At 43.7% G+C, this 72,089-nt stretch overlaps 1 protein-coding gene across 1 annotated transcript; it reads right to left on the minus strand.

Annotated features, from left to right (window-relative positions):
• Positions 1-28,010: 28,010 nt before the first annotated feature.
• On the minus strand, positions 28,011-59,232 carry LOC123396264 (pectin acetylesterase 10-like). The gene is made up of 4 exons (XM_045091256.1): positions 59,215-59,232; positions 28,725-29,117; positions 28,511-28,637; positions 28,011-28,072 (listed from the first exon to the last, which is right to left on the minus strand). Exons 1-4 carry the CDS (start codon positions 59,230-59,232, stop codon positions 28,011-28,013), a joined length of 600 nt encoding a protein of 199 aa, XP_044947191.1.
• Positions 59,233-72,089: the final 12,857 nt, after the last annotated feature.

Genomic DNA, 72,089 nt, shown 5'->3' on the forward strand with positions numbered 1-72,089 from the left:
TGCTAGCAGCATGCTTCTGGTGCCGTTGTAGGAGAAGGTTTGTTGTCATAAGCATTCGTCTAGCTAACGCCAAAGATTGCAGATCAGCATTTTTCTGGCGCCGTTGCCGGGGAGGTATTGCTATATTCTCTGAGTTACTTGGGATTTATATCTGCTGATCACTATGAAGAATCTGAAGGATCCGAAGACCAAAGTCTTGCCCTCAACTACGAGGGGAGGTAAGTAATTGCCATCTAGCTCTGCACTTGATTCACCTTCGGTTATGAGTAAGTTTGCGACATTACCTCCTGCTAGAAATCTTGATATGTCGCCTGTGCTTGATGATGCTTGTGATACTACTGCTAGAGATGCTATGCCTGATACTATGCCTAATACTGCTTTGCGTGATACTGCTAGAGATGCTATGTTTGATACTATGCCTGATGATACTATGCTTGATACTATGCCTGATACTGCTTTGCCTGATACTGCTAGAGATGCTATGCTTGATACTACTATGCCTGATACTGCTAGAGATGCTATTTTGCCAGATGATGCTATGCTTGATACTGCTAGAGATGCTACTTTGCCTGATGTTCCACTAGGAGTGTTCCTTGATGCTCATATTGCTAGAGTTACTGCCAATGCTCGTGATGCTTCTGATACTGCCGATACTATTGAGATAGAACATGCTTTTGCTCCATCTAGATCTAGCTCTCCTATATATGAATTGCTTGATATACTTGAGGGTTACGTTATGGAGGGAGAGATAGCTGAGGATTTTCTTGCGTGTAAGGATGCCTATGAGGCTGAGAAATTACTTCTCAAGTGGAAGGAAAAATCTCGGGAAGCTAGGATGAAAAATGACCCGAAGTTTGCCACTTCGCCTATCTTTGTCACCGATAAGGATTATGAATTCTCTGTCGACCCTGAGATAATCTCTCTAGTCGAATCTGATCCTTTTCACGGTTATGATCTGAGACGGTCATAGCCCATCTTGCCAAACTATCCGAAATAGCCAACCTCTTCACTAATGAGGAGAAGATCCGCCACTACTATAACCTTAAGACGTTTCCTTTCTCTCTAAAGGATGAGGCTAAAGTCTCGTTCACCTCTCTTGCTCCTGGATGTGTGCGTAGTCCCCAGGAGATGGTCTATTAATTCTGTGAGAAATATTTCCCTGCCCATAAGAAGCAAGCTGCCTTGCAGGAAATATACAACTTTGCTCAACTCCAAGAAGAGAATCTTCCACAAGCTTGGGGGAGGCTCGGCAAAGGCAAAAGAAAACGACAAAGGAGAAAGGCAAATGAAAACGGCAAATGTGAAGTGGGGGAGAGGAAAATGAGAGGCAACTGGCAAAAAAGTAAATGTAAGAGATGAGTTTATGAGACCTACTTGGATAGATCTCTCCTTCCCCGGCAACAGCGCCAGAAATAGGCGTGTTGACGGGAGATTATTCTTGTCTTGATACTCCTCGGCAAGCGATCCTCCCTGGCAACGGCGCCAGAAATTCTTCTTGCTACTGGGACAACAAACCTTCCCTGGTACGGCGCCAGGAATCCTGCTGCAGCGGCTACGCCTTAGGGACTTCCTAGGCAAATATGCAAAGGATTCCCACATGGCCTTGGAGCCTTGCGTTGGTGTTCCCTCGAAGCGTAAAGGGTGATGTAGCACAGCGGCGGTAAGTATTTCCCTCAGTTTTTGAGAACCAAGGTATCGATCCAGTGAAGTAGTATCACAAGTGCCTGCACAAACACAAAGAGCTTGCTCCCAACGCAATGAAGGGGTTGTCAATCCCTTATAGATTGTTTGCCAAGTGAGAACTGAAAGCAACAAAGTAACAAAGCAAAGTAAAATCGGAGGTGTAAACGATGGGTGTGAATAGACCCGGGGGCCGTAGTGTTTACTAGTGGCTTCTCTCATGAAAGCAAGTAGACGGTGGGTGAACGAATTACTGTCGAGCAATTGATAGAACCGCGCAAAGTCGTGACGATATCTATGGCAATGATTATATCTATAGGCATCACGTCGAAAACAAGTAGACCGATACTTTCTGCATCTACTACTATTACTCCACACGTCGACCTCTATCTAGCATGCATCTAGTGTATTAAGTCCAAAAGAATAGAGTAACGCCTTAAGCAAGATGACATGATGTAGATGGACAATCTCATATCTACGACAAAGCCCACCTTGTTACGCTTGATGGAAACTACACGATGTGTGCCTTGCTGCCCCTACTGTCACTGGGAAAGGTCACCACACGGTAAGAACCCAAAACCAAGCACTTATCCCATTGCAAGAATCATAGATCTAGTTGGCCAAACAAAACCGAAGACTCGGAGAGACTTATAAGGATATCAAATCATGCAAATTAGAAATAAGCAAAGACTCAAATATATATCATAGATAATCTGATAACAAATCCACAATTCATTTGATCTCGACAAACACACCACCAAAGAGGATTACATCGGATAGATCTCCATGAAGATCATGGAGAACTTTGTATTGAAGATCCAAGAGAGAGAAGAAACCATCTAGCTACTAGCTACGGACCCGTAGGTCTGAAGTGAACTACTCACGAGTCATTGGAGGGGCGATGATGTTGATGAGTAGGCCCTCCAACTCAAAAGTCCCCTTGGCAGGGCACCCGGAAGGGTCTCCAGATGAGATCTCGCGGAAACAGGAACTTGAGGCGGCGGAACTCCTGATCTAGGTTTCTTTCTGGAGGTTTCTGAATTTATAGGACCATATGGCGGTGGAGTTGCATCAAGTGGGCCCCCGAGGGGCCCACAAGCTTGGTTGGCGCGAACTAGGGGGGGCCACGACGACAGGGCTTGTGGCGCCCTCATGACCCCCCTCCGGTATTTTTTTCTTCCGGTATTTTTGATATTTTCCATAAAAAATTATCGTGAAAGAATTATTCCATTTGGACTCCGTTCCAAAATCAGATCTGAAAAGAGTCAAAAACATAGAAAAAACAGGAACTGGCGCTTGGCACTGAGTTAATAAGTTAGTCCCAAAAAAGATATAAAAGGTAAACAAAACATCCAAAGTTGACAAGATAACAGCGTGAAACAATCAAAACTTATAGATACGTTTGTGACGTATCAAGCTACATGGCACTCCGGCAGGGCTTCACTAAGCACTACGGAGGACGAGGAGGAGGAGGAGTATGGCTGCGCCGTGGAGAGATGAATTGTGTGTCTCCAAAAGGCCAAAACCCTCCACTATATATAGGAGGAGAGGGAGGAGGTGCCCACCCTTAGGGTTTCCCACCCTAAGGGGTGCGGCAGCCCCATCTAGGGCAAAGGGGCGGCGGCCAGGGTTGGAGGCGCCCTAGGGTGGGCCTTTGGGCCCAAGGGTGCACTCCCACGCCTAGGGTTTGCCCCTCCCCACCCTTGTGCGCCTTGGGCTGAGAGAGGGAGGTGCACCAGCCCACTTTGGGCTGGTTCCCTTCCACCTTTTGGCCCATGTGCCCTTTTGGGGCTGGTGGCCCTTGCCGGTGGACCCCCGGAACCCTTCGCGTGGTCCCGGTACATTACCGGTGTCGCCCGAAACAATTTTGGTGACCAAATCCTCACTTCCTATATATCAATCTTTACCTCCGGACCATTCCGGAACTCCTCGGGATGTCCGGGATCTCATCCGGGACTCCGAACAACCTTCGGAAACCACATACACTATTTCCCTATAACCCTAGCATCATCGAACCTTAAGTGTGTAGACCCTACGGGTTCGGGAGACATGCAGACATGACCGAGACACCTCTCTGGTCAATAACCAAAAGCGGGGTCTGGATATCCATGTTGGTTCCCGCATGTTCCTCGACGATCTCATCGGATGAACCACGATGTCCGGGATTCAATCAATCCCGTATGCAATTCCCTTTGTGTACCGGTATGATACTTGCCCGAGATTCGATCGTCGGTATCCCTATACCTTGTTCAACCACGTTACCGGCAAGTCTCTTTACTCGTTCCATAACACATCATTTCATGGCTAACTCCTTAGTCACACTGAGCTCAATATGATGATGAATTGCCGAGTGGGCCCAGAGATACCTCTCCATCACACGGAGTGACAAATCCGAGTCTTGATTCGTATAACCCAACAGACACTTTTGTAGATATGTGTAGTGCACCTTTATAATCACCCAGTTACGTTGGGATGTTTGATACACCCAAAGCAGTCCTACGGTATCCGGGAGTTGCACAATCTCATGTTCTAAGGAAATGATACTTGACATTAGAAAAGCTTTAGCACACAAACAAAACGATCTAGTGCTATGCTTAGGATTGGGTCTTGTCCATCGCATCATTCCCCAATGATGTGATCCCGTTATCAATGACATCCAATGTCCATGATCAAGAAACCATGATCATCTATTGATCAACAAGCTAGCGAACTAGAGGCTCACTAGGGACACATTGTGATCTATATATTCACACATGTATTACAGTTTCTGGTTAATACAATTATAGCATGAATAATAGACAAATATCATGAACTCGAAATATAATAATAACAACTTTATTATTGCCTCTAGGGCATATTTCCGAGAGTCTCCCACTTGCACTAGAGTCAATAATCTAGTTACATTGTGATGAATCGAAGACCCATAGAGTTCTAGTGTTGATCATGCTTTGCCCATGGAAGAGGTTTAGTCAATAGGTCTGCGACATTCAGATCCGTATGTACTTTACAAATATCTATATCTCCATCGTGGAAGTATCCACGAATGGAGTTGAAGAGGTGCTTGATGTGCTTGGTCTCTGCTACTAAAACAAAAGACCTTCCAACGGCGCCAGAAATAGGCACGTCGATGGGAGAATACTTGGTTTGATCTTTCTGCTGCGGCTACGCTTTAAGCGACTTCCTAGGCAAGTATGCAAAGGATTTCCCCCGTGGCCTTGGAGCCTTGCGTTGGTGTTCCCTCGAAGCGGCAAGGGTGATGTAGCGTAGCGGTGGTAAGTATTTCCCTCAGTTTGAGAACCAAGGTATCAATCCAGTGGAGGAGTATCTCAAGATCCAGCACAAACACAAAAACTTGCTCCCAACGCTATGAAGGGGTTGTCAATCCCTTATAGATTGTTTGCCAAGTGAGAACTGAAAGCAACAAAGTAACAAAGCAAAGTAAAAGCAGAGATGTAAACGATGGATGTGAATAGACCCGGGGTCGTAGTGTTTACTAGTGGCTTCTCTCATGAAAGAAAGTAGAAGGTGGGTGAACAAATTACTATCGAGAAATTGATAGAACCATGCAAAGTCGTGACGATATCTGTGCAATGATTACTTCTATAGGAATCACGTCCAAAACAAGTAGACCGATACTGTCTGCATCTACTACTATTACTCCACACGTCGACCGCTATCCAGCATGCATCTAGTGTATTAAGTCCATAAGAACAGAGTAACGCCTTAAGCAAGATGACATGATGTAGAGGGATAATCTCAAACCAATGATAAAAACCCCATCTTTTAACCCTTGATGGAAACTACTTGATGTGTGCCTTGCTGCCCCTACTGTCACTGGGAAAGGTCACCACATGGCAGAACCCAAAACCAAGCACTTCTCCCATTACAAGAATCATAGATCTAGTTGGCCAAACAAAACCCAAGACTCGGAGAGACTTACAAGGATATAAAATCATGCATATAAGAAATCATCAAAGACACAAATATATATCATAGATAATCTGATCACAAATCCACAATTCATCGGATCTCGACAAACACACCGCCAAAGAAGATTACATCGGATAAATCTCCATGAAGATCATGGAGAACTTTGTATTGAAGATTTAAGAAAGAGAAGAAGCCATCTAGCTACTAACTACGGACCCGTAGGTCTGAAGTGAACTACTCACGAGTCATTGGAGGGCGATGATGATGATGAAGAAGCCCTCCAACTCCAAAGTCCCCTCTGGCAGGGCGCCGGGAAGGGTCTCCAGATGAGATCTCGCGGAAACGGAAGCTTGCGGCGGCGGAAAAGTATTTTCGAGGCTCCCCTGATTTTTTGCGGAATATTTGGGAATTTATAGGCCAAAGATCTAGGTCAGGGGGCGGCCAGGGAGGCCACAAGCCTGCCCACCGCCGCCTCCCCTGGTGGCGGAATGGGGGCTTGTGGGCTCCCTGGAGCCCACCTGGCTTGGCCCAAAGGCCCCCTGATCTTCTTCCGTTCGGGAAAAAATCATTTCGGGATTTTTCTTACGTTTGGACTCCGTTCCAAAATCAGATCTGAAAAGAGTCAAAAACACGGAAAAACAAGAACTGGCACTTGGCACTGAATTAATAAGTTAGTCCCAAAAAAGATATAAAAGGCACATAAAACAACCAAAGAAGACAAGATAACAACGTGAAACTATCAAAAATTATAGATACGTTTGAGACGTATCAAGCATCCCCAAGCTTAACTCTTGCTCGTCCTCGAGTAGGGAAGTGATAAGAATGAATTTTTGATGCTTTCATGCTACCTAGCATAGGTGTCCTTTGTAATTCCTCTTATGTGACGTGAATGTTCAGATCCATTAGATTCAAAACAATAGTTTTCTATTGATGTGGAAACAATAATAATTCAAGCAAACTAGCAAAGTAATCATGAACTTTCAAAATAACAAGGCCAAAATAAAGTTATCCCTACAAAAGCATATAGTCTGGCTATGCTCTATCATCATTGCACAACGAAGTTAAATCATGCACAACCCCGGTATTGTCCAAGTAATTGTTTCACACCTTTACTTTCTCAAACCTTTTCAACTGTCACGCAATACATGAGTGTGAGCCATGGTTATAGCACTATAGATGGTGTGGAGTGTGGTGAATGTTGCAAGACAAAAAGGAGAAGATAGTCACATTAACTAGGCATATCAATGACGTGTGGAGATGCTCATCAATAGATATCAATGTGAATGAGTAGGGATTGCCATACAAGCCAAGTTATATAATGAAAATTTCCCACTAGCTATATGGTAGAGACAAAACGAGAGACTCTCAATCATGAAGATCATGGTGCTTAATATGCACAAGTGTGGAAAAAGTGGTAGCATTGTCCCGTCTCTCTTTTTCTCTCATTTTATTATTATTATTTTGGTGGGCTCTTTGGCCTCTTTTTTTTTGGTGGGCTTCTTTGGCCTCTTTTATTTCCTCACATGGGACAATGCTCCATTAATGATGATCATCACACTTTCAACTCAAAACTTAGAGTAACGGTGACTCTATCTGGAATGCCTTCGGTAGTGTACCGTGGCAATGATCTAGCATGGGATAGACATCAATGGAAACATCATGCTAGCTATCTTACGATCATGCAATGGCAATGTAGACATGGTGGCACATGTCATGGTGGTAGTTGCATGGCAATATATCTTGAGATGACTTTGAAAAAGCCATAGTAGGTAGGTACGGTGGCTGTTTTGAGGGAGGCTAATGGTGGGTTTTGTGCACCGGCAAAAGTTGCACGACACTAAGAAGATAGTGATGGTGGAAGGTGAAAGTGCATCTAAACCATGGACTCAACATTAGTCATGAAGAACTCATATACTTTTTGCAAAAGTTTTATTAGTAATCGAAACAAAGCATTCAACGCATACTCCTAGGGGAAGGGTTGGTAGGTATAAACCATCGCGCGATCCCGACCGCCACGCAAAGGATGACAATCAATAGACTAATCATGCTCAGATTTCATCACATAGCGGTTCACCATACGTGCATGCTACGGGAATCACTAACTTCAACACAAGTATTTCTAGATCCACAACACCTTACTAGCATGACTTTAATATTACCATAACCACAACTCAAAACTAATTGAGATGAATCAAACTTCTCTAACTATTCAATGCACATGAAGGTGGAAGTTTTCGTATCCCTTTGGATAACTACCCCTTTTGAGACTACTTTCAAATCATAGATCAACTACCAAGCCACGCACCGCTGTGCTCTAAAAGATATAAGTGAAGCACATAGAGCAAAAGTATCTAGCTGAAAAGATATAAGTGAAGCACATGTGAGCTGAATTGTCTACCAAAAGATATAAGTGAAGCTCGACAAAATCACGGTGTGTGCATGTCTCTCTCTCTAGGTGTGCAGCAAGTATGATTGTGACACAACAAAAATAAAAGACTCCTGCGATAAAGACGCTCCAAGCAAAAACACATAACATGTGGTGAATAAAAAGATAGCCCCAAGTAACGTTACCGATGGATTGAAGACGAGAGAGGGGATGCCTTTGTCACATCCCTAGAACCCTAACCAAGGTTTAGCATTGTGCTCATATCTTCATTGCATTGCATCCAAGAAATTGCAACAAGATCAAAGTAAGTGGTGAAGTAAAACTCAAAAACCCTAGCCACTTTTCAAATTCAAAGAAATTCCAAACTTGTTAAAATCAATGAACCCAAAATGGCCTCAAGAAAAGTTCAACTTTTCTGATAATTCTTGAAAGCAAATCATCAGGGAAGAAAACTATTTTTAAAACAGATTTGGCATTTTATTTAAATTCAAAAGGCCACTAAGCTCAAGTTTAAATTTGAGTTCAAAAACTTTTAAGTTTTCAAAAATGTTGAAAACCTCAGGAATGGTTGGAAATATTCCAACTAATATTTCAGTGTGTTCAAAATGATTTTTGAAACAATATTTGAGCCAAAACAAATAGGAATTCAAATCAGTGGATAAAACAGAAATCAAAACAAGAAAAAAATAGCAAAACACTTACCTGTCGCTCACCTGGCCCAGGCCCAGCTCCCCCGTGTCGTCTTCCTCCTCGCCAGTGGGCAGCAGGAGGTGGCCGCCGCGACGCCCGGTGCCTCCACGTAGTTCCCTGCTTGCATGGACGTCTCGGTGCGCTGGCAAGGCGAGGATAACCTCCCCGAGCACAACCCTATCCATCCCCGCTACCCATTCCTCCCTTCTCCTCTCGGTTCCTTCCCCTCCTCCTGCCGCCATTGACACGAGCTCAAGCTCGAGCTGCCCGAGCCCTCTAGCCACCGGTTCTTCCCTCCGAGTGCTCCATTCTCTCTGCCTTGACAAGGTGGTCGTCCCTGCCCAAGAAGAAGGTCCCCCGAGCCCTGCAATGTGTTGGAATTATGCCCTAGAGGCAATAATAAATGTATAGTTATTATTATAATTCCTGTATCAAGATAATAGTTTATTATCCATGCTATAATTGTATTGAATGAAGACTCATTTACATGTGTGGATACATAGACAAAACACCGTCCCTAGCATGCCTCTAGTTGGCTAGCCAGGTGGTCAATGGTAGTCAGTGTCTTCTGATTATGAACAAGGTGTTGTTGCTTGATAACTGGATCACGTCATTGGGAGAATCACGTGATGGACTAGACCCAAACTAATAGACGTAGCATGTTGATCGTGTCATTTTGTTGCTACTGTTTTCTGCGTGTCAAGTATTTATTCCTATGACCATGAGATCATATAACTCACTGACACCGGAGGAATGATTTGTGTGTATCAAACGTCGCAACGTAACTGGGTGACTATAAAGATGCTCTACAGGTATCTCCGAAGGTGTTAGTTGAGTTAGTATGGATCAAGACTGGGATTTGTCTCTCCGTGTGACGGAGAGGTATCTCGGGGCCCACTCGGTAATACAACATCAGACACAAGCCTTGCAAGCAATGTAACTTAGTGTAAGTTGCGGGATCTTGTATTACGGAATGAGTAAAGAGACTTGCCGGTAAAACGAGATTGAAATAGGTATGCGGATACTGACGATCGAATCTCGGGCAAGTAACATACCGAAGGACAAAGGGAATGACATACGGGATTATACGAATCCTTGGCACTGAGGTTCAAACGATAAGATCTTCGTAGAATATGTAGGATACAATATGGGCATCCAGGTCCCGCTATTGGATATTGACCGAGGAGTCTCTCGGGTCATGTCTACATAGTTCTCGAACCCGCAGGGTCTGCACACTTAAGGTTCGACGTTGTTTTATGCGTATTTGAGTTATATGGTTGGTTATCGAATGTTGTTCGGAGTCCCGGATGAGATCAGGGACGTCACGAGGGTTTCCGGAATGGTCCGGAAACGAAGATTGATATATAGGATGACCTCATTTGATTACCGGAAGGTTTTCGGAGTTACCGGGAATGTACCGGGAATGACGAATGGGTTCCGGGAGTTCACCGGGGGGGGGGGGGCAACCCACCCCGGGGAAGCCCATAGGCATTGTGGGAGCCACACCAGCCCTTAGTGGGCTGGTGGGACAGCCCACAAGTGCCCAATGCGCCAAGAGAAGAAAAATCAAGAGGAAAAAAAAGGGAGGAGGTGGGAAGGGAGGGGGACTCCTCCCACCAAACCAAGTCCAACTCGGTTTGGTGGGGGGAGTCCTCCCCCCCTTGGCTCGGCCGACTCCTTGGGGGTCCTTGGACCCCAAGGCAAGGCCCCCCTCCCTCCTCCTATATATATATGGAGCAATTAGGGCTGATTTGAGACGACTTTCTCACGGCTGCCCGACCACATACCTCCATGGTTTTTCCTCTAGATCACGTTTCTGCGGAGCTCGGGCGGAGCCCTGCTGAGACAAGGTCATCACCAACCTCCGGAGCACCATCATGCTGCCGGAGAACTCTTCTACCTCTCCGTCTCTCTTGCTGGATCAAGAAGGCCGAGATCATCGTCGAGTTGTACGTGTGCTGAACGCGGAGGTGCCGTCCGTTCGGTACTAGATCGTGGGACTGATCGCGGGATTGTTCGCGGGGCGGATCGAGGGACGTGAGGACGTTCCACTACATCAACCGCGTTCTCTAACGCTTCTGCTGTACGATCTACAATGGTACGTAGATCACCCATCCCCTCTTGTAGATGGACATCACCATGATAGGTCTTCGTGCGCGTAGGAAATTTTTTGTTTCCCATGCGACGTTCCCCAGCAGTGGCATCATGAGCTAGGTTCATGCGTAGTTGTCTTCTCGAGTAGAACACAAAAGTTTTTGTGGGCCGTGATGTGTGTTTTGCTGCCCTCCTTAGTCTTTTCTTGATTCCGCGGTATTGTTGGATTGAAGCGGCTTGGACCGACATTACTCGTACGCTTACGAGAGACAGGTTTCATCGTTACGAGTAACCCCCTTTGCTCAAAGATGACTGGCAAGTGACGGTTTCTCCAACTTTAGTTGAATCGGATTTGACCGAGGAGGTCCATGGATGAGGTTAAATAGCAACTCATATATCTCCGTTGTGGTGTTTGCGTAAGTAAGATGCGATCCTACTAGATACCCTTGGTCACCACGTAAAACTTGCAACAACAAAATTAGAGGACGTCTAACTTGTTTTTGCAGGGTATGATTGTGATGTGATATGGCCAATGATGTGATGTGATATATTTGATGTATGAGATGATCATGTTGTAATAGAAATATCGACTTGCACGTTGATGGTAAGGCAACCGGCAGGAGCCATAGGGTTGTCTTTATACTAACGTTTGTGCTTGCAGATGCGTTTACTATTTTGCTAGGATGTAGCTTTAGTAGTAATAGCATAAGTAGCACGACAACCCCGATGGCAACACGTTGATGGATGATCATGGTGTGGCGCCGGTGACAAGAAGATCGTGCCGGTGCTTTGGTGATGGAGATCAAGAAGCACGTGATGATGGCCATATCATGTCACTTATGAATTGCATGTGATGTTAATCCTTTTCTGCACCTTATTTTGCTTAGAACGACGGTAGCATTATGAGGTGATCTCTCACTAAAATTTCAAGACGAAATTGTGTTCTCCCCGACTATGCACCGTTGCTACAGTTCGTCGTTTCGAGACACCACGCGATGATCGGGTGTGATAGACTCAACGTTCACATACAACGGGTGCAAAACAGTTGCGCACGCGGAACACTCGGGTTAAAGCTTGACGAGCCTAGCATGTGCAGACATGGCCTCGGAACACATGAGACCGAAAGGTCGATCATGAATCATATAGTTGATATGATTAGCATAGGGATGCTTACCACTGAAACTATACTCAACTCACGTGATGATCGGACTTGGGATAGTGTAAGTGGATCATGAACCACTCAAATGACCAGAGAGATGTATTTTTTGAGTGGGAGTTTAGCATATAATTTGATTAAGTTGAACTCTAATTATCTTGAACATAGTCTAAGTCCACTTTGAATATATTTGTGTTGTAGATCATGGCTCACGCGAGTGTCATCCTGAATTTTAATACGTTCCTAGAGAAAGCTAAGTTGAAAGATGATGGAAGAAACTTTGTAGACTGGGCTCGTAATCTTAAGCTGATCTTACAAGCTGGGAAGAAGGATTATGTCCTTAATGCTGCGCTAGGAGATGAACCACCCGCTACGGCTGATCAGGATGTTAAGAACGCTTGGTTAGCGCGTAAGGAGGACTACTCAATAGTTCAATGTGCAGTTTTGTATGGCTTAGAACCGGGACTTCAACGTCGCTTCGAGCGTCATGGAGCATTTGAGATGTTCCAGGAGTTGAAGTTTATCTTTCAGAAGAACGCCCGGATCGAGAGGTATGAGACCTCCGATAAATTCTATGCTTGCAAGATGGAGGAAAACTCGCCTGTCAGTGAACATGTGCTCAAAATGTCTGGGTACTCAAACCGTCTAGCTGAGCTGGGGATTGAACTCCCGCAAGAGGCTATCACTGACAGAATCCTTCAATCACTGCCGCCAAGCTATAAAGGCTTTGTGTTGAACTACAACATGCAAGGGATGAACAAGTCTCCCGGCGAGTTGTTTGCGATGCTGAAAGTCGCAGAGTCTGAACTCCGTAAAGAGCATCAAGTGTTGATGGTGAGCAAGACCACTAGTTTCAAGAGAAACGGCAAAGGCAAGAAGGGAAATTCGAAGAAGAGCGGCAAGCCTGTTGCCAATCCGCCGAAGAAACCCAAGGATGTACCTAAGCCTGAAACAGAGTGCTTCTATTGCAAGGGTATGGGACACTGGAAGCGCAATTGCCCCAAGTATCTGGCAGATAAGAAGGCGGGCAAAGAAAAATCAGGTATATTTGATATACATGTTATTGATGTGTACTTAACCGGCTCTCGTATTAGTGCCTGGGTATTCGATACCGGTTCTGTTACTCACATTTGCAACTCGAAACAGGAACTGCGGAATAGACGGAGGCTGGCGAAAGACGAAGTGACGATGCGCGTAGGAAATGGTTCCAAGGTTGATGCAATCGCCGTCGGCACAGTGTCACTTCAGCTACCATCGGGATTAGTGATGAACTTAATCATTGTTATTTAGTGCCTGCGTTGAGCATGAACATTATATCTGGATCTTGTTTATTGCGAGACGGTTACTCTTTTAAGTCTGAGAATAATGGTTGTTCTATTTCTATGAGTAACATCTTTTATGGTCATGCACCGAATGTGAGAGGATTGTTCATATTGAATCTTGATAGCGATACGCATATACATAACATTGAGACCAAAAGAGTTAGAGTAAACAATGATAGCGCCATATTTTTGTGGCACTGCCGCTTGGGTCATATTGGTATAAAGCGCATGAAGAAACTCCATGCTGATGGACTTTTGGAGTCACTTGACTTTGATTCACTTGACACGTGCGAACCATGCCTCATGGGCAAGATGACTAAGACTCCGTTCTCCGGAACAATGGAGCGTGCAAGTGACTTGTTGGAAATCATACATACCGATGTGTGTGGTCCAATGAGCGTAGAGGCACGCGGCGGATATCGTTATTTTCTCACCTTCACTGACGATTTAAGTAGATATGGTTATGTCTACTTGATGAAGCACAAGTCTGAAACATTTGAAAAGTTCAAGCAATTTCAGAGTGAAGTGGAAAATCATCGTAACAAGAAGATCAAGTTCCTACGATCTGATCGTGGGGGTGAATATCTGAGTTTCGAGTTTGGTGCTCACTTAAGACAATGTGGAATTGTTTCGCAGTTAACACCGCCTGGAACACCACAGCGTAATGGTGTGTCCGAACGTCGTAATCGTACTTTGTTAGAGATGGTGCGATCTATGATGTCTCTTACTGATTTGCCGTTATCATTTTGGGGTTATGCATTAGAAACAGCTGCATTCACTTTAAATAGGGCACCATCAAAATCCGTTGAGACGACACCATACGAACTGTGGTATGGCAAGAGGCCAAAGTTGTCGTTTCTTAAAGTTTGGGGATGTGATGCTTATGTTAAAAAGCTTCAGCCTGAAAAGCTGGAACCCAAAGCGGAAAAGTGCGTCTTCATAGGTTACCCAAAAGAGACAGTTGGGTACACCTTCTATCTCAAATCCGAGGGCAAAGTGTTTGTTGCTAAAAACGGAGCTTTTCTCGAGAAGGAGTTTCTCTCGAGAGAATTGAGTGGGAGGAAGATAGAACTTGACGAGGTTGTCGAACCTCTCATCCCTCTGGATGGTGGCGCAGGGCAAGGGGAAACCTCTGTCGTTGCGACGCCGGTTGAGGAGGAAGTTAATGATGATGATCATGAAACTGCAGTTCAAGTTTCTGTTGAACCACGCAGGTCGACGAGATCACGCGCTGCTCCAGAGTGGTACGGTAATCCCGTCTTATCAATCATGTTGTTAGACAACAATGAACCTGCAAATTATGAAGAAGCAATGGTGGGCCCAGATTCCAACAAATGGCTAGAAGCCATGAAATCCAAGATAGGATCCATGTATGAGAACAAAGTATGGACTTTGGAGATACTACCTGAGGGCCGCAATGCTATTCAGAACAAATGGATCTTTAAGAAGAAGACGGACGCTGACGGTAATGTGACCGTTTATAAGGCTCGACTTGTGGCAAAGGGTTTTTCACAAGTTCCAGGTATTGACTACGATGAGACTTTCTCTCCCGTGGCGATGCTTAAGTCCGTCAGAATCATGTTAGCAATAGCTGCATTTTTCGATTATGAAATCTGGCAGATGGATGTCAAAACGGCGTTCCTTAATGGTTTCCTTAAGGAAGAGTTGTATATGATGCAACCCGAAGGTTTTGTCGATCCTAAAAATGCTGACAAGGTGTGCAAGCTCCAGCGATCCATTTATGGACTGGTGCAAGCATCTCGGAGTTGGAACAAACGCTTTGATGAGGTGATCAAAGCATTTGGGTTTATACAAGTGGTTGGAGAATCTTGTATTTACAAGAAAGTGAGTGGGAGCTCTGTGGCGTTTCTAATATTATATGTGGATGACATATTGCTGATTGGAAACAACCTAGAGATTTTGGAGAGCATGAAAGGTTACTTGAATAAAAGTTTCTCTATGAAGGACCTAGGAGAAGCTGCTTACATTCTAGGCATTAAGATCTATAGGGATAGATCAAAACGGCTGATAGGACTTTCACAAAGCACATACCTTGATAAAGTTTTGAAGAGGTTCAAAATGGAACAGTCCAAGAAAGGGTTCTTGCCAGTTTTACAAGGTACGAGATTGAGTAAGACTCAGTGCCCATCAACTGATGAAGATAGAGAGCATATGCGCTCCGTCCCCTATGCTTCAGCCATAGGTTCTATCATGTATGCGATGCTGTGCACTAGACCAGATGTTAGCCTGGCCATAAGTATGGCAGGTAGGTTCTAGAGCAATCCAGGAGTGGATCACTGGACAGCGGTCAAGAATATCCTGAAGTACCTGAAAAGGACTAAGGAGATGTTTCTCGTGTATGGAGGTGACGAAGAGCTCGCCGTAAAAGGTTACGTCGATGCAAGCTTTGACACAGATCCGGACGACTCTAAGTCGCAAACCGGATACGTATTTATTCTTAATGGGGGTGCAGTAAGCTGGTGCAGTTCCAAGCAAAGCGTCGTAGCAGATTCTACATGTGAAGCGGAGTACATGGCTGCCTCGGAGGCGGCTAAGGAGGGTGTCTGGATGAAGCAGTTCATGACGGATCTTGGAGTGGTGCCAAGTGCACTGGATCCAATAACCTTGTTCTGTGACAACACTGGTGCCATTGCCTTAGCAAAGGAACCAAGGTTTCACAAGAAGACCAGACACATCAAACGACGCTTCAACCTCATCCGCGACTACGTCGAGGAGGAGGACGTAAATATATGCAAAGTGCACACGGATCTGAATGTAGCAGACCCGCTGACTAAACCTCTTCCACGGCCAAAACATGATCGACACCAGAACTGTATGGGTGTTAGATTTATTACAATGTAATTCACATGGTGATGTGAGGGCTAGATTATTGACTCTAGTGCAAGTGGGAGACTGTTGGAATTATGCCCTAGAGGCAATAATAAATGTATAGTTATTATTATAATTCCTGTATCAAGATAATAGTTTATTATCCATTCTATAATTGTATTGAATGAAGACTCATTTACATGTGTGGATACATAGACAAAACACCGTCCCTAGCATGCCTCTAGTTGGCTAGCCAGTTGGTCAATGATAGTCAGTGTCTTCTGATTATGAACAAGGTGTTGTTGCTTGATAACTGGATCACGTCATTGGGAGAATCACGTGATGGACTAGACCCAAACTAATAGACGTAGCATGTTGATCGTGTCATTTTGTTGCTACTGTTTTCTGCGTGTCAAGTATTTATTCCGATGACCATGAGATCATATAACTCACTGACACCGGAGGAATGCTTTGTGTGTATCAAACGTCGCAACGTAACTGGGTGACTATAAAGATGCTCTACAGGTATCTCCGAAGGTGTTAGTTGAGTTAGTATGGATCAAGACTGGGATTTGTCACTCCGTGTGACGGAGAGGTATCTCGGGGCCCACTCGGTAATACAACATCACACACAAGACTTGCAAGCAATGTAACTTAGTGTAAGTTGCGGGATCTTGTATTACGGAACGAGTAAAGAGACTTGTCGGTAAAACGAGATTGAAATAGGTATGCGGATACTGACGATCGAATCTCGGGCAAGTAACATACCGAAGGACAAAGGGAATGACATACGGGATTATACGAATCCTTGGCACTGAGATTCAAACGATAAGATCTTCGTAGAATATGTAGGATACAATATGGGCATCCAGGTCCCGCTATTGGATATTGACCGAGGAGTCTCTCGGGTCATGTCTACATAGTTCTCGAACCCGCAGGGTCTGCACACTTAAGGTTCGACGTTGTTTTATGCGTATTTGAGTTATATGGTTGGTTATCGAATGTTGTTCGGAGTCCCGGATGAGAATACGGACGTCACGAGGGTTTCCGGAATGGTCCGGAAACGAAGATTGATATATAGGATGACCTCATTTGATTACCGGAAGGTTTTCGGAGTTACCGGGAATGTACCGGGAATGACGAATGGGTTCCGGGAGTTCACCGGGGGGGGGGGGGAACCCACCCCGGGGAAGCCCATTGGCATTGTGGGAGCCACACCAGACCTTAGTGGGCTGGTGGGACAGCCCACAAGTGCCCAATGCGCCAAGAGAAGAAAAATCAAGAGGAAAGAAAAAAAAGGGAGGAGGTGGGAAGGGAGGGGGACTCCTCCCACCAAACCAAGTCCAACTCGGTTTGGGGGGGGAGTCCTCCCCCCCTTGGCTCGGCCGACTCCTTGGGGGTCCTTGGACCCCAAGGCAAGGCCCCCCTCCCTCCTCCTATATATATGGAGCAATTAGGGCTGATTTGAGACGACTTTCTGACGGCTGCCCGACCACATACCTCCACGATTTTTCCTCTAGATCGCGTTTCTGCGGAGCTCGGGCGGAGCCCTGCTGAGACAAGGTCATCACCAACCTCCGGAGCGCCGTCACGCTGCCGGAGAACTCTTCTACCTCTCCGTCTCTCTTGCTGGATCAAGAAGGTCGAGATCATCGTCTAGTTGTACGTGTGCTGAACGCGGAGGTGCCGTCCGTTCGGTACTAGATCGTGGGACTGATCTCGGGATTGTTCGCGGGGCGGATCGAGGGACGTGAGGACGTTCCACTACATCAACCGCGTTCTCTAACGCTTCTGCTGTACGATCTACAAGGGTACGTAGATCACCCATCCCCTCTTGTAGATGGACATCACCATGATAGGTCTTCGTGCGCGTAGGAAATTTTTTGTTTCCCATGCGACGTTCCCCAGCACAATGTCCTCGGCACCGTCGTCTTCAAGCTTCGGCCGCCGGCGAGCTCCGTTGGATTCGTCGCCCACAGCGCCTCCCCGAGCCGTCCGAGCTTTCCCCTGCACTCCCCGTGAGCTTGCGCTCGTTTCCACTCTTCTTCCGCTCAGTTTCGTGCACCCTAGCCACTAGACCGACGAGCCCGAGCTCCGGCCGTCGCCTCAGCTCATCGCCGGTGATCTCCGACTCTCCCCAGTCCTGCCTGAGGCCAGCACTGGATGAGGCCGAGCCTGGGGATCCTCCCAGTGCTCTCGGCCCTCGTTCCCGAGCACCACAGACAACTCCGGCGACTCTCCGGCAAAGATCCGTCGTGGATCTGGTCGCCGCCTGTCAGTTCCGGCAGGATCTGACCTGGCCTCGCTAATATGCCGGTTTAAGCTCTAAGCAGTCGCTGACAGTGGGCCCCAGTCGCAAGTCAAACGCAATCAGGGGCTGGTTAGCGCGGGGTTAACCCTGTGAGGCTGACCAGTGGGTCCCCCCTGTCGGGTTTGACCTTACGAGGTCGGCCGACGGCTCACGCTATGCTGACGTGGGCCTGACGCAATAATTAGCTTTTCTGATTTAAAAGAATTCCAGAAAATTCCCAAAACTTCTAAAAATCATAGAAATTAATCTGTAACTCCAATGGAAATAATTTATATATGAAAAAGTATAAGAAAAATCCAAGGAATCTGAATATGTCATTTTCAAACACGTTTGAAAATGTTACTGGACCAAACATGTAAAATGATGAATAGGTTAAATTTAATAAATGCTTTGGAGTTGGAGTTTGAAAATCATTTGAATTCCACTTCAAATGCTATGATCAAACATTGTTCAATCACAACCATTAACATAACATATCATTCCCATGCATGTTAGAAACAAGTTGATCTGAGCATCAGGTCGAATCAATTAAAATGGTATTTGAGAATACCTCGTTTGGAGTGATATTTGAATCTGATTCCAATCCACTTCAACCTAATAGTGGTAGCTACATTAGCATACCACCTTGCATCTTCATGCCATGATCATGCATCATTTTGTTGCATATGATTGTTATTGATTGATATCATTTCTATCGGTAGGCTCCGCTCCACCGGATTCCACCGAATATCCGACTGACGGGTATTGTCCCTGTGCTGAACAACAAGGCAAGCAACCATTTTGATCACCCCGATAAATCCCATGTTCTCGCTCCTGCACTTACTTATTGCATTAGGATCAAATGCTTAAAATGCTTTTGCCACGTTAGTTGAAAACACTTCCTTTGCATGACCTGTCTTTGTCACAGTAAATAGCTGAACCTTGCAACCTAGCATACCTGGTAGATGCTTGAGCCATGATGTGCCTTATCCTGCTATGCATGCTATGCTTAGAGTTGTGTATGGTCTATCATCTGGGTGATGAACATAATTGTGAGAATGTGTTCAGTAAGTAAAGGTTGTGTGTTGAACCTGATTTGGTAAAGGTACCGGTGAAAGGCTATGTAGGAGTACATGGCGGGTTGTTTCATTGGAACCGTCCTTAGGAACTGAGTTCCGTGTATGTAATCCAAGACGAGATACTACCACATGATGGGCCCTGAAATATGACCCCGCTCGACTTATTAATCGCCTAGTACTCGATCCAGGAGTTGCAAGTAGTTTCTGCTGTTTATAGTCATGCTGGAGGCCGTGCATAGCGCTGACCTGAGAGGTGGGCTGTGATGTGGTAGGCAGTGGCACGGTGTACCAAGTGGCACCCGGATGGTGGGCTTGGGAACCCTGTGCACATCGTTTGGGGCCGTGGCAGAAACCTCGGTCGGACTTCCGTGCGGGTTACCCTCAGATAGGCGATAGACCTGGACTAAGTATTAGCGTGGTTAACGGTCGTGGCCGACTCCCTCGCTGGGCTTCCGCTTGAAGGTTGCCGAGGTGCATGACGTGCACATGGCGATAAGTGGCGAGAGCATGTGTGAAGAAGTACACCCCTGCAGGGTTATAATCTATTCGAATAGCCGCGTCCGCGGATATGGACTACTTGGAGACATATGTTGTACATAGATAACTTTAATGGCTACTCATAAAATTGTCAAGATAAGCGTGAGTGTCGTGGACGGCATTTCCGTATGGTGACGGAATGATTCCACGATGGGGTATTGTTGTGGTGTTAGTGGACTCGTGTGCGAGAAATCAAGTTGTCAAAAATTATTTAAAAATGCAAGTTGTCTAGCCACGAGTCAATTGCTGGCTTTCTGCATGAAACCCCACAATTCCTTATTGATACATTGCATGAGTAGATAGTTATCCTAAAGTCTTGCTGGGTACCCCTATACTCACGTTTGCTTAATAATTTGTTGCAGAGGTTGTTAATGACCCTAATGGAGGGTTCTACCTAGACATCGACGACGACGAGTAGCTGGTATCCCAGCTACGATCTGGCCCTAGGGTGGGTCTGTAGTATAGTCAGGCCATGTGCCTTCTAGTTTCATCTGTTTGTACTCAGACAGTTTAATTACTTCCACTAGCTTGTAACTTGAATGACTGTTATGATGGGTCGTGAGACCCCTACTATGTAATATTATGTGTGGGGCTCTTTCGAGCCTTTTAAATAAAGCTTGTATGTTTATGGTTATGTTGTGATGCCATCGATGTATCTATACATATCGGTATGCCATGCGTACGCCTGTTGTACTTGATATGTATGGGGTTCTATTACCTAGTCGTAGGCTTTAGTAGCATTCCTTACAGGGAAATGCCCCTTTGTGATCCAACGAGCCATGGTAGTTCGCTACTGCTCCGGACACATTGGTTGACTGACATGTGTCCTTCTTAGCTGTTGTGTCTGTCCCCGTTGGGGAAATGTCACGTGATGTAATGGAGTCCTTGTAGCCTGCTACGACTCGTCTACATTCGCTGGTGACCGACACCTGCTTTGTTGGGTCATGTATGCATGTCCCTGTGCGGAACTGCCGCTTTGGTTTATGACTAGACATGTCGATCCGGGTTCTCTGTCACTGGATTGCTAGCAACACAATTGCATACGCGAGTAAAAAGACGCAAACGGTCCCGACTAAGGTAATGATGCAGTCGTGGGGATAACCGTGCGTGAGACCGCGAAGAGATGCGATGTGTTACAGGCTGGATTCCTATCACTTAGGATCGGGGTCCCGACAGCCTTCCCGGGGCATCCCCAAGCTTAGGCTTTTACGGCATCCTTGAATCTCTTGGGGTGCCTTGGGCATCCCCAAGCTTGAGCTCTTGCCACTCTTTATCTCTTTGTCCATAAGAACTTCACCCAAAACTTGAAAACTTCACAACACGAAACCTAAACTGAAACTCGTGATAACATTAGTACAAGAAAGCAAACCACCACTTCCTTAGGTACTGTAGAAAACTTAAATTCTACTTGTGTTGATGTTGGGTTACTGTACATTCAATCTTCCATGGCTAATACCCCCGATACTATCCATAGTTTCATCAAAATAAGCAACCAACACAACAAAAACAGAATCTGTTAACAGCAGACCAGTCTGTAGCAATCTGTATATTTCGTATACCTCTGGTACTTCAAAAATTCTGAAAAATTACGACAGTCTGAATAATTTCCGTAGCAATCATAAGAAAAAAGAATCAACTCAAAATCTCTTACAGAAGAAAAATAAAAATTCTTTTCATGAGCAGAAAGTTTCTGTCTTTTCCAGCATGACCAAACGATCATCCCCAAGACTAATCATCACGGTTTTGCTTGGCACAAACGCAAAAAGAAACACAAAAACACAATCATAACAGAATTATGAAAGTATGGAAAACACAAAACAGAAAGAAAAGGATAGATTCGCTGGGTTGCTTCCCAACAAGCGTTTTTGTTTAACGCCCTTAGCTAGGCGAAAGTGATGGAATCACGTATAGTCATCTTTGGTGCTCAAACTCTAGGTAGCCGTCATCATAGATTCATAAGGAAATCTTATTTTCTTTCTAGGAAAATGCTCCATGCCCTTCTTTAAAGGAAATTGAAATCTAATATTCCCTTCCTTCATATCGATGATAGCACCAATAGTCCTTAGGTAAGGTCTACCAAGAATAATGGGACATGAAGGATTGCAATCTATGTCAAGTACAATGAAATCCACGGGTACATAGTTCTTATTTGCAACAATAAGAACATCATTGATCCTCCCCATGGATTTCTTGACAGTAGAATCCGCAACATGCAAATTAAGAGAACACTCTTCAATCTCATGAAAACCAATAATATCACATAAAGACTTTGGAATCGCGGAAACACTAGCACCCAAATCACACAAAGCATTGCACTAATAGTTTTTTTTATCTTGATTTTGATAGTAGGTTCCCACTCATCATGAAGTTTTCTAGGTATAGAGACTTCTAGTTCGAGCTTTTCTTCTAGAGATTTAATCATAGCATCTACGATATGCGCGGTAAAGGCTTTGCTTTGGCTATAAGCTTGTGGAGAGTTTGCAATGGATTGCATCAAAGAAATGCATTCAAACAAGGAGAAATTATCATAATTGAATTCCTTGAAATCCAAAGTGGGAGTTTCATTACTACCCAAATTTTTGACTTCTTCTACTCCACTCTCCACAGCTTTATCATCAAGATAGGTGGACTCCGATGTTGGGTAACGTAGCATAAATTCAAAAAATTTCCTACACATGTTCAGATCTTCCTATGGAGAGACCAGCAATGAGAGAGGGGTAAGAGCATCTTCGTACCTTTGAAGATCGCTAAGCGGAAGCGTTTGCTAGAACGCGGTTGATGGAGTCGTACTCGCGGCGATTCCGATCTAGTGCCGAACAACGGCACCTCCGCGTTCAACACACGTGCAGCCCGGTGACGTCTCCCGCACCTTGATCCAGCAAGGAGGAGGGAGAGGTTGGGGAAGAAGACCAGCAACACGACGGCGTGGTGTTGGTGGAGAGACGAGGTCTCTCGGCAGGGCTTCGCCAAGCGCCGGCAGAGAGGAGGAATGAGAAGTGCGGGGCTGCGCCGAGGGAGAGGGAAAACTGTGTCCTCCAAAGGCCAAAAGTGCCCACTATATATAGGGGAAGGGGAGAGGGGGTGCCACCCCTAGGGTTCCCACCCTAGGGGGTGCGGCAGACCTCCCAGATGGGGTTTGTGGCGGCCAGATGAGGGAGGAGGGGTGGCGCACCCCTCTGGTGGGCCTAAGGCCCACCTGAGTTAGGGTTCCCCCCCTCTTTTCCTTTCCCCTGCGCCATGGGCTGAGTGGGGAGGCGCACCAGCCCAACTAGGGGCTGGTTCCCACCCCCACTTAGCCCATCTTACCTCTTGGGGTCGCAGCCCCCCTTCGGTGGTCCCCCGGGACTACCTCCGGTGGTCCCGGTACGTTACCGGTGATGCCCGAAACACTTCCGGTCTCCGAAACCATCCGTCCTATATATCAATCTTTACCTCCGGACCATTCCGGAGCTCCTCGTGACGTCCTGGATCTCATCCGGGACTCCGAACAACTTTCGGTAATCTCGTATAACAATTCCCTATAACCCTGGCGTCATCGAACCTTAAGTGTGTAGACCCTACGGGTTCGGGAGACAGGCAGACATGACCGAGACACCTCTCTGGCCAATAACCATCAGCGGGGTCTGGATACCCATGGTGGCTCCCACTAGCTCCACGATGATCTCATCGGATGAACCACGATGTCAAGGATTCAATCAATCCCGTATACGATTCCCTTTGTCTGTCGGTATAGAACTTGCCCGAGATTCGATCGTCGGTATACCTATACCTTGTTCAATCTCGTTACTGGTAAGTCTCTTTACTCGTTCCGTAGCACGTCATCGTGTGACTAACTCCTTAGTCACATTGAGCTCATGATGATGTTCTACCGAGTGGGCCCAGAGATACCTCTCCGTCACACGGAGTGACAAATCCCGATCTCGATTCGTGCCAACCCAACAGACACTTTCGGAGGTACCCGTAGTGCACCTTTATAGTCACCCAGTTACGTTGTGACGTTTGATACACCCAAAGCACTCCTACGGTATCCGGGAGTTGCACGACCTCACGGTCGAAGGAAAAGATACTTGACATTAGAAAAGCATTAGCATACGAACAATACGATCTAGTGCTAGGCTTAGGATTGGGTCTTGTCCACCACATCATTCTCCCAATGATGTGATCCCGTTATCAATGACATCCAATGTCCATGATCAGGAAATCATGATCATCTATTGACTAACGAGCTAGCTAACTAGAGGCTTGCTAGGGACACATTGTGATCTATTCATTCACACATGTATTACTGTTTCCTGTTAATACAATTATAGCATGAACGATAGACGATTATCATGAACAAGGAAATATGATAATAACCATTTTATTATTGCCTCTAGGGCATATTTCCAACATCCGAATCATTGGGGCATTTTTCAACCAAAGTGGATTCATATCCAGCCCCTCCATAAGTAGGTTTGACATGCGAAAACAAGATTCAAGAGAAGACACACCAAGCACTTTAAGATCTTCGTGATTTGCATCACAAATTTCAGGTTTAGCTGCCATCTTATTGACTAAGGTAGCCTGCTTGTCAGAAATTTGGCCCACCAATTTTTCAAGGTGAGCAAATTGAGAAGTAAGTGCAAGAAAATCATTGGCCATATCATCAACCTCTTTATTCAAACAGACCAAAAAGGATTTTTTCTCTTTTAATTCCCTACGGAAGTAACTATTTTGGTCAAACTGAGAAGACATGAAACTTTTGACATTAGTTTCAATCTCTTCCAATTTTCTGAAATAGTTTGGTTTGGCCATGAGGAAAGGTCTCTCACGAACAAACCGAAGAGCGGACGGGCAACAGGGAACGGCAAAGGCAAAAGAAAACGGCGAAGGAGAAAGGCGAATGAAAACGGCAAATGTGAAGTGGGGAAGAGCAAAACGAGAGGCAACTGGCAACAAAAGTAAATGCAAGAGAAGAGTTTGTGACACCTACTTGGATAGATCTTGATTTATCCTCCCCGACAACGGCGCCAGAACTACTTCTACTACTGCAACAAAAGACCTTCCAACGGCGCCAGAAATAGGCACGTCGACGGGAGAATACTTGGCTTGATCTTTCTGCTGCCGCTACGCCTTAAGGGACTTCCTAGGCAAGTATGCAAAGGATTTCCCCTTGGCCTTGGAGCCTTGGGTTGGTGTTCCCTCGAAGCGGAAAGGGTGATGTAGCATAGCGGTGGTAAGTATTTCCCTCAGTTTGAGAACCAAGGTATCAATCCAGTGGAGGAGTATCTCAAGATCCTGCACAAACACAAAAACTTGCTCCCAACGCTATGAAGGGGTTGTAAATCCCTTATAGATTGTTTGCCAAGTGAGAACTGAAAGCAACAAAGTAACAAAGCAAAGTAAAAGCGGAGATGTAAACGATTGATAGAACCATGCAAAGTCGTGACGATATCTATGCAATGATTATTTCTATAGGCATCACGTCCAAAACAAGTAGACCGATACTGTCTGCATCTACTACTATTACTCCACACGTCGACCGCTATCCAACATGCATCTAGTGTATTAAGTCCGTAAGAACAGAGTAACGCCTTAAGCAAGATGACATGATGTAGAGGGATAATCTGAAACCAATGATAAAAAACCCATCTTTTTACCCTTGATGGCAACTACTTGATGTGTGCCTTGCTGCCCCTACTATCACTGGGAAACGTCACCACATGGCAGAACCCAAAACCAAGCACTTATCCCATTGCAAGAATCATAGATCTAGTTGGCCAAACAAAACCCAAGACTCGGAGAGACTTATAAGGATATCAAATCATGCATATAAGAAATCAGCAAAGACTCAAATATATATCATAGATAATCTGAGCACAAATCCACAATTCATCGGATCTCAACAAACACACCGCCAAAGAAGATTACATCAGATAGATCTCCATGAAGATCATGGAGAACTTTGTATTGAAGATCCCAGACACACTACAGGAATCTGGCATTTTGCCGTCAGGATGCTACAGACGGCAAAGAGAGAATTACAGTAGGCAAAATTTTTGCCGTCAGCCCATGACGGCAAAAAATGTCGTCAACCCATGTGCTCGCAAAGGGTGTCTTTGCCGTCAGCGGCCGGGAGAGCAGACGGCAAATTTTTTACCGTTAGTGAAATTATGTTGCCGTCTTTTGGGCTAGTGGATGGCAAATATTTGGTAGGAAGACGGAACGGCCTAGCTAACGGACGACGTTAGTCATTTTTTCCGTCTGCTTGACGATATCACAGACGGCAAAGAGGTATGTTGTTTGCCGTCTGCTGCACAGGTACAAGACAACAAAATTGTTTTCTTGAATCAGGCTGATGGTGATTTGTACATATTCTTTTAAATAAAAACCTATCTCAGGAGTTCAATATACAACATATATCACAAATATAATAACAATGATCCATGGAAACAAAATCATACATATCAAATATCCATATATATCATAGGGTGCGCATATGAGTTCACAAAGTATCACATCTAGCTGGGCATCTTCAAGTCATGTACAATCTAGGAGCCCTTGCGACCATCAGGCTCTACACACATGCTAAGCTACAACTATGCTACTGGAAAGGAGACGAAGCAGAACTACTCGTCTTGTCGAGGGGATGAAAACGCTGCATCAGGTTGCCTGTAGCTCAGTGTGACGAGTCGTCGCTGAAGCTCCATCCCTTCTTCATGTGTCCCCTGCAATTAACCAAACAAGAAATCGGTTTTGACTTAGATTCATCATAGCAAATAGATTCAGACTCGAGAGCATCATTCATCATACTAAAGGCATTTTTTATCAATGAAATAAACTTGTCAAGCACTTGCAAACATTAAACATTATACTAATTAATGTTGGTTTAAAATGAAGCTAATATTAGAACCATGAATGCGGGCAAAAATAAACTAATGAATGTGGCTTTTAAAAATCAAGCTAATACAAACGCCATGAATGTTCCCATGTCGATTGTGCTAACAGTTTCTGCCCGTCAATGCAAACAAATACAATTTAAAAAAATAGCACGTGGCAACAGGTTCTCCACCCATTCTAGATAAATACCAAATCACGAATCATCTCACAACGATTCAGGAATTTATATGTCAAAAGCAGAAAAGACATCAATAAATATTTTTAGTTGTGTTATAATTGAAATAACACGCCACAACTAATCACTAAAGTATAGTGGACACTAAGAATTAAGGTTTTCAATTACCTCAAGAGTCATAAATACTAAGCATGTAAAGGATGTCAAAGGAAAAAAATTCGGAATGAAAGAGCACATGTGTATATGCTCTTCAACCATTTAGATAAAGACCAATCAGGACTTGACTGACCAAAATCCAGTTATTGGGTTGATAGCAAATCTAATGACAAAAATCTAGAAAGGACATAGCTAGAGATTTCGAGTTGCTATAAGAAATGACTCGGTGGCCATGAATCGGAGCATGCTACTACTGTTGCATGAAGGACATGGGCTTCAGAACAGATAGGAGGGAGGCAGAGGAGGAAGAAGGGAGGGAATGAAGCTCACCATGAGATTTTTGAAGTAGATGCCATGCACGGCTGACACCGCGGTTGTGGGGGAGCCATCCACCACCGTCTAGGAAACCACCAGAGGTGAGCCACTGTCGTGCTAGGGTTGGGCCGCCACAGGCGTATGTCGCGCAACCACCAGGTTCAGGAGCACCGTCCTGGTAGGCACGTGTTGGAGTCATGAAAAAACTATCTACAAGCAATGGTGCACTCATTGGGACATATCAGACAAAAATTTAGAAGGATATTATTACTGTTACATATGTTTTATCATATAGAACTTTGAAGTAGACCTCACACAACTACAGAATATGTATATCTTTTTCATAAAAGCCATTATTTCAGACTATGTTCAATACAGAATAATATATATAGCTGACTCGGAAGTTAAATTTCTTGATACAAAGTGCGTGACTTGAGAACCTATCTACTTAATAATACATTTCTTGGTACAAGTGCACGGAAGTCATCACAGTCAATACACATGTGCACCATCACAATACCTTACCTTCACTTTATTCCAATTGTAAAAGTCAGCAGGTTGAGACAAAATAATTTTCAGCGGATGTCTAAGTGTGGTGCCTCTATGATATCAGCACACAGAGTGTATCAGAAAGATGGCTCCCACGCAACCAAAGGTTCCTTGAATCCAACTAGAACAACACGATATTACATATATGCAATGCCTAGTCCAGTCAGGAAAAGGTCCGAACATTACATGGAGTAAATCAATGACAATCCTTTATGATGATCATAAATCAATCTAAAAAAATCAGACTGCTCATTTATATACCAAACTGAAGAACATCAGACTGCAAGCAAGATAACGAACTGAGCAGACTGCTCATTTATATACCAAACTAAAGAACATCAGAACAAGTCCTCACTCATTTACACACTAAACTTTGGACACTGGAAATAGGGTTGTGTATTCAGTTCATCAGGAATCGTGGCTTTGAAACCAGAAAGTACCTGGATTCTGCAATGCATCGTTGCTCAAGATGCCGACGAACTCGGCCCGCGTTTCCATGTGGTCAGAGGAACCTAGATTTGTCTCCTTGCGCTGAGTGCACCATGTCAGGTTCCTACACCAGCTTCCACCCTGTAGGCCAACACTAAAACAAAGCTTCAGTCATCTCCGTTGACACATAACATCAAACAGATAGCGGGTAGAGAAGCTGGCCATCACCTCCAAGTGGAGGAGCCACTTGTCGGACCCGTCCCAAAACCCCGGGAGCCAGTGGTACCCAGGCGGGGTCCCGTCCACGCACGCGGCGCCCTTCTCCCTGGAGCCAACCACGAGGGTGATGTCCATGAGCGTGGGGAACCGGTGGTCGTAGGACGGGTAGGACGTGGCAGACGGGGTGGAGGCATCACGGGAGGGGGTGGGGAAGAATGTGGCGGCGGAGGCGTCGTGTGAGGGGCGACGAAGAATGCGGCGGTGGAGGTTGGGACCGGCTGAGGTAGGGACCGACAGTGGCACCTCGGTGAAGGCTGGGACCGACAGCGACGGCGGCTTGGCGGAGGATTGGACCTGCGGCGGATTGGCAGAGGCTAGGACCGGCGGCGGCGGCGTGTAACCCTAGCGGGTGCACACGAGATGCGGGCGTGGGTGCGCATCGTGGGTGGGGGCGTGGCCGGCTGAATGAGGGGTGGAGTGGATAGTGCAGGGATAGATGCGGTGGTGTGGTGGATGTGTGCCACATCTCGGATCCGTGGCATCAATCTGTGGCATGTTTTCTTTTTTGCCGTCATTTGTTTCTATTACAGACTGCAAAATTTTCCTTCGCCGTCATCTGTTTTTATCATAGACGGCAAAATATTTTGGCCGTCATCTGTTTTTATTAGAGACGGCAAAATTTGTCTTAGCCGTCATCTGTTTCTATTACAGACGACAAAATATTCCTTTGCCTTCAGCAATTTTGACTATAGACGACAAAATATGTCTTTGCCATCAGTCATTCTTTGCCGTCAACAGTTTTTTATTATAGACGGCAAAAATGATCTTTGCTGTCATCCACGAAAAAAGCTGACGGCAAAGATCTTAAAAGACGGCAAATTACCCGATTCCCGTAGTGAGAGAGAAGAAGCCATTTAGCTACTAACTACGGACCCGTAGGTCTGAAGTGAACTACTCACGAGTCATTGGAGGGGCGATGATGATGATGAAGAAGCCCTCCAACTCCAAAGTCCCCTCCGGCAGGGCGCCGGGAAGGGTCTCCAGATGAGATCTCACGGAAACGGAAGCTTGCGGCGGCAGAAAAGTATTTTCGAGGCTCCCCTGATTTTTTGCGGACTATTTAGGAATTTATAGGCCAAAGATCTAGGTCAGGGGGGGTGGCCAGGGAGGCTACAAGCCTGCCCACCGCCGCCTCCCCCCTGGTGGGCTCCCTGGAGCCCACCTGGCTTGGCCCAAAGGCCCCCTGATCTTCTTCCATTCGGGAAAAAATCATTTCGGTGTTTTTCTTCGGTTTGGACTCCGTTCCAAAATCAGATCTGAAAAGAGTCAAAAACACGGAAAAAACAGGAACTGGCACTTGGCACTGAATTAATAAGTTAGTCCCAAAAAAGATATAAAAGGTACATAAAACAACCAAAGAAGACAAGATAACAGCGTGAAACCATCAAAAATTGTAGATACGTTTGAGATGTATCAGTCTCCTTGTGAAACCTGGGCTCCTTTGCAATGGCAATAGCTCAAGTGTTGTGAGAGAACAGAGTTATTGGGCCCGACACACTTGGAATCACTCCTAGTTCGGTGATGAACTCCTTCATCTAGACTCCTTCCTATGCTGCTTCTGAAGCAGCTATGTACTCTGCTTCACATGTAGTTGCCGCCACGACGCTTTGCTTGCAACTGCACCAGCTAACTGCCCCATTATTCAAAATATACACATATCTGGTTTGTGACTTATAGTCATCCGGATCTGTGTCGAAGCAAGCATCAACGTAACCCTTTACAATGAGCTCTTCGGCACCTCCATAAACGTGAAACATTTCTTTAGTCCTTTTCACGTACTTTAGCATATTCTTGACCGCTGTCCAGTGATCCACTCCTGGATCACTCTGGTACCTCCCTACCAAACATATGGCAAGGTTCGCATCAGGTCTGGTACACAACATGGCATACATGATAGAGCCTATGGGTGGAGCATAGGGGACGATACTCATCTTTTCTCTATCTTCCGCCGTGGTCGGGCGTTGAGTCGTACTCAACCTCACACCTTGTAATACAGGAAAGAACCCCTTCTTAGCCTTATCCATATTGAACTTCTTCAATATCTTGTCAAGGTATGTGTTTTGTGAAAGACCTATGAGGCGTCTCGGTCTATCTCTATAGATCTTGATGCCTAATATGGAAGCAACTTCTCCAAGGTCCTTCATTGAAAAACTCTTATTCAAATAGGCCTTGATGCTTTCCAATAGTTCTATATCATTTCCCATCAACAATATGTCATCCACATATAATATGAGAAATGCTACAGAGCTCCCACTCACTTTCTTGTAAATATAGGCTTCTCCATAAGTCTGTATAAACCCAACCACTTTTATCACCTCATCAAAGCGAATGTTCCAACTCCGAGATGCTTGCGCCGGCCCATAGATGGAGCATTGGAGCTTGCATGCCTTCTTAGCATTGTTAGGATCGACAAAACCTTCCGGTTGTATCATATACAATTCTTCTTTAAGAAAGACGTTCAGGAATACTGTTTTGACATCCATTTGCTAGATTTCATAATCATAAAATCCGGCAATTGCTAACATGATTCAGACCGACTTCAGCATCGTTACGGGTGAGAAGGTGTCATCGTAGTCAATCCCTTGAACTTGTCGATAACCCTTAGCGACAAGTCGAGGCTTATAGATGGTCGCATTACCATACGCGTTAGTCTTCTTCTTAAAAATCCATTTATTGTCTATGGCTCGCTGATCATCGGGCAAGTCCACCAAAGTCCATACTTTGTTCTCATACATGGATTCTATCTCGGATTTCATGGCCTCAAACCATTTGTTGGAATCCGGGCCCGCCATCGCTTCTTCATAGTTCGAAGGTTCACTGTTGTCCAACAACATGATTTCCATGACAGGGTTGCCGTACCACTCTGGTACGGACCATTGATACGTACAAAATGTATCACTATTTTGTATCATAATTTGTCTCTATTCATTGATATATTTCACATTATGATTATGTAACTATAGTGTTTTGGCTTATTTTACACAGTTTACAACTTTCCGGTGCCGAAACAGCACACGCAAGATTCAGCATAGAAAATAGCACGAAGAGTTACTATATCAGAACATCTCCAACTGCGCTGAAATTTCGACGAAAGGAGTTTCCGAATAGATCACGAAGACTCGCTGAAGGAGGGCCGAAGGGGGGACACAGGTCACCCAGGCAACCTGCTGGCGCGGGCCACCCCTAGGCCGCCTGGGTGGTGGGTCTCGCCTCCGACGCTCTCGTTTGGCCTATATCATCCTCTTGACCTAAAAGTTACGGGGATAGAAGAGTTTCCGCAGTTCCACCGCCGCTCCGCGGCGTAAACCTACAGAAAAGAAAAGACCTTTCCGGCGGGCAGATTCCGCCAGGGAGAACTCCTCCCGGAGGGGGAGATCGTCCTCATCATCATCACCATCGTCACGGGCATCATCGAGATCATAATCACCATCACTAGCACCATCTCCATCTTCATCCCATCTACTTCACCATTGCAATCGGAGTTGTACATTGCACTATTCATCCCCTCTACTCTACCCGTGTTGATTACTCTTTTGTGGTGAATGCTAGTTTTGTTGGAGAATTATTGTTATGACCAGATTGTTAATCATATTTTCATCACCTCTAATCATGATCTGTTTTATGTCTTGTGAGTAGTTCTGTTAGTTCTTGCGGACATGGGAAAAGTCTAGATGCTAGTAGTCATACGATGTTAAAGTAATATGTGTTGATTGATATTTAAGTTGTGGTGTTTTTATTCTAGTGTTGTTATGTGAACGTCGACTACATAACACTTCACCTTTTTAAGGACCTAGGTGAATGCGTCGTGTGTAAAGAATTCTTATGGTGGGTTGCCGGAGTGACAGAAACTTGAACCTCAGTTCGCATACTTTTGCATGAGGGAGTATTGGATTCTAAAGCTTATTGCTATGGTTAGGATTTGCCTTAATTTCTCTCTTTATTTGCGGGTGCTTGCAAGAGGGATTAATCATAAGAGTGTACTTGTCTTAGCCTAGACGGTGCACTAGTTAAGATCCACCCACATAACACTTACCAATACAAAACATAGTACTAGACGGAATATGGCGAAAGCGCTTGAATTTCTCTCTCGAGTGTCCTCAGGAACGTCTTAGTATTTATAAGTATAGTCCCTTGGCTTATCCTTTGTATTCAAAAGGATTGGGCAACTTGCTGCACCTCGGCACCATTTACTTTACTTATATTTATTTCCTTGTTGTTATTACTAGAAAACCCATAAAAAGTACCTTTCAGTACTTGTTGTTATTCCTTGCTCAAGATAACTTGTGAGTACCTTCTGCTCCTTGTTGGGTTCGACACTCTTACTTATCGAAAAGGCTATGGTGGATCCCCTACACTTGTGGGTCATCAAGACCATTTTCTGGCGCTGTTGCCGGGGAGTGTAGCGCTATTGGTAAGGAAACCTTTACGCTGTACATGTTGTTTTTGTTTTACTGTTTCCGGTTTTTGTCCCTATGGACAACTCTGCTCTTGGTTTGTTGCTTATGGGGAACCGCCCCAACGCTATTGTGGTTTAGAAGCCTCCCCCACCTACTGAAATTGTGCCCTTTAAAATACCAACTGATATTATTGATTGTGTCTTGGCTAATCCATATGCAGGAGATAGACATCCAGGTGAACACTTGCTATATCTTTCACAACTATGCTCCTTATTTAAGCTTGCAGGTATATCGATGGATTTTTTTATGAGAAAGCTATTCTCTCTATCATTGAAATATAAGGCTTTGGATTGGTATAGGCTTCTTGATGACTCTCATTTACTAAATTGGCAAGATCTTATGCCTCTCCTTTATGCAAAGTTTTATCCTTTTCATGAAATACATCGAGACATGAACTATATTTATAACTTTTTGTCTCATGAGGGAGAAAGCATCGCTCAATATTGGGGGAGACTGAAGTCCTTAATGCTCAAATGTCCCAATCATGAGCTCTCCAAAGAAATTCTTACAAATTTTTATGCAAGGCTTTCTCGTCAAGATAAAGAGATGCTTGATGCCTCCTCTAGTGGGGCATTCTCCAACAAAAGCACTGAAGCTAAGTGGGATCTTATTGAAAGGATCAAGAAGAACACTGAAGATTGGGAGATTGATAAAGGTATTGAACCCGTTATAAATTATGAGCATGATTACATTGAGAGCTATGTGGAAACTGATTACGTTAATACCTTTTCTGGTAAGATTGGTCTTGATTGCCAGCTTCTAATTGATTTTTGCAAAGACTTTGCCTCTCATATTGACTCTTCTAAGAAGAAGGAGGATCAACACCATAAACCTTTTAAGGAATTACCTATTGATACTAATGTTGTTGACCCTATCTTGCATGCAGTTGTATATGAAAAGCCCCCTTTTCCCGCAAGGATGAGGGAGCATTCTTTTGTCACAGGCATATTGAATAAAAGTGAAAGAACGACTGACAAGAATGAGGACCTGATTAAAGTCGATCCTCAAGTTGCATTAGTCAAGGATCTTGTTACTAGTAATACTGAGGATTCCAATATAATTTTTTGTGTTGTTTCTACTAACCTTGCTACAACCAAGAATAAAGGCCCAATTTCAGGTACTCCAGTTGTATCTGTTAAAATAGGAGATCATAATTATTATGGGCTATGTGATTTGGGATCCTGTGCTAGTGCTATTCCTTTTTCACTTTATTAAGAGATCATGAATGAGATTCTACCATGTGAAATTGAAGAAGTGGATGTTATTATTCATCTTGCAAACAAAGAAACTATCTCTCCTATTGGAATTGTGCGAGATGTTGAAGTTCTATGTGGAAAGGTAAAATATCCTACCGACTTTCTAGTACTTGGTTCAGTGCAAGATAGTTTTTGCCCTATTATCTTTGGTAGGCCTTTTCTTAAAACTTGTGGAGCTATTATAGATTGCAGGAAAGGAAAAGTATCTGTTGAATTTAATGGTGAGCCATATGAATTTAACTTTTCTAAATTCTTGAAGAAAACTCGTGGTACTGATCTGCCTAGTAACGATAAAATTATTTAAGAGATTGCTTCTATTTCTATTCCTCCTAACAATCCTTTGCAACAATTTATGGAAGACCACGAGAATGATATGCATATGCACGAAAGGAATGAGCTAGATGACATATTCTTGAGACAACCTGCTATCCTGAAGCACAACCTTCTGGTTGAGCCTTTGGGAATTTTATCGAAACCAAAAGAAGACCCGGCATTTGATCTCAAACCTCTTCCCAGTACGCTCAAGTATATTTATTTGGATGAAAAGAAAGTATATCCTGTTATTATCAATTCTAACCTTTCAGAATATGAAGAAGAGCGATTATTGGAAGTCCTTCGTAAATACTGAGGCGCTATTGGCTATACCCTTGATGATCTTAAGGGGATTAGTCCATCTATTTGTCAGCATACTATCAATCTAGAGCCTGATGCTAAACCGGTTGTTGATCATCAACGACGGTTGAACCCGAAGATGAAGGATGTTGTGAGGACCGAAATCCTCAAGCTTCTGGCTGCATGTATTATCTACCCTATAGCTGATAGTAAGTGGGTAAGTCCGGTACATTGTGTTCCCAAGAAAGGAGGTACGACTGTGGTTCCTAATGATAAGAATGAACTAATACCTCAAAGAATTATTATTGGATATAGAATGTGTATTGATTACAGGAAGCTGAACAAGGCAACCAGGAAGGACCAATGATAACCCACAAGTATAGGGGATCGCAACAGTTTTCGAGGGTAGAGTATTCAACCCAAATTTGTTGATTCGACCCAAGGGGAAGCAAAAGAATATTCTCGAGTATTAGCACTTGAGTTGTCAATTCAACCACACCTGAAAGTTTCAGTAGCACAGTAGTGTGATAGCAACAGTAGCAGCGGTAACAGTAGTAGTAGTGACAGCAGTAGCGGTAACAATAGCAACAGTGACAACAGTAACAGTAAAGTAACGTAGCAACGACTAGTAGGAAAAGCTCGTAGGTATTGGATCGGTGATGGATAATTATGTCGGTTGACATTCATCACGTAACAGTTATAACATGGGGAGATATGTAACTAGCTCCTGTTCGTCAATGTAATGTAGGCATGTATTCCGTATATAGTCATACGTGCTTATGGAAAAGAACTTGCATGCCATCTATTGTCCATCCCTCCCGTGGCAGCGGGGTCCTAATAGAAACTATGGGATATTAAGGGTCTCCTTTTAATAGAGAACCAAAACAAAGCATTAGCACTTAGTGAATACATGAACTCCTCATACTATGGTCATCTCCAGGAGTGGTACCCGCTATTGTCACTCCGGGGTTGCCGGGTCATAACACATAGTAGGTGACTACAACTTGCAAGATAGGATCAAGAACACACATATATTGATGAAAACATAATAGGTTCAGATCTGAAATCATGGCACTCGGGCCCTAGTTACAAGCATTAAGCATGGCAAAGTAGTAGCAACATCAATCTCAGAACATAGTGGATACCAGGGATCAATCCCCATCAAAACTAACTCGATTACATGATAGATCTCATCCAACCCATCACCGTCCAGCAAGCCTACGATGAGATTACTCACGAACGGTGAAGAGCATCATGGAATTGGCGATGAAGGATGGTTGATGATGATGACGGCGTCGATCTCCCCTCTCCGGAGCCCAGAACGGACTCCAGATCTGCACTCCAGAGGAAGAACACGTGGTGGCGGCGGCTCCGTCTCGTAAAACGCGATGAACTCTTCTCTCTGATTTTTTTCTCGGCGGGAGAGAATATATAGAGCTAGAATTGGAGGCGGCGGAGCCACGAGGGCCTCACAAGCCTGCCAGGCGCGGCCAGGGGAGGGGGCGCCTCCTGGGCTTGTGGGCTCCTCGCTTCGTCCCTCCAGGTAATTCTTGCGCCAATATTTTTATATATTCCACAAAAAATCCTCGTAAATTTCCAGGTCATTCCGAGAACTTTTTTTCTGCGCAAAAACAACACCATGTCAATTCTGCTGAAAACAGCGTCAGTCAGGGTTAGTTCCATTCAAATCATGCAAAATAGAGTCCAAAACAAGGGCAAAAGAGTTTGGAAAAGTAGATACGATGGAGACGTATCAACTCCCCCAAGCTTAAAGCCTTGCTTGTCCTCAAGAAATTCAGTTGACAAACTGAAAGACACATAAGAAAACTTATATGAACCCTGTTTAATCTTGTTGTTGTAATTATGTCTAACTCATATTCAGATTTTCAGCAAGATCATAAGCTAACCACATAAGCAATGACATTTAGGTCTCAAGATGTACTCATATCAATGGCATACTCAACTAGCGAGCAATAATCATAAGTTTCAAACGTCAACACTTCAATCAAAACAATCATGAAGCAATATGAACAGGTGGTATCTCGCTAGCTCTTTGTGAGACCGCAAAACATAAATGCAGAGCACCTTCAAAGATCAAGGGCCGACTGAACATTGTAATTCATGGCAAAGAAGATCCAGTCACAGTCATACTCAATAACAATTAATAACAAAGCAGAAAAATGATGGAAGTGCTCTCTAACTGGTGCTTTTATAAGGAGAGGATGACTCAACATAAACATAAATAGATAGGCCCTTCGCAGAGGGAAGCATTGATTTGCAGAGGTGCCACAACTCAAGCTTTGATGACAGAGATAAATAATTTTGGGTGGCATGCTTTCATTGTTAACGCGATGACCAAGAGTTTTCACCATCTTCCATGCTACACATACTATAGGCGGTTCCCAAACAGAAAAGTAAAGTTTTGACTCCCCCACCACCGATCAATCACACTCCACGAGTAGCCGAATCCTCGGGTGCCGTCCATACCAACAACAATCCAGGGGGAGTTTTGTTTGCAATTATCTTTTCGATTTGAGCATGGAACTAGCCATTCCGATTACCGGCCCCTTTCTCGTGAGTGATAGTGAATAAACACATATCGAGGATAACACGCCTAGCATGGAAGATATTGATCGCCCCTTGTCACGACATGAGCGGTTTGGGCTTGCAAAACAGATTATTACTTGAAGGTTTAGAGAGTGGCACATGCAAATTTACTTGGAACGACAGGTAGATACCGCATATAGGTAGGTATGGTGGACTCATATAGAACAACTTTGGGTTTATGGAAGTGGATGCACAAGCAGTATTCCCGCTTAGTACAAGTGAAGGCTAGCAAAAGACTGGGAAGCGACCAACTAGAGAGCGACAACAGTCATCAATATGCATTGAAATTAACCAACATTGAGTGCAAGCATGAGTAGGACATAAATCACCATAAACATGAATATCATAGAGGCTATGTTGATTTAGTTTCAACTACATGCATGAACATGTGCCAAGTCAAGCCACTTGAATCATTCAAAGGAGGATACCATCCTATCATACTACACCATAATCATCTTGAAATTCATGTTGGCATCCAAGACAAACCATTATAAGCTCCTAGCTAATTAAGCATGGCATCAGAAACTATGATCTCTAAGTTGTCATTGCAAACATGTTTCTCTCATAACAAAACTAAATTAGGAACGATGAGCTAGTCATATTTAAAAAACAAAATAGGTCAAGTTCATACCAACTTTTCCAGGCTCAGTCACTTCATCATATATCGTCATTATTGCCTTTCACTTGCACGACCGAATGATGTGAATCATAATGAGAGTGTTCGTGCATTGGGCTAAGCTGGAGCCTGCAAGCAAACTCAAAGGAGAAGACAAAGTAATATGGCTCTTTGACGGATAAATAGATATGCATGTGAGAGCCACTAAACATTTTAACCATGGTCTTCTACCTTGACCCAAAGAAAAAGAAAACTATTTACACGGGAAAGCTCCCAACAAGCAAAAGAAGAACGGGAAATCTTTTTGGGTTTTCCTTTTTTAAACACCACTAAGCAAGATGGAAAGCAAACGTACAACTATTTTTTTTCTTAGTCTAAACAAACACACGAGAAGAAAGCGAGAAAAAGAAATAAACTAGCATGGATGATGTAGTGGCAAGGTGTGAACACCGACTATCAAAGTGAAAGTGTAAGCATGAATATAAAATCGGTGAGAAACACATACTCCCCCAAGCTTAGGCTTTTGGCCTAAGTTGGTCTACTCCCATGGAGGGAAATAACCGTCTCCAGGGTACTCTGGAGTGTACTGAGGTTGCCACTGCTGGGTGATCTCCTCTGGCTCCAACTAATAAACTGGTGTCTGGTACTCGACTGGTAGCTCGAGCACGGGCGCCTGTTGTGGCGCTATGCCCCAATATGTGTAGATGTCCGAGGGCATAATAATGTACTTGCCTAGATGAAGATTGAACAAAGAAGGAGCAGACAAAGTAATAGTCTCACGAGTACCCTGGCTAAATACCAGGTTATAAATCATCCTCTTATTTATATCTTTATCGAGAAAGTCATGGCGAACCATGCTATCATAATGTAGATATCTCTCAGGAAGAAGCATCTCTTCTTCCTCGTGCAGTCTAATAGGTATCTCAAAAATTTTAGCAAGACGGGTAGCATAGATACCTCCATAAATAGCGCCTTTAGTACGATTCATGTTCAACCGTTGAGACACTATAGCGCCCAAGCTATAAGTTTTATCATTATAAAGGGCTTCATGCAAAACCGCAAGATCTGGGGAGCTAAGGGCCTCAGCTTTCCCACGGCCAATCAAACATTTTCCCATGAATAGTGAGAAATACCGAAGCACGGGAAAATGTATGCTAGCAACTCTAGCGCAAGATACTCCTCTCTCCTCTCTGACAGAAATAGTATCTATGAAAGCCTCCAAGTCCCATGGACGAGGTTCATGAATATCCCCAACATAAGGTAATTTGAAAACATTGCAAAAATCCTGAAGTGACATGCGCTGGGGGATATCATATAACTTGAACTCAACCATAGGAGGACTCTTCCTTGGATAGAAGTTAAATCTTTGCACGAAAATATTAGTGAGGAGGAGGTATTGTGGACACTTATCTTCAATAAATGCGGTAAGGCCTGCGTTCTCCACCAAGTAACAAAAATCCTCATAAAGACCAGCGGCACGTAAGAACACATCGCTTGGCCACTCGCACGCTCTAACTTCTGCAACTCGGCGGACCGGATACTTGGGTTTCTTCTTCTCATTTTCATCTTCCTTGGGGTCACGGCTTGAAGAGCCTCTTAGGAACCTCCTCATCTTTTCCTTTTCTTTCTCTGAAAATTTCTGAATTTTTTAGTGACTCAAAAGAAAAGTGAACAAGGCTCAACAAAACTCATAGCAACCACTCCTACAAATGCCTAGAGGCCATATCATGCATCAAAACTACCCGGGACCAACTAAAATTAACATGCAAAGCTCAAGAACAGGGTCACCAAGGTAGCAAAAAATATGCAACGAATAAGGCACTAGAGCAAAAACTAATTGGACCAATGGAGGAGTCACATACCAAGGAACAATTCCCCCAAAACAGTTTGTTGAATGGGGCTTTGCACAAGGAGATCGAAAGTCGCAGCAAGAAGAGCAAGAACACGAGTTTGAGTTGTGGAATGATTTTTTCTGGAGGTAGGAGAAGGAGATGGGAGCTGGAATAAGTGGAGGGGGGGGCACGTGGGGCCCACAAGCCTGGAGGTGCGACCAGGGGGGTGCCCGTGCCTCTTGGGCTTGTGGCCCACTGGTGCATCCCCCTGACTAGCTCTCTATCTCAGAATTTTTCAAAAATACCAGAAAAAATCATACTTGATTTTCAGGGCATTTGGAGAACTTTTATTTTCGGGAAACTTTTCTAAGGGATGCAAAAAGCAGAAAACAGGAAAAAACTAAAGCTAAATTTATCATTTTTTTTTCTAAACAACACAATGTAGAAGTTTGGAACACAGGGTTGTGACTCCTAGAGTCATCCATCTCATGGTCATCAAAAGAAATCCGCCAATGAGGTTGATCAAGTCTCCTTGACAAACATTTTCAAATCGCATAAAACCGGAGAATTTTCGAATGATCACTACTCAATGGGGATGTGCATATCCCCGACAAGCAAATCATACTTCATCTTGACAGTAGGTACATGGCATTCAAAGCTCCCAATAAGAATTGATGAAGTTTTTTCAATAGCATTGATACAATGTACTCGATATCGTTTCTTCAGAAAGTGCATCGTGTACTCATTACCATTAACATGGAAAGTGACATTGCCTTTGTCGCAATGAATAACAGCCCCTGCAGTGTTTAAAAAGGGTCTTCCAAGGATGACCGCCATGCCATCATCCTCGGGAATATCCAAAATAACAAAGTCCGTTAAGATGGTAACATTAGCAACCACAACAGGCACATCCTCGCAAATGCCGATAGGAAAAGAAGTTGATTTGTTGGCCATTTGCAAAGACATTTCAGTGGGTCTCAACTTATCCAATTCAAGTCTACGATAAAGAGAGAGAGGCATAACACTAACACCAGCTCCAAGATCGCATAAAGCAGTTCTAACGTAGTTTCCTTTAATGGAGCAAGGTATAGTGGGCACTCGAGGATCACCTAGTTTCTTAGGAGTTCCACCCTTGAAGGTGTAGTTGGCAAGCATGGTGGAAATCTCAACCTCAGGTATCTTCCTTTTATTGGTCACAATATCTTTCATGTACTTAGCATAAGGAGACATTTTGAGCATATCTGTCAAACGCATTTGCAGAAAGACAGGTCTAATCTCAACAAAGCGCTCGAAATCCTCATCATCTTTTTCCTTGGATGGTTTGGGAGGAAAGGGCATGGGTTTCTGAACCCATGGTTCTCTTTCTTTACCATGCTTCCTAGCAATGAAGTCGTTCATATCGTATCTCTTGTTCTTAGGTTGTGGGTTATCAAGATCAACACTAGGTTCAATCTCCACATCCTTATCATTACTAGGTTGAGCATCATCATGAACACCACTATCGATACTATCACTAGGCTCATGTTCATCACCAGATTGTGTTTCGGCATCAGAAACAGAGATATCGTTTGGATTCTCAGGTGTAACAGTAGTAGGTTTGCTAGCATGCTAGTTCCTATCATCTTTCTTTTTCTTCCTATCACTAGGATGACTAGATGCATCAGTGCTAACTCCTTGAGAATCTTGTTCAATTCTCTTAGGATGGCCCTCAGGATACAAAGGTTCCTGAGTCATTCTACCACCTCTAGTGACGACTCTAATGGAATTGTCATTCAACTCATTGAGCAAGTCATTTTGAGCCTTAAGTACTTGTTCTACTTGAGTAGTGACCATAGAGGCATGTTTACTCAAAAGCTTAAGATGATTGACATTTCTATCCACACAAGCACTTAAATGACTAAGCATACGAGCATTTTGTTCCAATTATCTGCTAATATAATCATTGAAACTTTGTTGTTTGGCAACAAAGTTATCAAATTCATCTAGGCATAAGCTAGCAGGTTTATCAAAAGGAATATCACTCTCATTGAATCTATGAAGAGAATTTACCTCTACTACCTGTGTCGGGTTATCAAGACCATGTATCTCTTTGATAGGTGGTAGATTCTTAACATCTTTAGATTTAATACCTTTCTCTTGCATAGATTTCTTGGTTTCTTGCATATCTTCAGGACTGAGGAATAGAATACCTCTTTTCTTTGGAGTTGGCTTCGGAGGTGGTTCGGGAATAGTCCAAGCATTATCATTGCTCAAGATATTATTCAATAGAATTTCAGCTTGTTCCACAGTTCGTTCCCTGAAAACACAACCAGCACAACTATCTAGGTGGTCTCTAGAAGCATCGGTTAGTCCATTATAAAAGATATCAAGTAGTTCATTCTTCTCAAGAGGGTGATCAGGCAAAGCATTCAGTAACTGGACAAGCCTCCCCCAAGCTTGTGGGAGACTCTCTTCTTCAACTTGCACAAAGTTATATATATCCTGCAAGGCATCTTGTTTCTTATGGACAGGAAAATATTTCTCAGAGAAGTAGTATATCATATCCTGGGACTACGCACACAACCAGGAGCAAGAGAAGTAAACCAAGTCTTAGCATCATCCTTTAGCGAGAAAGGAAACAACTTAAGGATGTAGTAATGGTGAATCTTTTCCTCACTCGTGAATAGGGTGGCTATATCATTCAGCTTAGTAAGATGTGCTACAACCGTTTCAGACTCATAACCATGAAAAGGATCAGATTCCACCAAAGTGATTAACTCAGGATCGACAGAGAATTCATAATCCTTATCGGTTACAAAGATGGGTGAAGTAGCAAACTTAGGATCGTATTTCATTCTAGCATTCAGAGATTTTTCCTTACACTTGCGCAATAAATTCTCAAGATCATAGCTATCCTTACAAGCAAGAAAGTCCTCAGCTACCTCTCCCTCCATAACATAACCCTCAGGTATATCAGGCAATTCATATCTAGGAGAGCTAGTTCTAACAGGTGAAATAGCAGGTTCTACTTCAATAATTTCAGCAGTTTCAGAAGTATCATCACATTCAGCAGCAACTCAACAATTTGTGCATCAAGGAATGCACCTAGTGGCAAAGTAGTATCAAGCAAAGCATCATCACAAGCATCATGGATAGCAGAAGTAGCATCATCAAGCACAGGCAACACATCAGAATTTCTAGTAGGTGGTGGTGTCGCAAACTTACCCATAACTTAAGGTGAATCAAGTGAAGAGCTAGATGGCAGTTCCCTACTTGTCCTCGTAGTTGAGGGCAAGACTTTAGTGTTTGGATCTCTCAGATTCCTCACAGTGATCAACAGACGTAAATCCCAAGTGACTCAGAGAATAGAGCTAGGCCTCCCCGGCAACGGCGCCAGAAAAGAGTCTTGATAACCCACAAGTATAGGGGATCGCAACAGTTTTCGAGGGTAGAGTATTCAACCCAAATTTGTTGATTCGACACAAGGGGAAGCAAAATAATATTCTCGAGTATTAGCAGTTGAGTTGTCAATTCAACCACACCTGAAAGACTTAGTATCTGCAACAAAGTTTCAGTAGCAGAGTAGCGTGATAGCAACAGTAGCAGCGGTAACAGTAGCAGTAGCGACAGCAATAGCGGTAACAGTAGCAGCAACGACAACAGTAACGGTAAAGTAACGTAGCAAGGACTAGTAGGAAAAGCTCGTAGGCATGGGATCGGTGATGGATAATTATGTGGGATGACATTCATCATGTAACAGTTATAACATGGGGAGATATGTAACTAGCTCTAGTTCGTCAATGTAATGTAGTCATGTATTCCGTATATAGTCATACGTGCTTATGGAAAAGAACTTGCATGGCAACTATTGTCCATCCCTCTCGTGGCAGCGGGGTCCTAATGGAAACTACGGGATATTAAGGGTCTCTTTTTAATAGAGAACCGGAACAAAGCATTAGCACTTAGTGAATACATGAACTCCTCATACTATGGTCATCTTCGGGAGTGGTACCGGCTATTGTCACTCCGGGGTTGTCGGGTCATAACACATAGTAGGTGACTACAACTTGCAAGATAGGATCAAGAACACACATATATTGATTAAAACATAATAGGTTCAAATCTGAAATCATGGCACTCAGGCCCTAGTGAGAAGCATTAAGCATGGCAAAGTAGTAGCAACATCAATCTCAGAACATAGTGGATACTACGGATCAATTCCCATCAAAACTAACTCGATTACATGATAAATCTCATCCAAACCATCACCGTCCAGCAAGCCTACGATGAGATTACTCATGAACGGTGAAGAGCATTATGGAATTGGCGATGAAGGATGGTTGATGATGATGACAGCGTCGATCTCCCCTCTCCGGAGCCCAGAACGAACTCCAGATCTGCCTTCTAGAGGAAGAACAGGTGGTGGCGGCGGCTCCATGTCGTAAAACGCGATGAACTCTTCTCTCTGATTTTTTTTCGGGCGAGAGAGAATATATAGAGCTGGAATTGGAGGCGGCAGAGCCACGAGGGGCTCACAAGCCTGCCAGGCGCGGCCAGGGGGGCCGCCCTCCTGGGCTTGTGGTCTCCTGGCTCCATCCCTCTAGGTAATTCTTGCGCCATTATTTTTTATATATTCCACAAAAAATCCTTGTAAATTTCCAGGTCATTCCGAGAACTTTCATTTCTGCGCAAAAACAACACCATGGCAATTCTGCTGAAAACAGCGTCAGTCCGGGTTAGTTCCATTCAAATCATCCAAAATAGAGTCCAAAACAAGCGCAAAAGAGTTTGAAAAAGTAGATACGATGGAGATGTATCAACCACTACCCGCTGTCGTTCATCGACCAAATGGTTAAAAGGTTATCCAAAAACACTAACTTTTGCTATCTTTGATGGGTACTCTGGCTTCTCTCAAATTCATGTTAACACTGCCGATCAAGAGAAGACCACTTTTACTTGTCCCTTTGGTACTTATGCTTATAGACGTATGCCTTTTGGTTTATACAATGCTCCTGCTACTTTTCAGAGGTGTATGTCTGCTATCTTTCATGGTTTTTGTGAGGAAATTGTGGAGGTCTTCATGGACGATTTCTCTGTCTATGGAACCACTTTTGACCATTGTCTCCACAACCTTAATAAAGTTTTGCGTAGATGTGAGGAGATGAACTTGGTACTCAACTGGGAGAAGTGCCATTTCATGGTCAATGAGGGAATTGTTCTTGGGCACAAGATTTTTGAAAAGGGAATCGAGGTGGACGGGGCAAAAGTCGAAGCAATCGAGACGATGCCTTATCCAAAGGACATCAGAGGTATACGTAGTTTCCTCGGTCATGCTGGTTTCTATAGAAGATTTATTGAAGAGATTTCTAAGACTTCAAAACCCCTCACTAATATTCTCCAGAAGGATATTTCTTTTGTGTTTGATGAAGATTGTAAGGAAGCCTTCGAAGTTCTTAAGAAATCCTTGATAACCGCCCCTATAGTCCAACCGCCTGATTGGTATTTGCCTTTGGAAATCATGTGTGATGCTAGTGATTTTTTTGTTGGAGCTGTGTTAGGACAAATGGTTGATAAGAAATTGAATGTTATACATTATTCTAGCAAAACCCTTGATAGTGGTCAAAAGAATTACGCTACTACTGAGAAAGAATTTTTAGCGATAGTGTTTGCTTGTGATAAGTTTAGGCCTTACATTGTTGATTCTAAATTCATCATCATACTGATCATGCTACTATTAAGTATCTTATGGAAAAGAAGGATGCCAAACCAAGGCTTATAGATGGGTCCTTCTTCTTCTTCAAGAATTTGATTTGCAGATTGTTGATAGGAAGGGAGCAGACAACCATATAGCAGACAACCTTTCCAGGATGGAGGACATACCACATGATCCTATTCCGGTCAACGATAGTTTTCCTCATGAACAATTAGCTGTTTTGAAAGTACAATCTAATTCCGATCCGTGGTATGCAGATTGTGCTAACTTTATTGTTGCAAAGTTTTTGCCTCCAGGTTTAACAGTCCAGCAGAGGAAGAAGTTCTTCCACGACTTGAGGCATTACTTTTGGGATGACCCGCATCTTTTTAGAGAAGGTGCGGATGGAATCGTGAGGAGATGCACACCGGAGCATGAGCAGAAGGATATCTTGAGACAATGTCACAGCAGTCCTTATGGAGGACATCATGCCGGTGAGAGGACCGCACACAAGGTTCTCCAATCAGGTTTTTATTAGCCTACTCTCTTTAAATATGCTAGAAATTATGTTTTATCTTGTGATAAGTGCCAGAGAGTTGGTAATATTAGTAGGAGGAATGAGATGCCTATGAATTATTCTTTAGTCATTGAGCCTTTTGATTGCTGGGGTTTTGATTTTATGGGTCCTTTGCCTCCTTCACACAAGTACACTCACATCTTAGTAGCTATTGATTATGTGACCAAGTGGGTTGAAGCAATACCCATTGAAACTGCTGATCACAAGACATCTTTGAAAATGCTCAAGGATGTAATCTTCCCTAGGTTTGGTGTACCTAGGTACCTCATGACAGACGGAGGATCACATTTTACACACGGTACTTTTAGAAAAGCTCTAGCTAAATATGATGTTAATCATAGAATTGCTTCACCTTACCACCCTCAAACAAGTGGGCAAGTTGAGCTCACAAATAGAGAGATCAAGTTGATCTTGCAAAAACAGTGAACAATTCTAGAAAGGACTGGTCCAATAAGCTAGGAGATGCCTTGTGGGCGTATAGAACTGCTTACAAAAATCCCATGGGGATGTCTCCGTATAAGATGGTCTATGGCAAGGCATGCCATCTACCTCTAGAGTTAGAGCACAAAGCTTTCTGGGCTGTTAGAGAGCTTAATATTGATCCAAAGCTTGCTGGTGAAAAGTGTCTCATGAACTTGACTTCTCTAGATGAGTGGAGAAGTGAAGCTTACGAGAGCGCAAAAATGTTCAAAGAAAAGGTAAAGAAGTGGCATGACAAAAGAATTTTGAAACATGAATTTAATGTTGGTGATAAAATTTTGTTGTATAGATCTCGTTTTAGGTTTTCTCCATGTAAATTACTTTCCAAGTGGAAAGGACCGTACCATATTAAAGAAGTTTATCGCTCCGGTGCAATCAAGATTAATAATTTTGAAGGCACAAAACCACATGTTGTGAATGCACAAAGACTCAAGCATTACGTGGCTGGAGACCCCATCAATGCAGAGGTGGATGTGATACAGGTAGAAACTCATGAAGAACATATTGCAACACTGTATCACACACCTACAGAAGCAGAATAAGAATAGGTATGAGTACGGTAAGGAAACTTCACGAACATCGATAAAAGTTCCAAATTATGTGTTTTGAAAAATTAGGAAAAATCCCAGCCGAAGCAGAGCCCGAGAGGAGCCCGAGGTGCTCCAGGCGACCTGTGGGCTTGTGCTACCTCTTGGCCGCGCCACGAGGCCGCCTGGACCATCCGGAGTCTCTCTCTGGTTCTACTTTGGCTTGTTACCTTCCTTTTGGTGCAGAAATTTTTGCTATATATTTTCCTGAATCGTCCCGGCTTTCTATCTTGCGATTCCGTGCGTTTTCTCTTTTGATCTTTTTCTGCCAGGATAATAAGCTATTGTTCAAGATGTCTTCTTGCGACTCAAGCGGGGAAGACTACACGGGTCATCGTCTCCGCCTTGTCCAGCAAGATATCAACCAAGGGAAGGTCACCGGATGGGCGACTAATGAAGAGATATCCGCAAGACAAGCGGAGATGGATTGCTTCATGAAAGAGGAAGTCAAGATGGTCACCACCCAGCAAGAAGGAGATCCTTCATCACGAGGATCCAGCTCCAACAACCCCATCCTCGTGGGGGTTATTAACCCTCAACATGATCTTTCTCTGAACATTTCAGAAACTGTCCCTCCACCAGGAGCTCCACCTGTGTCATCTACTATATCTGAAGCTTAAAGAATCACTAACCAATTCTGTGAAGACTTACGTGTCCTTAAAGTACAGGTGGCCATGTTGGAAGCTGCAAACAAAACCCTTCGGAGCATAATAGCGGACTTGAAGAACAACAAGTAGGATGAAGAGTGAAATCTTCATGGGTAATGGCATTCCCTTAGCTTGTTCCACGCTTCGGGGAGTGCCCGATATCTTTATTTTTATCCTTTACCTTTTATGGTGAAGTTTAGTGGCGTATCATGTCTAGGGAAGGTATCTTATGAAATAGGTGTTTGTATTGAGGTCTATCACTCCTTTGTGGAGAGTCTTGTGTCCGTGAGCGTGTAGTGTCTATGATGGAATATTAATGAGAAGTCTATTGGTTTGTTTGTTGCACTTGGTATTCTCTTCATGCAATCGATCTTATATGCTGATTCTTATGGGAGTATTGATCTTACATATCAGGCATGGCTTTGAAAACTTTATTTAATCTTGGCAAAAATAGCATTGGTTATAACAACAAGCATGAGTGTTTCTAGTAGCGACATAGCCAAAACCTTTATGTCTTATGCTGGAAGTGTTATGTCGACAAGGAAGACAACTTGATGTTTTATGCCAATCATTTATGTTAAACTTTATATTGTTTTGCATCCAAGTCAACATTATTTGTCTGCTCTCAAAAGCCTTTGCTAGCCGACCTTTGCACTAAGCGAGAATACTACTTGTGCATCCATGCCCTGAAACCTCAACCTTCCCAAGAGTCCACCATACCTTCCCTATACGTGGTATTTCACCGCCACTCCTAAAGTATATTACTCATGTGCTATCTTTAAACCTTCAAATATTACTCCCTATTTTGTGCCTCTATTTTAGCTCATGAGGAAGTAGTAGATAATTCATGATCTTCTCATACTGGACAAGTTTTATCCTGGGTTTGCATGTTTAATCTGCAAACCCCTAACACCAGAAGGGACTGGCATGAGCGCGCCCAGCTTGTAGAAGATAATAACAACAAACAAAACCTCCTTCACACTCTGTTGATGAGAAATCAGAAAACTTTTGTAGTGATAAACAAAGGAGACTAAGGGGATGTGCTCGTCCCCACTTTGGGAGCCATTCCTCAAAACTTGTCCAGCATGAGAAGTATTGGGCTATCTACTAGCATTCGTTGACAAATTATGCACCTCTCAAAAGCTTGTTTTACAATCTTGTTGATTTCAAAATCTCTAAAAGCTCTAGCACATGAGTTTTCCCTACTTCCCTCTGCAAAGGGCCAGTCTTTTACTTTTATGTTGAGTCAGTAAAACCTAATTCTTTCTATTCTAGAAAAGAGCAGACACCTTATGTTGATGAAGATGCATGCATTTATATTGTTTCATTAGGAATTGCCATATCGCAACTTTATTGACAACATCACTAAGATGAGTAAGTTGTTTGTTAAGCCTAGCTAAAGCAAACATCTTCCTTTGTGTTAGCATTTTCACTTCTTGACTAAAAGCATGTTCTTTCAAAAAGCTTCAATTGATCTCATCAAAATATAAGAGGACGAGCAAAAGTTAAAAGTTACTAGTTGTTCCTTGACCAAGGACATGTTTGCCATGGTTTGATGAGTTTCCTTAGCCCTACTTTTGATTGTAATTTATATTACTCTTTCATAAGGGACTTATGAGTTGAGATTGTTGTTGAGGATGGTTGAGTCTAGTAGAGAAATTATGATGCTTCTTGTCTATATTCTTATTTATCGACACTTCACTCTCTAAACTTGTGGACAGGTTTACCGAGCTCAGTATTCGCTTGGGGACAAGCGAGGTCTAAGCTTTGGGGAGTTGTTACGTCCAAAATGCGTCACTATTTTGTATCATAATTTGTCTCTATTCATTAATATATTTCACATTATGATGATGCACTTATAGTGTTTTGGCTTATTTTACACAGTTTACAACTTTTCAGTGCCGAAACAGCAGACACATGATTCAGCACAGAAAATAGCATGAAGAGTTACCATATCAGAACATCTCCAACTGCGCTGAAATTTTGAGGGAAGGAGTTTCCGAACAGATCGCGAAGACTCGCCAAAGGAGGGCCGGAGGGGGGCCAAAGGTCACCCAAGCGACCAGTTGGCGCGGGCCACCCCTAGGCCGCGCCTAGAGGCTGCCTGGGTAGTGGGTCCCGCCTCCGGCGCTCTGCTTTGGCCTATATCATTATCTTGACCTAAACGTTACGGGGACATAAGAGTTTTCGCAGTTCCGCCGCCGCTCTGCGACGGAAACCTACAGAGAAGAAAAGACCTTTCCGGCAGGCAGATTCCGCCAGGGAGAACTCCTCCCGGAAGGGGAAGTCGTCCTCGTCGTCATCACCATCATCACGGGCATCATCGAGATCATCATCACCATCATTACCATCACCAGCACCATCTCCATCTTCACCCCATCTACTTCACCATTGCAATCGGAGTTGTACCTTGCACTATTCATCCCCTCTACTCTACTGGTGTTGATTACTCTTGTGGTGAATGCTATTGAGTTTTGTTGGAGAATTATTGTTATGACCAGATTGTTAATCATATTTTCATCACCTCTGATCATGATCTCTTTTATGTCTTGTGAGTAGTTCCGTTAGTTCTTGAGGACATGGGAAAAGTCTAGATGCTAGTAGTCATATGATGTTAAAGCAATATGTGTTGATTTATATTTAAGTTATGGTGTTTTTCTTCTAGTGGTGTTATCTGAACGTTGACTACATAACACTTCACCTTTTTAAGGACCTAGGGGAATGCATCATGTATAAAGAATGCTTATGGTGGGTTGCCGGAGTGACAGAAACCTTAACCCCAGTTCGCATACTTTTGCATGAGGGAGTATTGGATCCTAAAGCTTATTGGTATGGTTAGGCTTTGCCTTAATTTCTCTCTTGTATTTGCGGATGCTCGCAAGAGGGATTAATCATAAGAGTGTACTTGTCTTAGCCTAGACGATGCACTAGTTAAGATCCACCCACACAACACTTATCAATACAAAACATAGTACTATACGGAATACGACGAAAGCACTTGACTATCTCTCTCGTGTGTCCTCGGAAACGTCTTAGTCTTTATAAGTATAGTCCCTCGGCTTATCATTTGTGTTCAAAAGGATTGGGCCACTTGCTCCACCTCGGCACCATTTACATTACTTACATTTATTTCCTTGTTGCTATTACTAGAAAACCCATAAAAAGTACCTTTCAGTACTTGAGTTATTCCTTGCTCAAGATCACTTGTCAGTACCTTCTGCTCGTCATTGGGTTCGAGACTCTTACTTATCGAAAAGGCTACGATGGATCCCCTACACTTGTGGGTCATCAAACGTACCCTTGTCGACCTTCCAGGTTCAATAGAAACTTGATCTGAAGTGTCATGATCATCATCATTAACTTCATCTCTAGCCGGTGCACGCGCCTCAGAAACATTTTCTTGCGTTGCGCTACTCTCTGGTTCGAGAGGAGGTACAATTACCTCATCAAGTTCTATTTGCCTCCCACTTACTTCTTTCAAGAGAAACTCTTTCTCTATAAAGGATACGTTCTTGGCAACAAAGATCTTGCCTTCGGATCTAAGATAGAAGGTGTACCCAATAGTTTCCTTAGGGTATCCTATGAAGACGCATTTTTCCGCTTTGGGTTCGAGCTTCTCTGGTTGAAGTTTCTTCATATAAGCATTGCAGCCCCAAACTTTAAGAAATGACAGCTTAGGTTTCTTGCCAAACCATAATTCATACGGTGTCATCTCAACGGATTTAGACGGTGCCCTATTTAACGTGAATGTGGCAGTTTCCTATGCATATCCCCAGAATGATAGCAGTAAATCGGTAAGAGACATCATAGATCGCACCATATCCAATAAAGTGCGATTACGACGTTCAGACACACCGTTACGCTGCGGTGTGCCAAGCGGCGTGAGTTGTGAAACAATTCCACATTTCTTTAGGTGTGTGCCAAACTCGTGACTCAAATATTTTCCTCCACGATGAGATCGTAGAAACTTTATTTTCTTGTCACGTTGATTCTCCACCTCACTCTGAAATTCCTTGAACTTTTCAAAGGTTTCAGACTTGTGCTTCATTAAGTAGACATACCCATATCTAGTTAAATCATCAGTGAGGGTGAGAACATAACGATAGCCACCGCGAGCTTCAATGCTCATTGGACCGTATACATCAGTATGTATTTTCTCCAACAAGTTGCTTGCTCGCTCCATTGTTCCGGAGAATGGAGTCTTGGTCATCTTGCCCATGAGGCACGGTTCACCCGTGTAAAATGATTCAAAATCAAGTGACTCCAAAAGTCCATCTGTGTGGAGTTTCTTCATGCGCTTTATGCCGATATGATCAAGGCGGAAGTGCCACAATTATGTGGGACTGTCATTATCAACCTTACATCTTTTGGCACTCACACTATGAATATGTGTATCATCACGATCGAGATTCATCAGGAATAAACCATTGACCAGCGGGGCATGACCATAAAACATACCACTCATATAAATAGAACAACCATTATTCTCACTTCTTAGATTTAAAGGAGTAGCCATCTTGCATCAAGCGAGATCCCGATACAATGTTCATGCTTAAAGATGGTATTAAATAACAATTATTAAGGTTTATAACTAATCCCGATGGTGGATGTAGAGGTAGCGTGCCGACGGCGATCACATCGACCTTGGAACCATTCCCGACGCGCATGGTCACCTCGTCCTTAGCCAGCCTACGCTTGTTCCGCACTTCCTGCTTAGAGTTGCAAATGTGAGCAACAACACCGGTATCAAATACCCAGGAGCTACTACGGGCGCTGGTAAGGTACACATCAATAACAAGTATATCACATATACCTTTGACGTTGCCCGCCTTCTTGTCTGCTAAGTATTTGGGGCAATTCCGCTTCCACCGACCGGTTCCCTTGCAGTAATAGCACTCAGTCTCAGGCTTAGGTCCTTTCTTTGGCTTCTTCCCGACAACTGGCTTACCAGGCGTGGCAACTTCATTGTTGTCTTACTTGAAGCTTTTCTTACCCTTGCCCTTCTTGAAACTAGTGGTCCTATTGACCATCAACACTTGATGCTCTTTCTTGATTTCTACCTCCGTAGATTTCAGCATTGAATACAACTCGGGAATAGTCTTTTCCATCCCTTGCATGTTGTAATTCATCACAAAGCCTTTATAGCTAGGTGGAAGCGACTGGAGGATTCTGTCAATGACCGCATCATTCGGAAGTTCAACTCCCAGCTGAGTCAAGCGGTTGTGTAACCCAGACATTCTGAGTATGTGCTCACTGACAGAACTATTCTCCTCCATCTTACAGCTAAAGAACTTGTCGGAGACTTCATATATCTCGACCCGGGCATGAGCTTGAAAAACAAGTTTTAGATGCTCGAACATCTCATATGCTCTGTGTTGCTCAAAACGCCTTTGGAGCCCCGGTTCTAAACTGTAAAGCATGCCGCACTGAACGGGAGATTAGTCATCACTCCGCGACTGCCAAGTGTTCCTAGCATCCTAGTCTGCCGCGGGAATGGGAGTATCACCTAGCGGTGCATCAAGGACATATGCCTTCTAGGAAGCCATGAGGATGACCTTTAAGTTACGAGCCCAGTCCGCATAGTTTCTCCCATCATCTTTCAGCTTGGTTTTCTCTAGGAACGCATTGAAATTCAATGGGACATCTGCGTTGGCCATTGGATCTACAATATTTGTAAAGAAATTTTAGACTAATTTCATGATAATTAAGTTCATCTAATCAAATTACTAATGAACTCCCACTTATATCGACATCCCTCTAGTCATCCAAGTGTTACATGATCCATGTCGACTAGCCCGTGTCCGATCATCACGTGAGACGGACTAGTCATCAATGGTGAGCATCTCCATGCTGATTGTATCAACCATACGACTCATGTTCGACCTTTAGGTCTCCCGTATTCGAGGCCATGTATGTACATGCTAGGCTCGTCGAGTCAACCCAAGTGTTTTGCGTCTGTAAAATGGCTTACACCTGTTGTATGCGGACGTTAGAATCTATCACACCCAATCACCACGTGGTGATTTGAGACAACGAACCTTTGCAACGGTGCACACTTAGGGGAATACATATCTCGATATATTAATGAGGAATCATCTTATCTTTGCTACCGTCGTTCTAAGTAATAAGATGAAAAACATGATAAACATCACACATAATCATATAGTGACATGATATGGCCAATATCATGTACCTTTGATCTCCATCTTCGTGGCACCATGATCATCATCGTCACTAGCATGCCACCATGATCTCCCTCATTGTGTCTCCGTGAAGTCGTCACGCCAACTATTACTTCTACTATATAGCTAACCGTTAGCGATAAAGTAAAGTAATCAACAAGGCGTTGCATCTCATACAATAAATTAAGACAACTCCTATGGCTCCTGCCAGTTTTCATACTCATCGACATGCAAGTCGTGAATCCTATTACAAGAACATGATCAATCTCATATATCACATATGTAACATCATATCCTTTTGGCCATATCACATCACATAACATATCCTGCAAAAACAAGTTAGACGTCCTCTAACTGTTGTTGCAAGTTTTACGTGGTTGGTTAGGGTTTCTAGCAAGAACGCTTCTTACCTACGTGACAACCACAATGTTGATATGCCAATGCTATTTACCCTTCATAAGGACCCTCTTCATCGAATCTGATCCGACTAAAGTGGGAGAGACAGACACCCGCTAGCCACCTTATGCAACTAGTGCATGTCGATCGGTGGAACTAGTCTCACGTAAGAGTACGTGTAAAGTCGGTCCATGCCGCTTCATCCCACGATGCCGCCGAATCAAGATAAGGCTAGTAACGACAAGCAATTGACAAATCAGCGCGCACAACTTTTGTGTTCTACTCGTGCACAGAATCTACGCATAGAACCTTGGCTCGGATGCCACTGTTATGTATCATAGTAATTTCAAAATTTTCCTACGCCATGCAAGGATCTCTCTATGGAGAAACCAGCATCGAGAGAGGTTGTAGAGCATCTTCATACCTTTGAATATCGCTAAGCGGAAGCGTTTCTAGAACGCTGTTGATGGAGTCGTACTCGCAGTGATTCAGATCCCGATGGATTCCGATCTATGCGCTGAACGTCGGCGCCTCCGCGTTCAACACGTGCAGCCCGATGACGTCTCCAACGCCTTGATCCAGCAAGGAGGAGGGAGAGGTTGAGGGAGACCTCTGACAGCACGACGGCTTGGTGACGATGGAGCTACATGGCACTTCGGCACGGCTTCGCTAAGCACTACGTAGGACAAGGAGGAGGAGGAGGAGTATGGCTACGCCGTGGAGAGCTGAATTGTGTGTCTCCAAAAGGCCAAAACCCTCCAATATATATATGAGGAGAGGGAGGAGGTGCCCACCCTAAGGCGTGCGGCAGCCCCATCTAGGGCAAAGGGGCGGCGACCAGGGTTGGAGGTGCCCTAGGGTGGGCCTTTGGGCCCAAGGGCGCCCTCCCACGCCTAGGGTTTGCCCCTCCCCACCATTGTGCGCCTTGGGCTGAGAGAGGGAGGCACACCAGCCCACTTTGGGCTGGTTCCCTTCCACCTTTTGGAATATGTGCCCTTTTGGGGCTGGTGGCCATTGCCGCTGGACCCCCCCCCCCCCCGGAACCCTTCCGGTGGTCCTGATACTTCACCATGTCGCCCAAAACAATTCTAATGACCAAATCCTCACTTCCTATATATCAATCTTTACCTTTGGACCATTCCGGAATTCCTCGTGATGTCCTGGATCTCATCCGAGACTCTGAACAACCTTCGGTAACCACGTGCACTATTTCCCTATAACCCTAGCGTCATCGAACCTTAAGTGTGTAGACCCTACGGGTTCGGGAGACATGCAGACATGACCGAAACACCTCTCTGGTCAATAACCAACAGTGGGATGGATATCCATGTTGGTTCCCGCATGTTCGTTGATGATCTCATCAGATGAACCACGATGTCGGGGATTCAATCAATCCCGTATGCAATCCTCTTTGTGTACGGGTATGATACTTGCTCGAGATTCGATCCTTCATACCCCTATACCTTGTTCATTCTCATTACCAGCAAGTCTGTTTACTCGTTTCGTAACACGTCATCCCGTGGCTAACTCCTTAGTCACACTGAGCTCAATATGATGATGAATTACCGAGTGGGCCCAGAGATACCCAGGGCCGGTCCTGAGATTTCGGGGGCCCGGGCCGAGTTAGAACACGGGGCCCTTATTATATTGAGAATGGTAGAAGTACAGATATATCAATTAAATGTACGTCCAATAGATGAAAAAAAAATGGCATGAGAAGGTTTTCAAGAATTTCGTTATAGAGCATTTCCAAATAATATGTGTGAGGCTATAGATCCCAGGTCGTTACAAGATAACATAGATACAACCGAATCAAGCATTTGGGCTAACACATGAGTATCACAAATGACATTATAAGGCAAAACATTCCTCATAATTGAAATTCATATAAAGAAGAATTGCGTGTCCCTGAAAAAAATGGGATGCTATCTAGTGACTTCCATTATTTTCGTGTTCAAATCAGATATATAGTATTTCTACAAGCACAACTCAACTCATCAATGCTAGCACAATTCAACCAAAATAGTAGGAGTTAATCACGGAACCAGACTAGGGTTAGCCCTTTGACACAAAGTTCAGTCGGCTAGAATGAGCAGTTAGGACCAAAGCCTACACCCAATAAGAAGAGAGAAGGACGCCCTAGATCATTGATCCAGTAGATAAACATGACGCACATGTTACTTGGTTGTCTCATAATCGAAGTTTGCCCAACCCCTCCGCCGCCGCCGCCGCTGATTAGACCCTCCGCCTCACCATTAGGCAGCACAATGCAACGGGTAGATGATTCCGAAGATTAAGCGCGCAGTTGGTAGGGGCGATCCCTTCTTTCCTTCTTTTTGGATTTGGAAAGAGCTAGATATCTTGACGTGTTTCCTTCTATTAGAAGATCTCAGCGTAGGTGAGAAAATGGGGCTGATCTCATGAACTAGTAAACACACTTGCCCAACCCAGTACACAGAGCAGTACCCAAATTGGGGGCCCCTTTGTGTTCGGGGGCCCGGAGCGGCCGCCCCTCCCGCCCCCTCAGGACCGGGCCTGGAGATACCTCTCCGTCACACGGAGTGACAAATTCCAGTCTCGATTCGTACAACCCAATAGACACTTTCGGAGCTACCTGTAGTGCACCTTTATAATCACCCAGTTACGTTGTGACGTTTGATACACCCAAAGCACTCGTACGGTATCCGGCAGTTGCACAATCTCATGGTCTAAGGAAATGATACTTGACATTAGAAAAGCTTTAGCAGACGAACAACACGATCTAGTGTTATGCTTAGGATTGGGTATTGTCCATCACACCATTCCCCAATGATGTGATCCTGTTATCAATGACATCCAATGTCCATGATCAAGAAACCATGATCATCTATTGATCAACGAGCTAGCCAACTAGAGGCTCACCAGGGACACATTGTGATCTATATATTCACACATGTATTACAGTTTCTGGTTAATACAATTATAGCATGAATAGTAGACAATTATCATGAACTGGAAATATAATAATAACAACTTTATTATTGCCTATAAGGCATAGTTCCAACACCATCACCATAAGATTGAACTTGTGATGAAGATGTGCTTGACTGACAGTTTGAAGCCCTTAGTGCCCTTGTAGCTACTTGAGCCCTTGTTGGTGCCCTTGGAGGTGGAGCACTTGGAGCTGCTTGTGCCCTTGGAGCTACTTGTGAAATTTGTGTTGGCTGGGAAGTGGCTGGTTGTGAACTATTTGTTGGCTGAGAGCATAGCCCTGCTTGCGGAGGTGTGTCCTTGCATTGTCTGAATTCAAACTTGGCATCACCACTGTGCCTGTAGGGGAGGGGGATTTATTTTCCGTGCAAAGCAGGAAGTCTTATTGCCGATTCCCATGTGAAACATGTGCCTTTGTCAATCCTACTCGGTAAAGCATCTGCCATGTATGTAAAACCGGCATCTCAAACCATCTAAAACATCATCAAAGGGTGATTTATCTGGTATTCCCTCAGTTCCATAATTTTTGTCGTTGTTTTAGTTTAACTAGCAAAAGATCCCGTGCGTTGCAACGGAAGAGAAAATAACACACGCTCTAAATGCAATATGTTTTCACATGGCATCACATTTGTGTTGCCGACGATGGCTTTAGTGCTCACACAAGAAAACGCGTTTGAATGTACAGTCACTCGGAATAAGATGAAAAATATGTTGTTTCTCCCCACGAGGTTTTTCAAAGGTGAGCATGTGTGGTTAACGATGTTTTCTTTCCTCTCAATTTGGTTTTAAGTTAATGAATGTTTATTGCAATTCGTATCTTCGCCGGAAAGAGAGAAAAAAGGACCGTACACTACAGATTAAGTTTGCACCAAAAATAATATTTGAGAAGTATTCAACAGCTAAAAATAACATCCTATTTAGATTCTACATTTTTTTAATCAAATTCATATATAACATGTTAAAATCAGAGTTACCGTTTAAAAGCTATGGATAATTTTGTTTTAGATAAAATTTAAATTGATTAACTAAAAAGTTAGGGTATTTTGGGTTAAAATACGGAGTGCGGGTTGATTACCTCAAACATTAGGGGGTTTTCTGAACAACGCAAAAAATGATTCGTTTACTGACTTAAATCCGGACTATGGGTTGATTTCAGGAAACATCGGGGGCTTTTTTGTAAAAGTGGCACGACGAAACGTTTCCCTTACTTAAGAAAGGACTGCGGGTTGATTAACTAAAAACGGAGGGACTTTTTCACAAAAATGCCACGAGGGACGACCAGAAACCGTATTTGCTTTATTATAATAATAATAATAATAATTATTATTATTAGGGAGAGATGTAAGAGTCGAGGGGATTAAGATTCCACCACGTATGTAAATCCGAGAGTTTAGTGGGTATGTGGACTTCTCCCCTAATAATAAAGCGTGCATCGCTTGTGTCGTACATCGTCGACTTTTTTGCAAAAACACCCCTCGCTTTTCCGATATTCAACCCGTAGTATGTTTTTCAGTTAAAAAACGTGTCTCGGCCGGCCACCACCACGCACAGCGCAGCCACCGCCCATGGCCGCTGCGGCCGGCGACCACCACGCTCAGCGCAGCCACTGCTCCCGGCCGCCGAGGCCTGCCACCACCACGCTCTACACAGCGAGAGCTCACAGCAAGGTTTGGGGCCGGCCACCACCACACCCTCCCCGGCTTATCCATTCCCTTTCTGAGGAGGGGCCTTCTCGCCGACGACGGGCAAGGAGGCGATGGGCCGGTGTCTGCCCGGCGACGACGCTTGGATGGGACGGGCCGGAGACGGACTGGCGACGACGCGCGGATGCGGAGAGGGCCGGGCGTGACGAGCAGGGCGATGCAGCGACGGGGATGGGGATGGTCGGGGGCGGCGCGGGAGGCTAGCGGGCAGGGGCGTGATACGTCCATTTTGCATCATGCTTTCATGTTGATATTTATTGCTTTTTGGGCTGTAAAATTACTTGTGGTACCATATTTATGCCTTTTCTCTCTTATTTTGCAAGGTTTATTTGAAGAGGGAGAATTCAGGCAGCTGGAATTCTGGACTAGAAAAGGAGCAAATCTTAGTGCACTATTCTGCACATCTCCAAATGCCTTGAAAAGTTACATGGATTTTTTTGGGATTATATAAAAAATACTAGGCGAAAGAACTACCAGAGGGGGGCCACCAGGGCTCCACAAGCTTGCCCACCGCCACCACCCCCTGGTGGCGCAGGGCAAGCTTGTGGCTGCCTGACGGCCCACTAGCCCCCCTCTTTTGCTATATGAAGCGTCCTGGTCCAGAAAAAATTCAATCGGGAGCTTTTTCGTGGTTTCACCGCTGCCACGAGGCGGAACTTGAGCAGATCCAATCTAGAGCTCCGGCAGGACGATCCTGCCGGGGAAACTTCCCTCCCGGAGGGGGGGAATCATCGCCATCATCATCACCAACACTCCTCTCGTCGGAGGGGAGGCATCTTCATCAACATCTTCATCAGCACCATCTCCTCTCCAATCCCTAGTTCATCTGTTGTAACCAATCTTCGTCTCGCAACTCCGATTGGTACTTGTAAGGTTGCTAGTACTGTTGATTACTCTTTGTAGTTGATGCTAGTTGGATTACTTGGTGGAAGAGTTTATGTTCAGACCCTTGATGCTATTCATTACACCTCTGATCATGATTATGATTATGTTTTGTGAGTAGTTACTTTTGTTCCTGAGGACATGGGATAGGTCATGCTGATAATAGTCATGTGAATTTGATATTCGTTCGGTATTTTGATATGTTGTATGTTGTTTTTCCTCTAGTGGTGTTACGTGAACGTCGACTACATAACACTTCACCATATTTCGGCCCAGAGGAAGGCATTGGGAAGTCGTAAGTAGATGATGGGTTGCTGGAGTGACAAGCTTAAACCCCAGTCTACGCGTTGCTTCGTGAGGGGCTGATTTGGATCCACTAGTTTAATGTTATGGTTAGACTTTGTCTTAATTCTTCTTTTGTAGTTGCGGATTCTTGTGAGAGAGGTTAATCATAAGTGGGATGCTTGTCCAAGTAAGGGCAATACCCAAGCGCGGGTCCACCCACATATCAAACTATCAAAGTAACGAACGCGAATCATATGAACATGATGAAACTAGCATGACAGAAATTCCCGTGTGTCCTCCGGAGCGTTTTCCCTCCTATAAGACTTTGTTCAGGCTTGTCCCTTGCTACAAAAGGGATTGGTCCACTTGCTGCACCGTTGCTACTACTTGTTACTTGTTACTCTTTGCTTGCTACGTTTCACCTCGCTACACAATCACTTGTTACCGTTACTTTCAGTGCTTGCAGTTATTACCTTGTTGAAATCCGTTTATCAAAGCCTTCTGCTCCTCGTTGGGTTCGACACTCTTACTTATCGAACAGACTACGATTGATCCCCTATACTTGTGGGTCATCAAGACTCTTTTCTGGCGCCGTTGTCGGGGAGTGAAGCGCCTGTGGTAAGTGGAAATTGAAAAGGAAACATTTTTATACTGTGCTGAAATTTATTGTCACTTGTCACTATGGAAACTGTTCCTTTGAGGAATTTGTTCGGGGTATCTTCACCACGAACGAAGCACTAGGAGTTGCTCCTCAACCTGAGGTACCTACTGAAAATATCTTTTATGAAATTCCTTCGGGTATGCTTGAGAAACTGCTGGCTAATCCTTTCACAGGAGATGGATCTTCACACCCACACTTGCATCTAATCTATGTAGATGAAGTTTGTGGTTTATTTAAGCTTGCAGGTTTTCCCGAGGATGAGGTAAAGAAGAAAGTCTTTCCTTTATCTTTGAAGGATAAGGCCTTGACATGGTATAGGCTATGTGATGATACTGGATCATGGGGCTACAATCGGTTGAAATTGGAATTTCATCAAAAGTTCTATCCTATGCATTTAGTACATCGTGATCGGAACTTTATTTATAACTTTTGGCCTTGTGAGAGGGAAAGCATAGCTCAAGCTTGGGGGAGGCTTAAATCAATGCTATATTCATGCCCCAATCATGAGCTCTCGAGAGAAATCATCACTCAAAACTTTTATGCTCGACTTTCTCATGAAGATCGTACCATGCTTGACACTTCTTGTGCCTGTTCTTTTATGAAGAAGGATATTGATCACAAGTGGAATTTATTGGAGAGAATCAAATGCAACTTTGAAGACTGGGAGCTGGAGGAAGGTAAGGAGTCAGGTATGAATTTTTAGTTTGATTGCGTTAAATCTTTTGTTGAGACAAACACTTCTAGAGATTTTAGCTCTAAATATGGACTTGACTATGAGATAGTAGCTTCTCTATGTGAATCTTTTGCTGCTCATGTTGACCTTCCCAAAGAGAAGTAGTTTAAATATCATCCTCCTGTAGAAAGAAACATAGACAAAACCAATCTAGTTGAGGAGAAAGTCATTGCTTTTAGTCATCCTGTTGTTCCTTGTGCTTACACTGAGAAACCACCATACCTTGCTAGGATAAAGGATTATTCTAAAGCTCCAACTGTGATACATAGGGGTTACATTAGATCACTTGCACCCCCTGAGGAGATTAGAGTTGAACCTAGTGTTGCTATTATCAAAGATCTCTTAGACGAAGACATCGATGGGCATGTTATGAAATTCTGTGAGGACTCCGCTAGAATTTCTAAACCTCACGCGGAAGACAAACACGGACCTGTAGTTGGCCTGCCCGTTGTTTCTGTTAAGATAGGATATCACTGTTACCATGGTTTATGTGATATGGGAGCTAGTGTTAGTGCAATACCCCGTTCTCTATATGATGAAATCAAAGATGAGATTGCACCTGCTGAGTTAGAACCCATTGATGTCACTATTACGCTAGCTAATAGAGACACTATCTGCCCTCTGGGAATTGTGAGAGACGTAGAAGCCCCGTGTGGTAAGACGAAGTATCCTACTGATTTCCTCGTCCTTGGTACTGCACAAGATAGCTTTTGTCCCATCATATTTGGTAGACCCTTTCTCAACACTATCAATGCTCACATTGATTGCATTAAGCAGACTGTCATAGTAAGTTTCGAGGTGTGTCTCATGAATTTAACTTCACCAAGCTTGGAAGACAAACCCATGAAAGAGAGTCGTCTGGTAGAGATGAAATCATTGCTCTTGCCTCTATTGCCGTACGTCCTACGGATCCTTTAGAGAAATATCTGCTTGAGCATGAAAATGATATGCATATGGAGGAGAGAGACGAGATAGATAAAATTTTCTTAGAACAATATCCTATTCTCAAGAATAATCTGCCTGTTGAACTGCTTGAGGATCCTCCCCCACCAAAGGGTGATCCTGTGTTCGAGCTTAAACAGTTGCCTGATACTTTAAGTATGCCTATCTTGATGAGAAGGAGATATATCCTGTCATTATTAGTGCTCTCCTCTCAGAGCGCAAAGAGAAGAAGTTACTAAAAACTTTGAGGAAGCACCGCGCTGCTATTGTATATACTCTTGATGATCTTAAGGGTATTAGTCCTACTCTATGTCAGCACAAGATTAAAACCGATCCTGACTTTAAACCAGTTGTTGATCATCAAAGGAGATTAAATCCTAAGATGAAAGAGGTCATTAGGAAAGAAATATTAAAGCATCTGGAAGCAGGAATCATTTATCCGGTTACTCATAGTGATTGGGTAAGTCCATTACATTGCGTACCTAAGAAGGGAGGGATCACCGTAGTTCCTAATGATAAGGATGAACTAATCCCACAAAGGATTATTACCGGCTATAGAATGGTGATAGACTTCCGGAAACTGAACAAGGCAACCAGGAAAGATCATTATCTTTTGCCTTTCATCAACCAAATGCTAGAAAGGATATCAAAACACACACACTTCTGCTTTCTAGATAGTTATTCAGGTTTCTCGCAAATACCTGTTGCACAATCTGATCAAGAGAAAACCACTTTCACTTGCCCTTTCGGTACCTTTGCCTATAGACGTATGCCTTTTGGCTTATGTAATGCACCTGCCACCTTCCAAAGATGTATGATGGCTATGTTCACTGACTTTTGTGAAAAGATTGTTGAGGTTTTCATGGATGACTTCTCCTTTTACGGGTCTTCCTTTGATGATTGCCTCAGCAACCTTGATCGAGTCTTACAGAGATGCGAAGAAACCAACCTCGTCTTGAATTGGGAGAAGTGCCACTTTATGGTTAATGAAGGTATCGTCTTAGGACACAAAATTTCTGAGAGAGGCATTGAAGTTGATAAGGCTAAGGTCGATGCAATTGAGAAAATGCCTTGCCCCACAGATATGAGAGGTATACGAAGTTTCCTAGGTCATGCTGGTTTCTATAGAAGGTTCATTAAAGACTTCTCTAAGATTTCTAGGCCTCTTACCAACCTCTTGCAGAAGGATGTTCCTTTTGTTTTTGATGAGGATTGTGAGGAAGCCTTCGAAATACTTAAGAAGGCTTTTATAACCGCACCTATTGTTCAACCACCTGACTGGAACTTGCCCTTTGAAATCATGTGTGACGCTAGTGATTACGTTGTTGGTGCTGTTCTAGGACAGAGAATTGACAAGGAGTTGAATGCCATTCACTACGCTAGTAAAACTCTAGACACTGCCCAAAGAAACTATGCCACTACGGATAAGGAATTTTTAGCAGTCGTGTTTGCATGTGAAAAGTTCAAATCTTACATAGTTGACTCCAAATTCACTATTCACTCTGATCATGTTGCTATGAAGTACCTCATGGGGAAGAAGGACGCTAAGCCTAGGCTGATCAGATGGGTTCTCCTCCTACAGGAATTTGATTTGCACGTCGTTGACCGAAAGGGTGCGGATAACCGTGTAGCAGATAACTTGTCTAGGCCACAAAATGTCCTTGATGACCCACTACCTATTGATGATAGCTTTCCTGATGAGCAATTAAATGTCATCCGCACTTCACATAGTGCATCGTGGTATGCCGATTATGCAAACTATATTGTAGCCAAATACATACCAACCAGTTTCACCTATCAGCAAAAGAAGAAATTCTTCTTTGATTTGAGACACTACTTTTGGGATGATCCTCACCTTTATAAGGAAGGAGTAGATGGTGTTACTAGATGTTGTCTCCCTAAACATGAACAAGGACAAATCCTGCAGAAGTGTCATTCCGAAGCCTACGGAGGACACCATGCTGGAGATAGAACTGCCCATAAGGTATTGCAATCAGATTTCTATTGGCCCACTCTCTTCAAGGATGCTCGTAAGTTTGTCTTGTCTTGTGACGAATTCCAAAGGATAGGGAACATCAGTAAGCATCAAGAGATGCCTATGAACTATTCACTTGTCATCGAACCATTTGATGTCTAGGGCTTTGATTATATGGGACCCTTCCCGAGTTCCAATGGGTACACTCACATCTTAGTTGTTGTGGATTACGTTACTAAGTGGGTAGAAGCTATCCCAACTAAAAATGCTGATCACCACACCTCTATTAAGATGCTTAAAGAAGACATATTCCCAAGTTTTGGAGTCCCTAGATACTTGATGACTGATGGCGGTTCACACTTCATTCATGGTGTTTTCCGCAAGATGCTAGCTAAGTATGATGTCAACCATAGAGTTGCATCTCCTTATCATCCTCAGTCTAGTGGTCAAGTGGAGTTGAGTAATAGGGAGATCAAGTTGATCTTACAAAAGACCGTCAATAGATCTCGAAAGAACTGGTCTAGCAAACTTTACGATGCACTATGGGCTTATAGAACTGATTATAATAATCCCATGGGCATGTCACCGTATAAAATGGTTTACGGTAAGGCCTGTCATTTACCTCTTGAGCTGGAACACAAAGCTTGTTAGGCAATCAAAGAGCTCAACTTTGATTTCAAACTTGCCGGTGAGAAGCGGTTGTTTGATATCAGCTCGTTAGATCAATGGAGAGCCGAGGCATACGAGAATGCCAGGTTGTTCAAGGAAAAGGTTAAGAGATGGCACGACAAACGAATACAGAAACGAGAGTTCAATGTAGGTGATTATGTCTTGCTATACAATTCTCGTTTGAGATTCTTTGCAGGCAAGCTTCTCTCTAAATGGGAAGGTCCCTATGCTGTCGAGGAAGTATATCGTTCCGGTGCCATCAAAATCAATAACACGGAAGGAATTTTCCTAGAGTGGTAAATGGGCAAAGAATCAAGCATTACATCTCTCGTACTCCCATAAATGTTGAGACCAATATCATCAATGTCATAACTCCACAGGAGTACATAAGGGATGTTTATCAGTCTGTTTCAGACCTTGAAAACGAAGATGTATCTGTTTCCGTATGAAATTGGACTCCGATACTTTTCCAATAGGAATTTTTTTCCGTTTTGGAATTTTTGGAAAATAAAAAAAATAAAAAATAGTCCGCAGAGTGAACGAGGCAGCCACAAGCCCTGCCACCGCCCCCTACCCCTAGTGGCGGAGGGCAAGCTTGTGGGCACCTCGTGTGTCTCCTGGACTCCGTTTTCTTGCGGAGGACTCCTTCTGCCCAGAAAAAATCAATATATAGTCGCCCGAAGGTTTTGATCTCTGTATCGCGCAGTTTTCCTATGTTTTCGTTTTGAGCTTGTTCTCCCGCAGATGTAGGTCAAGATGTCTTCTCAAGATTCAGAGGGAGAGAGCTATGTGGCTGACTACCTTCCTAACCCCAAGGTCTATGGGGACTTGGAACCATATGGCTGGACCACTGATGAGGAAGAGGACTATGAGCCCAAAGGGAAGGAGCAAACAAGTTCCGATGAAGAGGATGCTCCTCTACCTCAACCTGCAAACACCCATGTGGAGTTCAAGAAGTCAAGCCTCCCTGACCATAGGAAGAAGCCTAAGACCTTGTTTATCCCTTCTCATTTCTTGCAGGAGAGTAAGCAGGAGCTTTGCCATAGAGGAAAATGACGATCTAAGGGAGCATAACTTTTTGCTCAAGTGGAAATTAGACAAGCTCAAGACTACTCCGACAACAACACCACCATCACCACCAAAGAAAGACAACTAAGCATTGGTATGGGCAATCCCCTTGGCTTCTGCCAAGCTTGGGGGAGTTGCCCTGGTATCGTATCACCTTTATATCTTTTGCTTTTACCTTTGTTTTAGTTCTTTCCTTTTCAGTTTTTATTTCTTCTCTTAGAGGAATGAATCTTTATTTTTTAGTTTGAGTCTTTTGCTTTTGTCTCTCCCCCGATGTATTCGAGCTTACGAGCTATATAATAAAGAGTGTCTTAGTCAAGGGCTTTGCTTTGTGCCATGATCAAAAGTATGAAAAGAAAGATAGCATGAAAGATCATGAGACGATCTTATGGAAAGTGATAACTTCACGTATGACACGTATGATGATTGTAACTTGTTGAGAATAAATCAACATAGACCTAAGTCATTGTTGCAATTAATAAGAAGTAATAAGGAAAGAGAGGTTCACATATAAATATATCATCTTAGCCACTTTTTGCAATTGTGAGCACTCACCAAACTATTACATGCCTAGGAGTAGATGTTTGACAAGGAAGACAACATAATGAATTGTGTTTGCTTGGTTCCAAACAATGTTATATGATTAGAGATCCCTTAGCATGTGACGATTGCTTCCACCTCATATTAGCCAAAACTACCGCACCAAGTAGAGATACTACTTGTGCATCCATAAACCTCCAACCCAGTTTTGCCATGAGAGTCCACCATACGTACCTATGGATTGAATAAGATCCTTCAAGTAAGTTGTCATCGGTGCAAGCAATAAAAATTGCTCTCTAATATGTATGATCTATTAGTGTGTGGAAAATAAGCTTTGTACGAACCTGTGATGAGGAAGACATAAAAGCGACAGACTGCATAAGAAAGTTCTTTATCACAGGAGGCAATATAAAGTGACGTTCCTCCGCACTAAGAGGACACACATTCAAACCTCAAAAGCGCATGACAACCTCTGCTTCCCTCTGCGAAGGGCCTATCTTGTACCTTTACTTTTTACCTTTGTAAGAGTCATGGTGATCTTCACCAATTCCCTTTTTGCCTTTGTCTTGGCTACCGTCACATGCTTGGGAAAGATCTATATTCATATATCAACTTGGAGTTGAGTACTCATGCTTTATTGTTGTTGACTTTACCCTTGAGGTAAATCATTGGGAGGAAAAACTATAAGCCCCTATCTTCCTCTGTGTCCAGCTGAAACTTTGACACCATGAGTACCACGTGAGTTGTAACAATTGTGGAAAACAAAAGAGATGATTGAGTATGTGGGTTTGCCTTACAAGCTCTTATTTGACTCTTTCTGGTGTTGTGATAAATTGCAATTCCTTCAATGACTATGGATTATTGTTGGTTACTTCTCGGTAAGGTTTTTGCTTCATGCTTTGCTTTGTGAAGGAATTGTTACTTTCCCATAAGAATCTCTATGATGTATTGCTATTCTATGTGTGATCATGATGCCCTCATGTCCGTATTATGTTTTATCGACACCTTCGTCCCTCAACATGTGGACATGTTTATGGAACTTGGCTTTCGCTTGAGGACAAGCGAGGTCCAAACTTGGGGGAGTTGATACGTCCATTTTGCATCATGCTTTCATGTTGATATTTATTGCTTTTTGGGCAGTTATATTACTTGTGGTACCATATTTATGCCTTTTCTCTCTTATTTTGCAAGGTTTATTTGAAGAGGGAGAATTCATGCAGCTGGAATTCTGGACAGGAAAAGGAGAAAATCTTAGTGCACTATTCTGCACATCTCCAAATGCCCTGAAAAGTTACGTGGATTTTTTTGGGATTATATAAAAAATATTGTGCGAAAGAACTACCCGAGGGGGGCCACCAGGGCTCCACAAGCTTGTCCACCGCCACCACCCCCCTGGTGGAGCAGGGCAAGCTTGTGGGCTGTCTGACGTCCCACTAGCCCCCCTCTTTTGCTATATGAAGCGTCCTGGTCCAGAAAAAAAAATCAATCGGGAGCTTTTTCGTGGTTTCGCCGCCGCCACGAGGCGGAACTTGAGTAGATCCAATCTAGAGCTCCCGCAGGGCAATCCTGCCGGGGAAATATCCCTCCCGGAGGGGGGGGGGAATCGTCGCCATCTTCATCACCAACATTCCTCTCGTCGGAGGGGAGGCATCTTCATCAACATCTTCATCAGCACCATCTCCTCTTCAATCCCTAGTTCATCTCTTGTAACCAATCTTCGTCTCGCAACTCCGATTGGTACTTGTAAGGTTGCTAGTAGTGTTGATTACTCTTTGTAGTTGATGCTAGTTGGATTACTCGGTGGAAGAGGTTATGTTCAGATCCTTGATTCTATTCATTACACCTCTGATCATGATTATGATTATGTTTTGTGAGTAGTTACTTTTGTTCCTGAGGACATGGGATAAGTCATGCTGATAATAGTCATGTGAATTTGATATTCGTTCGGTATTTTGATATGTTGTATGTTGTTTTTCCTCTAGTGGTGTTATGTGAACATCGACTACATAACACTTCACCATATTTGGGCCTAGAGGAAGGCATTGGGAAGTAGTAAGTAGATGATGGGTTGCTGGAGTGATAGAAGCTTAAACCCTAGTCTATGTGTTGCTTCGTGAGGGGCTGATTTGGATCCACTAGTTTAATGCTATGGTTAGACTTTGTCTTAATTCTTATTTTGTAGTTGCGGATGCTTGCGAAAGAGGTTAATCATAAGTATGATGCTTGTCCAAGTAAGGGCAGTAACCAAGCGCCGGTCCACCCATATATCAAACTATCAAAGTAACGAACGCGAATCATATGAACATGATGAAACTAGCATGACAGAAATTCCCTTGTGTCCTCGGGAGCGTTTTCCGTCCTATAAGACTTTGTTCAGGCTGGTCCCTTGCTACAAAAGGGAGTGGGCCACTTGTTGCACCGTTGCTACTACTTCTTACTTGTTACTCTTTGCTTGCTACGTTTCACCTGGCTACATAATCACTTGTTACCGCTACTTTCAGTGCTTGCAGTTATTACCTTGCTGAAATCCGTTTATCAGAGTCTTCTGCTCCTCGTTGGGTTCGACACTCTTACTTATCAAAAGGACTACGATTGATCCCCTATACTTGTGGGTCATCAGGGCGGCGCTACGATGGGGATGGCTGTGCCGGAGCACGGCGAGGCCGGGGACGCAGCAAGGGAAAGGGGAGGCCGGCAGGCTTCACGCGGTGGTGCGTTGCCGTGGCGATGGTGTCCGATTCAAAGTACAAACCGCGTCTTTGTGGAACTCAAACTGATGAAGTGCCCGTCCTGGATTGCTGCTGGATGCTATGAGAAGGACACCACCTCGGCTGAAATCTGCATCAGGTCAATTGCCACAAAACTATCTCCATCGGGTCAATTGTCTACGAAACATCCAAGGTCACCGCCGAGTTCGTCGGAGAAAGAAGCGCGGACTTCACCGAAGGTAGAAGATCATCCGTCGAGCACTCCAATGTCGCCTGTTGCGGCTACACGAGAGGTATGTATCACACCGACCACTGTATTTTACACAATGTTTCCTTGTTGAGTGTGAACCAAGAACAGCACCAGGGCTGATATGCCTCCCGCAGCCAGTGATTTCTGGCTTCCGTTCTTCATGTAACCGATTACTCCACCAGCTGCAAAAGGTAGTAGCACAATGAATCAATAAAGGGGGGAAATGAAACCCGGTATTCAATCAGATGCTCAGTTACAGAAACAACTTCAGTTATAGAACAAACATCAGACATTTGCTTGTGAATAGCAGCATATGTAGTCATGAGACATCAAACAAGCCAATTTCATTATGCATATATCATCAATATAGGGTGGATAGCACATCAACTCTGTTATGGCTAAGGGCATGTACAATGCAAGTCCTTAGATGTGCGTACAAAAGAAAATTGCTTTTCGTGGCAACCTAGGAAAATTAAGGTACTAATTTAATAGCACCAATGCTTGAGTGGGCATCGGTTTCTAACAAACATGTAGGCAGATAACAACCCCATTTGACTGACATTGATAAAATGATGGCATTTTTTACAAATGGTGGAAACTAACAAAAGCTAATAAAACGGGACTTCACGTGTTGTATCATACTTTGGCAAGCAGCCCTCTAGGCCTCATCCTTGCAACGGCTAAGATTCCTCGTGGCATAATTACGCAGCAAAAAAGGAAGGGATCTCTAAACATGGGATGAAAAAAATGTTTGTGAATACACAAATACCACAAAATATGACCAACCGCAAATTGTGGAGTTATAAAAATAAGATTTACAGTCTTATTTCGTTATACTGGTTTAAAAAAATAATGAACCAATGCACTTCATCAATACTGAACAAATTTAAGTAAGACGATCGAGATTAACCAATTAAGATGCAATTTGGGCCTTCATTTGATAATAACTTACCTTGTAATTCAAAAACAAAGACCTAAGGCCATAACAGGTACTAACAATGACAAAATAAGGAGGAGAAAATTACAGCGTCTGGACCATGTTGAACTGCCGCACCATCGTTCTTCAGCACAGAAACACTAACATAGGCAGGTTTCTTTGCCAAATCAGCACCTACAATATTCTTCTCACTCTTTGGTATTACCATAGAGAAACCTGGAGCAATTCGAGGAATGATCGGAATCTGTGTTGCTAAATGTTGCAACTTCCCGAGATGAGTCAATACTTTCAGCATGCTTTCAGTTATAACGTTGTGTAAGGTTGCGGAACCTCATAGTTCTATAAGATGGTTGATGGAGCTAAAATAATGTCAGTGGTATTTAGGGGGGCAGTAATTGAGAGTTGTTTTTAACGTAAGTATCATGATATTCATACTAGAAACGACAAAGTGCGGTCTGTGCCTGTGAAGTAGCTCTATCTCTCTTGCGTGTACTTAATGATTGTGCATCTCGGACACCCCAGTTTGCTTAGACAGATGAAGTTTTATGCCTACTATTTATTTAGAATCTAGGTGTGATAATCATGTGGAATTTCGTACTCCATAAGTACGGAATTACGACAAGATGTGCCCACTCTATTGTTTGGTAGGAAACTAATAGGTGACAATGAGATGAACTCCATTTACAGAATGGTGAGACTCCAGAGATCTCATCCACCTAACATTTATTTTATAAAGATAAATCCCATAATTGTATCACGGACTTTGCTTTTTTTCATGAGTGGCAGGACATATAGATTTCTCTTAAATGTAAGGAGAATACTGTAGCACACATGTTCAGATTTGACAATTATGTGGTAAGAAAGTACAAAATAATTGGTAGGAGCTTTCAGGGCTTTTCTCCTCTGTCTGGGAAATAGAAACCCATATCATTGCAAGGATTACTTGGTTGCAGCCATAGTTAAAAAAGCCACGCCTCAGCGAGCGCTTAAGTGCACTTAGGCTCTACAAGATGGTTGATGGAGCTAAAATAATGTGAGGGGTATTTAGGGGGGGCAGTAATTGAGAGTTGG

This window comes from Hordeum vulgare, chromosome 5H, assembly GCF_904849725.1.
Source record: "Hordeum vulgare subsp. vulgare chromosome 5H, MorexV3_pseudomolecules_assembly, whole genome shotgun sequence".
NCBI lineage: Eukaryota > Viridiplantae > Streptophyta > Magnoliopsida > Poales > Poaceae > Hordeum > Hordeum vulgare.

What these genes read in the sequence shown, in the direction of transcription:
- LOC123396264 (XM_045091256.1), bottom strand. An exon ending in AGTGGCTCCTCCACTTGGAG is followed by an intron (nt 28,638 to 28,724) that starts GTGATGGCCAGC and finishes GTTGGCCTACAG; the next exon opens with GGTGGAAGCTGGTGTAGGAA. An exon ending in CAACGATGCATTGCAGAATC is followed by an intron (nt 28,073 to 28,510) that starts CAGGTACTTTCT and finishes TGTCTCAACCTG; the next exon opens with CTGACTTTTACAATTGGAAT.